Source organism: Vipera berus, assembly GCF_964194415.1.
Source record: "Vipera berus genome assembly, chromosome: 6".
Classification (NCBI taxonomy): Eukaryota; Metazoa; Chordata; class Lepidosauria; order Squamata; family Viperidae; genus Vipera; species Vipera berus.
The window spans coordinates 22,688,920-22,761,008 of record NC_138208.1 but is presented as its reverse complement, the minus strand read 5'-3'; the positions used below and the strand labels follow the sequence as shown (position 1 = coordinate 22,761,008).

Genomic DNA, 72,089 nt, shown 5'->3' with positions numbered 1-72,089 from the left:
TACTCGTCCCAGCTTCTGCCAACCTAGCAGTTCGAAAGCACGTAAAAATGCAAGTAGAAAAATAGGGACCACTATGGTGGGAAGGTAACAGCGTTCCATGAGCCTTTGGCTTCTAGTCATGCCGGCCACATGACCACGGAGATGTCCTCGGACAAGCGCTGGCTCTTCGGCTTTGAAACGGAGATGAGCACCGGCCCCTAGAGTCGGAAACGACTAGCACGCATGTGCGGGGGAACCTTTACCTTTACCTAATGTTATTGTATTAATGTATTGAATTGGGCTGTAATATTTAATATTTTTTAATTTGTTTATGTTGTATTTTATTGTATTGCCCTGTACACCGCCCTGAGTCCTTCGGGAGAAGGGCGGTATAGAAATTAAATTATTATTATTATTATTATTCTGATCCAGGAAGTGAACTCTCTCTCTCTCTCTGTGTGTGTGTTTGTGTGTGCTGTGTGTGCTGTGTGCACGCAACACATGTGTGCATGTGTGATTTATAGAGATCTGAATACAGTTTCTGCAGTTGTTCTCTCTCTACATTGACATAGTTAATTTGTGGATGTTCAATTTCTTTTTTAAAAAAGTATATATTTTACAAATAAATGTAAATATTGTATTGAATACAATAAGGACAAAAGAATATGTGGATTTCTTTTATTAAATATTTAATCATTTTATTCAATAATTATTTTATTAAATGTAAATTTATTAGATATTTAATAAAATAAATATTTCATATATTCTTCTGCCTTTGGTACTAAAAGTAAGTTCAAGGTATTTTTTCTGCCAATTATTTTTTCTTTGAGCCATGTCTCTTTTTCAATATGCCTGCTTTTTGCACAATTAGAGCCTTTACTTCGTTGTACAATGGACACTCAAACACAAACTAAACAAAACAAACAGATTCTGTTTAATAAAGGCAATCTCCTAAAGTTCCAACTAGACCTTCATTCATACCATCATGTCTGCCATCTTGATTTTTCTTTTTACTATATCTTGTGGACAACCCTTCCTGTAGCCATTTACCTACTTCATTCAAAAAGAACATTGTATTTCCCTCCCTAAATATTCAAATACAATGAAAGAGATAGTAGCAGAAAGAGTTCTTGTCCATTTAAGAAATTCAGGAGGCTTAATACTTTACAATTTAAGAAAAAAAATACTCCCTCTGCATTTTCATTGATTAATATTTCTGTCCTGAATTATTTATTTATTTACTTTACATTAATATATACACCCCTGGATTTCTAGCCTCTGTGTATAATTCAGAGTAGATGGCAATTAATGCAGCATAACAGAATTGGGAAAAAGTGATTTTATTTCTCCCATGATGGAACTGTATTCTGTAGAGTCATTGAGAACAAAAGCTATAAATTCAAGGCCAGCGAAGGAAGAGAAGTTTGTTGGGTGCACATTGTATGTATCTGATTTGTACTTTCAACAAGCTAATACTTGAATTGAAACTTAGCATATAAACTTTTTGTTTGTCTGAATTTCACAGAGTGTATTAGGAAAAAAGTTTGCACAAATATGCTTATATTGGTGAACATTGTATACAAAATAATGCTATTAGGAAGAATGGTTTCAACTAGTTCAATGTTTATTTTTTCCTCCTTCCTTCATTTTTCCCCTTTGAATATCATGTCTCATGCATCTCAAGCTTGTAGACAAGTACCAATTTACCTTGTACTTTCTGCACAAAGCTTAAAAAGAAGCTTCAAATAGCTACCAAGATGATGAGGTCGCCTTGATATCTTTTGCTCATCATGAAAAGGGCAAGAGTTGAGCAAGCAGCAATTGATCTCTTTGCTGGAGGGATAATGTGGGGAAAATGTCTTTTTTGAAAACCTGAAGACTTGAAGATAGCCTAAATTTGCAACCTAATTATGATAATAGGAAGAACTCAGTAATGACAAGAAAACAGATAAGACCAGGTATAAATATGTGGAATATGCATATTCTTAATATTTCTTTTGGGTGGGAGTTGAGAGGTTGATCGGTGGTTACCATAAAATGTGATCATTAGGAAAGAGCTGCCAATCAGGATGGTTGGACAGGATATCATATCAATAGCTTATACACTGTGCAACAAGCACCTAAAGACTTTGTTTAGCTTTGTAGGGTATTATAAAAGTTGAAATCTGAGTACCTACCCTAGTTTGCACTGGTCCCTCAAATAATTTTAGAGGTAGGATGTGTTGAGGGACACTCTTTAAAGCCAAACTGAACTCAGTGATTGAGGATGCAAATATGTCATCACTAAAAACACTGGGGGGGAAATTTACAGCTAGCAGGTTCTTCCTTCTAAAAAGTACTTGCTCAGTTATTGTGATATTCTGTGCTGAACTGAGTCAGTACAAAGAATCACATTTTTGGAGTTGAAGAGGTTTTTTTTTTCTTTATCGAACCTTGAGTTGACAGAAACCTATGCAGAAAATATATAGCTTTTATTTTTGGAATAACATTTACAGGAGATAACCTCAATATCCTTTAGATTTTTATATATGTTCCTATGATAACCCAGTCATAATGCAAGAGGTAAGATTTGGACACATTTTAATAGTTCCCATGAAATACATTTATTTATATTATAAGAGCCAAAATTTATGAGCCACTAAAACTGCTGCTGGTGTTCTACTAAAACTTAGGAATTATTATAGATTGTTGCCTCAAAGAAAAGGTGGAGTTTTATAGTAAGAAAACTCTTCCCAGCTGCAATTAAAATCTGAGCTAGAAAAAAAAATACAAATATCCTTCTCCCATTTATGTTAGCTTAGTTTGTTCTCCCTCTCCTCAGTTATACATACTGTTAAGACTTTTTCTTTCCTTCCTTCCTTCCTTCCTTCCTTCCTTCCTTCCTTCCTTCCTTCCTTCCTTCCTTCCTTCCTTCCTTCCTTCCTTCCTTCCTTCCTTCCTTCCTTCCTTCCTTCCCCTTAGCTAAAAATCAATAGCACAGAAGGAAAAGAATAAATGAGATTTATCACTTCCCCCTACTACGGTACTTCTCTATCAGCTTGATACATGGTTGCCATTGCAAAAATTCCTAGGGGAAATGAAGTTCTTCCAAAGGTTCTCACAACAGCAATGAATAATTTGTTATTAATTTGGGTGAAAAGAGTTGAAAATGTATGTGAGGCGGAGTGCAGGATTCTGACAGAGACCATGATTTACAGTGGCCATAAAGAGAAATCAGCTTCTGTTAAAAGGATCTGAGGCTTTGCAACTAAAAATGATTAATGCACAGTTGGACTCTCAAAGTATCGAAGTAGCATAAGGACCCTTTCCTTTGATACACCAATTCCCCTATTATCTGTGCTATGCTGCTGCAGGGAAGAAGAAGAGTTAACTCTAAAATAAAAAAAGCTGTGGCAGAAACCATTTCCTGTTAGTCATTCAAAAACAGAGCCTACATGATTTTAATTGAATGTCATTTCCACTGAACTGATAGTGGGCAGTCATTTAGAGAAGCAAGAAGATGGTGGGAGGTGCTGTTCCTCAGTATAAATTCAAGTGGTCTTTAAATACATTGCCATTTGTTGTTTTGATCTCAAAACCAGGCAACAGGGAAAAAATGAATGTAAAAGCTTTAGAGGATAATTGCTGATGCCAAAAGAAATAGTCCCTTCTTGTTCTTCATGGAAATTAGTGGTGCATAATAATGCATGTTATTATTATGAGTGAAAGCCATTGGAGAAATTGTTATGGAATTTTAATGAATGAGATAAATGCCTGGGATTGTCAACTCTGCCTGAGGAATAATTACCAAGGAAAAATTAATTCCGGCACACAGTAATTAGTACTTCAAATGTTGTACAGTCTTTATGAATGAAGCTTTGTCTTAAGACTTCCCAAATAAAAGAAAGACTACAGTTATGAAACAACTGTAGATTTTTTTCTAGTTTACCTGTAAGAGTTAAACATCTGAAGTACAGAATAGAGAAATCTGCATAAAAACCTTATAATGACCTCAAAGATCTAAAATCAAATTTGAAACAATAAATTTTTAAGATGCAATAGATTTTTTTAAAATTATCATTTTCAGTATTTTGTGTTCCAGACTATAACATTATTTTGCTCATGCAAGGCTTTCATAAACAAGATGGGTGCCCAGCAAAGTCAATCTTCTTGTTCATAATTCAACAGTATTGAGTTTTTAAGTACAGATAAATCAGAAAAGTTTGCATTTTGCTTCCCAAAGGTTCATCCTCACAGCTTTCTATATGTGGAACGAACATGCCTTGCTAGCCATTTTTAAATGACATATCATTATGAGGTTGCCTTCCTCTCCTCACCAGCCCATAGCAGAAGCAACTCAAAGTGATTACTAGTTAGTCCAGTTAAAATGGTGATTTCCCTCTTTTTCCAAGAATTTTTTTTAATGGATCCTATCTGGATGCTTCACTGATGATATGATTGGTCACATTAGATTAAATTTAAATTTAATACATGTAAAAATACATCCTTCCAACCTGACTCCCCTTATGATAAGAAGGCCAGGATGCTAAAGAGAGGGCAACATGTAAATATGAGGTTTCTGCGAGTTTTTGGAATAGTTAGTGAATTCCAAAGAGAGTAACCTGTTGCCATCCAATTGATTTGGATTGTAGACTTCTACATATAGATCATATAGGACTTTGTAAACCACCCAATGTCACCTTGTGGTGAGATAGGTGACAAATAAAGTAATAAATAAAAATAAATAAATAAAACATTGGCTGGCAAAGTCTATCAAGACAAAGGAAGGAAATATCAGGAAAAAAGAAGAAAATGAAAAGAAGGATTAGGGTTGACATGATAGCAGTGTTCCAATATCTCAGGGGTTGCCACAAAGAAGAGGGAGTCAGTTTATTCTCCAAAGCACCTGAAGGCAGGACAGGCTTTCAAAGTCCTTGAAGCTACTGAACTCTACCCTCATATGGTGGTAACAGTCCCCTGGGGGAGATATTTACTGTGTACAAGAGAACCATTAGATAGTAAAGTACACAAGACATGCATTCATAATATATTGCCTGATTTGAGCTATTTAAAGTTACCATATTTTCATAAACAATATTTAAGCTTGGGTTTACAATAACTGTTCCATTCTTCTTTTAATGTATGCTTTCATATTGACTTTCTGTTTTCTTATTTTTTAAATATATACTGTATATATATATAGTCCACCTTCCAGCCATATCTGCCCTTGAATTGCAAAACATACTTTAAAGAAAGTTTGCAGACTTAATTTAGAATTGAAAAGGCAAGATGTGCTGAGTAACTGATAGGAAAGGAGAGAGTCTGGTGTTTTAAATGTTGATATAAAAGAGCCGTGCAGATATTTGAGTTCACCTGGATACCCTGGGCTCAATTTTTAGATATGATATCAAATAATGAAACTTAGATTTTGTTTTCACACCCCAGTATCTGCCCTATGCTATCTATGTTGTACTGTTGCCAATAAATATGTACGATATACAGTTTGTATTGCAAATGTTTGATACATTGCTATGCAAACTGTACATTGTGTATTTTGATGCTGTAAGCCATTGAAAGCTGTGTTGCAGCAAAAGTGGCAAGCAAATTTAATACATTAATTAATAAATAAAATAACTGCCTCGTCTCTTGTTCCCATTGACCTCTTCATTTAGATACCTGTGTGTGTGTGTGTGTGTGTGTGTGTACACATATATGTCTGTGTGTGCATATGTATATATAATCTCTATGCATTAACAATTATATTTTAGGTCCAGTTTCAAATTCTTCATGCTTACTTTTATCTGACTCCTAAGTTTCTGCTGTTGTCTTAGCATTTGAATGGATTCATACATTGGGCAAAGGCTAAGCCTTATTTCCTTAGCTCCTGTTTGCAATTTACATAACAATCTTATTGATGCATACAAAAAGTGCAATTAGCATGTTGCACACAACTAGCCAAGGCACCCCAGAACCTTCTCCTTACCAATATGTACCTATTTGACTCAACAGGAAGAGTCCAATTTTTTTCTTGCGCTCTTGAAGCTCATTTTGTCCCATAACACCCTGCCACCACCCTTAAAATGTTGGTTCCCCCCATTCCAACATACCATTTTCTTCTAGCTTGTTCTCCCTCCTAATTAAAAGGCTGCAGCCCCTTTTTTCATCAGTAGAGGGAAGGGTGACATTGAGAAAAGAGTATTATAGCACCTTCCGCTTGTGAAGAAAACAAGCTGCAGCTTTTTAAATTTTGCACTTTAAAAAGAAATAAAAAATAAGGAGAAAATATGTTGATGAGATGCAGGTTTGCCTTTTTTAGGCCATTTATTAAGCATTTAAAGAACAGGTGTGATATAATAAGGTATAGGATATATGGAGTCTTATAATTCCCAAGTCAGTTTGCAAAAATTGTGGGATGACCTCTGAATGAATCTAAAGTTGTAGTCACAATTACGAGAATAGGGAGAGCACAGACATCAAAGAACAGATTGATGTAGCAAAGATACTAGTGTGGGCAAATGTACATTCTTAATTTCTTAAATGTCTGTTTTGGCTTAGGATTAAGACAGGAAGTTTATTAGAAGGTCACGTAAAATGTACGTTCTGGAGAAATAGCTGCCAAGAGACATGAAGAGAAAGAGGATGTCTATTACCATCAACTGGATATCAAAGGAATGGAAAAATATTTTAAAAAATCAATAGTTTAAAATTCTCAGTTTTGGGTTAAAGCAAAAGATCATTTCAATTCCTATTCATCTTTCAGTTCTCTGATATGCTTTGTCACATAAACAATAAAGATATTTTTGGAATGATGAAACAATAAAGATAAAAAACATCTACCTTATGCTACGTTCTGGTCTACCCAATTTTATAGTGTAGACCTCCATCTGTCAGGCAAAGTCTGGTGCAGATCCAGAGCAATGCAAGTTAAGCACTGTTCTGCTCCATAAACCCTGTTTACAAATATCATAGATGGGTTTGCAGAACATATTAAGGGAAAACCAGGAAAATTATAGTATGTATGGCTCAGTGGGCAAACTACAGCTTGTAGGCAATCTGACCATCACCATTCTCAGATCATCTGCTGAAATTGGGTTGAAAATGATCACATTATGGATGTGAGATTTCAAGGTTTGGGATTTTTTAAACTGAGGAATTAAAATTGGATTTCACTTCTCCTATTCACACCTTTAAGCATCCACTACATCAAATATCAAAAACTTCATTGATTTTTCTGTTAAGTTATGCTGGTGATGTCACAGCACTGCTAGATATCCTCTTTTGATCTTGAGTTGATCAGTATTTGATTTGTAATACACCAACCCTCAGGCTTGTGTAAGCCAGACTTAGCATTATAGGTCTATTTTTGCTGTTATTTTGATTATGTCTCTCCAAATGTGTCTCTCCAAAGTTTTATATGTTCCTTTTATCTAAACCATAGTGCTCTGGGAATTTTTGGAGCTAGTAATTTATAATGGATGGCATGGTTACCCATGCTTCTTTGGGTGAGATTTATTAAACACCCAAATATTCATATTTTGCTTATTAAAAGCTAATAAGCAATAATTTTGTTTCATTATTAACTTTGTCATTACTTTGAGATTTCTCTCACACACACGTATAACACAACACACCACTGTAGATCAATGAAATAAAAATGAGCAACAACCATTGATAGTCATGAGTTTCTTATCTGAAATACCCCGATTTTTTTTTAAAAAGATACATTCACTATAAATTCTGCCCACTGCCAATCTATTCTGCTATCCCTTTCATCTTTGAACATATTACTTTCACTAATGAAGGGTTCAATAGCCTATACACATTCACCTGTTCACTTCTTACTGCATTTTATTGAAATAACTAAACATTAATTGAATTAGTTCAAATTCATTTGTTCATTCATTCTGAAAAATACAATACAATTCTACAATACTAATACAATTAACATTCAATCATGTATGATTCTTGGAGACTGCCTTGAGCATTCCCTGCAGTTTTCTTGGCAAGGTTCTTCCTTCCTTCCTAGGGTTGAGAGCAATTGACTGGCCTAAGGTCACCTATCTGGTTTAGCTAGGGCAAGACCAGAACTCATGGTCTCCTGATTTTTTGCTACACTACACTACATTAACTGATGTTTAAGCTTACTTAATGCAGTAAGTAAATCTATTTATTTGGGTGCTAAGAATGAAATAGATACAGCATTGGAAGAACTGAAAAACTAGGTAGGGGACATTTCATCATGGAGAAAATCTATATATGTGGTCATGAAGAGCTGATATTGACTTGACAGCACATCACCATCATCAAGATTCAACACCAATTTGATAGCACATAATCGTCATCAAAAATGCAATGCAAATCATGTATTATGACTAAAATTTGCAGAACAAAAGTTTCCATTTGATGGTCCATTCTTAAGTTAAACTAACAGTAGTTTTCCTATTTCTAGTGAAAATTTCTAAGTGGAAAAAACAGTACAATGTCCAATTACTGAAACTGCATTGGAAAATGAATCCTCAGAACACTCTAATCTCTATTTCTTTAAAAAAAATATGTTCTTTTACAGTCTGCTAATTGTGAAAAGTGCCAAATTATTTTTTTAAAAAAATACAATTGTTTCCCAAATGAACTTGCAGATACTCCAATTTAATAACATTTTTCATTAGTGACTTCCAGTTTGACATCACAGCATAACGGGTGCAAGAAGTGGGACTCTGTCTTCCATGTTCGATTTTGCCCTTCTGGGGACCCTTAAAAAGGTCAAAATTTGCCCCGGAGAGGCGACCAAGAAGGAGGGGACCCTTGTTGATCACAGAAGGAAGCCCTACAAACCAGTGGGGGAAAGATTGGCTACATTCATGTAGCCAGTCAGAAGCTGCTGACAATCAAAGAAAATAAGTGCTAACAAGCAACTTTCGAGCAACGTGGATGGAACTGGGTGAGACCCTATCCTCTCTTTATGACTTTAAGACTTTCTCCTGGAAAAAAACTGCCCAAAGCAAAGAATGCTCCCCGAGGAGAAAGGGAAGGGGAAATTCTGCACCATTCCCTCAGGAAAAGAAAAGTGGTGAATTAATTGTTTGGAGGAAAACGGAGAAAATTATGAGATTAATTTGGAATCAATACATATATATAGCTTTGAAATTTGGGGACTAAAAGTGCTTTTGAGATTTTTTTGTTAAAAAAAAGACTTGAAAAGCTTGTAATATAAGTTTGTACTCAAAAAGCTGGAAAATGGCATGAACAACATATAGTGGTGAACCACAGCACTACAATTTATTATGTTTAAGGGAAACTTGGCTTGAAGCCCAGACCCAGATAAGACTTTTGTTGTCCTTGGAAATTTTCACTTTTTTAAATTGCAGCTGGGAAAAGGGAGAAAAAAACTCTTTGGCTGCTTATCTGTGTGGCAGAGATGATAAATTATTTTGAAACTGGCCTGCCTGGACCACAAATATAAATACTAATTGACTTTTAGAGCTGTGTCATGGAGCTATTTACTTGTAGAAGAAACATGCATTATGGATTGTGATGATGGAATACTTTGGATTATAAACCTTTGACTGATGAACAACTTTTAATTGCTTTTTTCTCTCTGGGGAGAAAGGACATGTTTCTTATTGGACAGAAAACTTGAATTTTGCTTATATTTGCTTAGGGGAGGTTTAAGAATGGACTGCTAGGCTGGCTGGATAACTTGGAGCTCAAATGACAATTGACTGGAACTCTTTAAATCCTTAAATCGATTGGAATAAAGAGACTACATTTAAAAACAAAATGAATCTTCCATACTCAGCTTTAAATGGTAAAAAACCATCTCTAACACTTATCTCTAAAGTCCCCAGCTTGACATATCAACAAAAAAATGTTGACGAAACTCAGAAGGAAATTCTTTCTATGTTAAAATTAATACAAGAGACAATTGAATTATCTCATTATGAGACTAAAAATAACACAAAGGAGATAAAAGAACAATTTTCTAATCTAAATCCACAAATTCAAAAAATGACTATAAAGAAGAAACTAGTAACCAGAAAATAGAAGGAAAATTAGAGAAAGTGGATCCAAAGATGGAGGACCTAAAGGAAGGAATTAACAAACAGACTCAGACAAACCAAGAATTAGAAGATGTACAATAATACCAGAAACCAAAAAGACATCTTACCTGTCAAGATCTCAGAACACTCTTGAGTATAAAGAAGAAGAGCCAGTCTCTGGAAGAGAAAGCTGTTAGGAGAATTATGGGAAATTGGAGAAGAAGGGAGGCTGTTTAATTAATATCCATGGGCTGAGCGTTCTTCCAAAAATACCTTAACCAAATTGTCTTACTTATTATATCCATAATATACAAAAAATAGAGGAAGAACTACTTGATGATTCAAAGGCATTGATTTGAAAAGTTAGTTGACAAAGGAAGAAAGCTAGAGTAAGACTGCAGAAAATAGAAGTCCTGATCCATTAGATGGGATATTATAGTATTAAAGAGATGTTTGAATATGGCTAAGAGAATAGGTAATTGTTAGAAATAGAAGTGTTATTAGAACTACAAAGATAGGATTTATAACTAGAATTTTACATTTTGGTAAAATATGGAAAATATAAAAATGCTAAGAGGGTTTGAACAAGGGAAGCCTTTGGTTGCCAAAATATAATTTATTATGAGAAAATTATAAGCGATAGAGACTCTTTGAACACTGACGGGAAATCATTTTTTTTAAAAAAAAAGTGGGAAAAACAGGATATTGATTGAACAAATGGATATTAAGTGCAAATACAATTGAGATATGTTTTGGTTAGAAAAGATATTTTAAATTGACATTACTGATATTATATATAATATTAGAAAAATATAACAAAGATGCTGTTATTCAATTGTATAAGTATTAACAGCAATAAGAATTGTATTTGCCCATTATGGAAAATGTATAACACTGGAAGAATTTAGGAAGCACTGGATGGTGTAGCATTTGTACCTAGATTGAGGAAGTTAATATGTACCACTGAATTACTGATGGACCCAGAGAACACATTGTTCATTAAGTATTTATGATTGTAAAACTAGAAAATTAATAAAATACTTATAAAAATAACATTTTTCTTTAGTAAATTAGTAAAACCAGCAAGGGGGTATGTAATTCATCTAAATAAAAAATAAAACATGTGTTGCCTTACTCGTTTCCAGGTTTTCTCCCTCTCTTCTCTTTGTCATCTCTTATCTCTTCTCTCACCATAAAATATCCACCCACCTGTTTTCTTTATTCTTCAACTTTTCATTATTTACTTGTTTTGTTTGTTTATGTGTGTGTGTGTGCGTGGGCGCATGTGTGCGACATCAAGTCAGTTTTGATTCCTGACAATTGCCTGAACTAGTCCCTGCAGTTTTCTTGGCAGCATTTTCAGAAGTGGTTTGGCATTGTCTCCTTTTTATAGTTGAGAGGTTACCAAGGTTACCAAGGTTACCAAGCTGGCTTTGTGCTAATATGGAACTGGAACTTGTGGTTTCCTGCCTTCTAGCATGATCCTTTAACTACACTACACCAGACTGGCTCAAATATAGGACATTTTATCCTGAAGTTGAAACTCAAATACTTTGGCCGCCTAATGACAAGGAAGGACTCACTGGAGAAGAGCCTAACGCTGGGAAAGATTGAGGGCAAGAGAAGAAGGGGACGACAGAGAATGAGGTGGCTGGATGGAGTCACTGAAGCAGTAGGCGTGAGCTTAAATGGACTCCAGAAGATGGTAGAGGACAGGAAGGCCTGGAGGAACGTTGTTCATAGGGTCGCGATGGGTTGGACACGACTTCGCAACTAACAACAACAACAAACATTTTTGGCCTCACAAGCCATTCTATGTATTGAATCAAAATGATTTTATTTGCATGACATTTTGATTTTATTTACCCTCTCACTGTCTCCTCCTCTCTTTACTTTGTCCTATTCATGGTAGACATAGCTGTAATTTTCCTTTTCCATATCCTTGTTTTCTTTTAATCTTTTGTAAAATCCCCATCTTCAAATGTAGTCATTATTTATGATCTCAGTTAATAGTTAACATGGGAAAAAAACTTTCTCACAACATTAAATATTCACACTGGAAGAGTTTAATCTCTTCTAAATGAAGCATTCTATTGCTGAGCTTGTGATAGTGGTGAATATCTGTAGCTTGGGTGTAGGATGAGGGTGGAGGTTCATTCTCTGAGCTTGTGGGTTGGTTTCCGAATGTTTTGTTACCAGGCTAGGTAACATCTTCAGCAGAATTTAGGGGTCCGCTGAAATTCCCCTGAAGATGTTACTTAGCCTGGTGATGCAATGTTCGGAAACCAACCCACAAGCTCAGTGAATGAACCTCCAGCCTCATTGTTGAGCTTTCCAAAGAGGCAGGTATTTCCAGAGCTGTGTTTCTCAACCTTGGCAACTAAGATGTGTGGATTTCAACTCCCAGAATTCCCCAGCCGGCATGCTTGGGAACTGAAGTCCATTAATCTTAAATTTGCCAAGTTTGAAAAAACATGCTGGCTAGAGAAGTCCACATGAAGTTGCTAAAGTTGAGAAATAGTGTCCCAGGAAGTGATCTGTGCACTTAGCAGGTAGATATTGTGATATATTTTAGTGACACTGAACTATTTGTCACCTGGATGGAACCTACAATATTTTGTGCCAATCTCTGTCTTTCGCCTTCTAAAAGTTTTCTTCTTCTCTGACAAGTTTTCTCTTTCTATCTTATTCTTGGAATACTTGAGACTTTCTAATTTCTCACGCAATTGGTTTAGAACTTTTGAGATTTCTCTATTTTTGAGTCTTTATCAGGCGGTGGCATTAAATGAAACTGCAGGAGAATGGTGTGCTGAGAAGTGTGTGACAAACAGGTCTGCTGGTGGGCACACTATACTACTCATTGGTTGGTATAGTAGGCCTCCTGGCTTACCTTTGCTGTCTGCTCACAAAATTCCAGAACATTTAACAATTGGCTCCAGCACATCACTGAGCATATGTCTTCCCATCATTTTTAAATCTCCATGACTTCCCATCTTTTTAACCTGTAAAGCCCAGGACTGCCATCAATTATTAAATCTTCTCAGGAGATTGGTTTATTTATTTATGGATTACATTTACTTATTATATCTATCTGCCTGTCTGTCGTTCTATCTGGTGGTGGGATGGCTCAGTGGTTAAAGATGCTGAGCTTGTCAGCTGGAAAACTGACAGCCCAGGTTTGAGACCCAAGCACTGCACAGCTGGGTGAGTTCCTATTACTTGCCCCAGCTCTTGTCCACCTAACAGTTCAAAAGCATGCAAATGCAAGATAAACAAGTATCACTTCATTGGGAAGGTTATTACCTCATTCTGTGAGCCTTTAGCATATAGTCATGCTGGCCACATGACCACAGAAATTAATTCAGACAAGCTGGCTCCTTCAACTAAAAAACGAAGATGAGCATGTTTTCTTAGTTCTGCTGAACCTTTATGAAATATTTAAATATTTGATTTAAATGAGTTAAATAACCTTGTTCTTATTTTCCTGCCTTTATTTTTTTAAAAAATCTTTTTTTAAAAAAATATAACATTTCTGGCTGCTTTGGTGTTTGTTGTATCTGTACCTCTATCAATAGTTTTAACTTTTAAAAACTTTTAAGCTGATTCTTATTTTAAGAGAAATGTGAGAGCACATATTCTCTAAGGAAACAGTCATAAATTAAACTGTTGATTCAGTAGAATAATTTTCCCTATCTTCATCTTTTCCCAACTAAAGCTGAATAATTTTAACTTCAGTTCGCTACCATGCTTTAAACTATCCACTTTTTCTATCTATTCTGTAAATGTTTAGATCACAATAGGAAAAGTCAGCAACAATATTGGTCATGGTTGCAAATCAAGGTTAATGACATGGGATTTGGGAAAAGACAAAGATGCAACTTACATATAATTTTTCTGCATTTTTACCAAGAATTAGCTCTACTTTCTACATCTGTAATAATTAGGTAATGGAGAATATTTCACCCTTCATTAATGGAGTGAAGCAGGACTTTATCATAAGTACACATAGCCGTTAATGAAGCATTAATGAAGCATTAGGCTTTGGAAGAATTCACTTAAGAACTCTCTAAGCCTAGCAAAGTTTCAATCATTACTGATGACAATAATGTCCTATTTCAACATGCAGGAACTGTGAGGCAAGTTTACTTGTTGGCCACCATATAACTGTAATGGAGCCAGAACAGGCTGTTCTTGGCTATAAAACATAATTTGAAAACAAGAACACTGATCTTGTTTGTTTGTTTGTGAGTGTGTGTGTGTGTGTGTGTGTGTGTGTGTGTGTGTAGAGGGAGAGGGAGGAGAGAGAGAGAGAGAGAGACAGAGACAGAGACAGAGATTGTACCCTGTGGTACAAACCATCATCCACTCATGGCTTGAATTGATAATCTGTATAGTTCTGAATGTGTCTGAAGCTGGCACTACTTTTCTGTTTCTAGAAGCATTTCAAACTAATGATTATAGAGATTCCTGTAACACACTGTATGAAGAAAATGTGTACTTTCTCTCTCCAAATGTGTGCCTGTGAAGACAAAACATATCAGAAATACATAAGGTAGGAACTTAAGCCCCAGTGAAGAGTACCGGAAGCATCTGTTTTGGTGTAAAACCTACAAGTTACATGTGAGCTAAGATTTTTCCTCTATAAATAATGCATTTATTTCTGTGTCTATTCTTTATTTGTATCATATTATATTTGTGAGCATCTTCAAAATGATAGCTCCAATTTTTCATTCTGGAGATCATAACTCATTACAAAACCACCCATAATAAATTTCATAATCCATATCCGAAGGCCAAATATGGCTTGTTAGGCCCTTGCCTCGGTATGCCTATGAGACAGAGTGAGACAGGAAGATCATTTAATTACAATTTATAAGAATATTCAGACAAAAGGGATTCCTCTCATACAAAGAGGGAACCCAGATCCTTAGCTTACATTCCATTTTATAGCCAACACATCAAAGAAAATACAAGAAAAAAGTTGATTGGACAGAATAAAAATAACCTCCCCTTTGCATAGAAAATCAATTTCGTATAGTCAATTGTGTTACATGTACATCCATTTAAATGAGGTGTGATATCAGAAGGGGTGTAAAATTTAACATGTTAATGAGGGAAAGGTTGTCTGAAGTTCACGAAGAGACAGACCAATGCCAATTATCACCAACAAACCTTTTCTTATCAGGAGATATTCTTCAGCCATCCCTTCTAGAATTTTCAATTTAGGAATGTTAGAAGCTATCAATCAATCCATACAGCAATAGGATAAAACGTTTTCCTACATTCCTGTCTATAATGGTTTGATAAAGCCTTATCCATCATTTTAAAAAAGAGAGAAATAAGTTAAATTAAAATACAAAGTAACTATGTTAATTAACATGGTGCAAAATCCATGTCATGTGCCCCTCATATCATTTTCTTGATAATATTATGAACAAATGTTACCTCCTGGACAACTAAGTCTGAATAATAAATGCAATTTGACTAAATGTGGATTGGAAATGTAGAGATTCATATTATATAAAAATCATGGTTTGCTTGTTTTAATTATATCTATGGGGAAATGTTAGCAAAGTCCTAATATTAGAACAAAGTTTTTGCCACTTCATCAAAAGAATGGGGAATGATCTTTAATTATTTTATGATGAACAATAACTTGTTCTGATTTTTTATCATGTGAAATGAAAATGATTGAAATGGAAAAACACACACATATTCTGTCCATATGATAATATTCAAGAATGTTAAACCTGATTTGTTTATTTTAAAAATGCATCTAATAAATACATCATATATACTAGTTATTCTGATGTAATCAGTTTCCAAGCAAGAGAGATTTAAGAAGCCATAGAAGATTTATTTACGGTAATTATCTTTGTTCAGCATCAGTGGAAATTATCTTTGCATAAAGGCTACTACTAAGCTTGTAAGCCGCCCTGAGTCTTCGGAGAAGGGCGGGATATAAATGGAATTAAAATAAATAAATAAGTAAATAAATAATTGGAAGTTATGCAATATTAACGTGACTTATGAATGAAGTCTCCTCTAGGATATCTAATCATATCAGAAATGGCTATAGGCCCAGCACAGCGGAGGAGAAGTCCAGCAAAAGATTAATTGTGGCATTTTTCTTTCTCCCCATCTCTTCTATTTTCACTGTGGTGCTCTTTTGATTTATCAAGAACACTTTGGGGGTGGGACATATTGAATATGAAGGAAGCTCCAGGGCAGCTTAACCGTTGATTTCTACATACCATTGACCTAGTTTTTTTAAGCCTTTCTATTTTGCTTTACAGCACTATATGAGAAGCTGGGAAGGGGAGGTGTCCCCAAATCCTGGGAAATCTGTATATCCTAAAAATTCTTTGTCCAGGGCTCTCTAAAGCCTGTCATTAATGATGAGAATAGTAAATATGCATGTCTGTCTCTTACCTTCCACTTGTTCTGGAAATTCTTGAAAACCTAGTGTTGTCCAGAGGCCAGGATGTTAGAGGGCTTGCCAAACTCCTATTGGGGTTTTGTGCTGTCTATGTGCATGTTTGTGTTTTCTGGGATTGCATGTAATTTTTTCTCTATTCTATTGTTTTTATTGTTTGAGATATAAGCACTCAAAATCAATAAACCATTATCATCACTGGATACACAGTAAGTAGTATGTAAAGCATGCATAAAATTTGCTCTCAAAGTCTCATTTCAATGTCTCTTTATGGGAACACACCTTTATTCTAGGCAACCTTACATTCCATTGTTAATGACTGTTAATTACAAGCCATATATGTAAAATTATTTGGAAAAGCATACCTCCTCAGTTGTGTCTCTCCTCCTAGGCTGGTCCTTGTTAGGAACCTCTTAATAAGATGATTTACTTCAGTCTGTTCTCAGAGGTTCATCCATTGATTGACAGATCTCCCCACACATCATCTGACAGATGATTGCTGAAGTATACCTAACTAAGATTGGAAAGAGTAGAGAATGCTCAGGCTGTTGAATGCAAAATATCCCACTGCCAGCCATGTGTGTCCTTGTGGTCTGGATTTCCAGGAGGGAAGGGCTACATTCCAGTGGGCCAAGAGACAGCAAAGTTTAGATAGCTCATGTGAGAGAAATTGGGTGAAGGAAGCTCTTTCCAAATAAGTTCCCAGACTATATCTTTAATGATGTAAGTCGTTGTTTTAGCTTGGCAAGATTTCTGTCTATAAGTGAGAATCAATTGCTTAGAAGTAACTCTATGTACCTTTCTTGGTTTGGGAAGGGGGAGGAGGCTGACAGTTCTCTAGTCAATCATTTATAACATTATTACATATGGCTATAAAAACCCAAATGCTCACTAGACGATATATTTGCACCCCAGAGTTGGCTGTTCTAGTTTTTTAAAGCTCAAATAAGTGCTAGTATTGCCTCAGTGAAATTCCTATTCAAATCCTATAAATGGTTCTAACTCTTCTTAATTCATAGCACTGACTGGCAAATGTTTGTGCCATCTCATTTGAAATGTTGTTATACAACTAAACATTTTGCTATTTGAAATTCATTGGTGGGAGAAAAGTTGTTGCCTTTCAGTAGTCTGCAAAAGCATAGTTCTCATACAGTTAACAGAGAAAACAAGGCAGCTAGTGAAACCATCCACCAACCAAAATCCAGTGTCCCCCCCCCCAAAAAAAAAAAAATCAGTGATGGGCATATGAAGCCAAATGATTGCATTGCCAAATGATTATATGTTGCAGGAGAGCAGTATTTAAGCAGCCTAGAAACCAGAACAATGTATTGTGCTGATAAACTCTTCCCAGAACAATTGTTGTACCATTGGGAAGATGTTTGAAATGTGCACAGCTATTTTGAGGATTATTATATTGTTTCCATTTTATTGCTGTAAATGGCTCAACACACAAAGATAAGCTGGAGATAATGAAGCAAGCATGCTGCTAAAGTAATAACCCAGGGACAATTTGATAACCTTTTGTTGTGGTGGTTTATTTGCACTATTTATTAAAGCTATTGGGATGGTCCATTTTGCACAGAAGCCTGTGTAACTATACAAATGAAATTTAACATCAGATATCTGACCCAGGGGAAGTGGAAATTAAGCAGGTATCACTCAGCTTTGCAATTTCACCTCTCTTATTACCAACCTTTTATTCATTTAACCAGCTGCCAGTCAGGAGAGCTGCAAAAACCACATATGAGGGGCAAGGTATTTACTCAGTATAATTAGACTTCTGCAGAGGCCAACAAAACTCTCAGCCAGTTGTTTTTTTCCACACATCACCAACTTTACCTTGTACCTAAACCACATGAAATGACACTACTACAGTAATCTTAATATATGTGAGCCAATATAATTCTTGATTATATCAGTAAGAGCTGACTATGATCATGGCCTATAGAAATGCCTGCAGAAGGAATGTGTGTGCTGTGTGTGCTCTTAAAATATAGGTTTGTCAGCTCAGCTCAGTCTCCTTCTGCTTCATTGCCCCACTACAACACTTTTTGAACTGCTCTTCAAGCGTAACATTTTAATAACACATTCCGATGTATTTGATTGCTGGCTTGCCTACTTTTCCCAGACCAACACAAAAGCAACCTAAAATCATTGTGATGCAGCTCAGATAGAACATATGAAGCAAACAAAACAAACAAACAATGCTTGGTTTCTCTTTTCTCCTTATTGGATCCATGGAAACTGGGTTTTGAGTGACATTCCATTTTTAATTTCTTGGCTTGGTGGAGTCATCCCCATATTGCTCTCTGCTTTCATCCATCCATTCATGCCTGGACACATATCCACAGACAAGAAGCACAAGAAAAGTAATTTCATTGTCAGAGTTCCTTAGGAGCACCCAGATGGCTGTTGCTAGGCACCTTTCTAATATTGCCTGCACTGACAACAAGAGGGAAAGTTAATTATTTAATTTCAGACACGAGCTAGTGGTCCAAGCAATATATCATACACTTATTCTAATCTCAATAAGTGTGATAATGATAATGACGTATTTTGATAGCTTTTCATATTCAAGTTGTTTAAGAAGCATCTTAATAACACTTACAGATTCCGAGAGTAGAACATTTGCAGCAAGTGCTGTTTGAAGAATCACCACAATTACTGGAAGTCAATATTGTTGAAAACAAGAGTCAATGCTCATATATTCTGTTATTCAGGGACTGTCTTTCCATGGTCTGAAAGAAAAAAAACCATTTTTGTGTGTGATAGATAGCTATACAAATTTGAGCTAGTTGGGTAATGAAACATCTGCAAGAAAACAACAAAGCTCAAAGAGAATGAAGGACTCCACACAGTAATAAAGTTTTGATTTGAATAAGTTGTGAGATAAATCTTCATTATTTAAGTAGCATTTTTATTACGCCATGTTTTTACTCAAAACAGATGATAAAAAATGGAGAACCTAAAACTAAAGTAAATATAGAACACATCATATTCAATTCTGATTCTGTTCAGTTGGTCGTGTGATCCAGTCCATAGCATAGCAGCCAAATGTTTAATTCTGAAATTAAATGGATGAAATCCTCTAAAGGGTTCTTTGTCTCCAGTAGCTCTATAAACATTGTTTGCAATTACAGTGTTTTTTTACATCAGAAAAATGGTTCATTGTATCATTTATGCACACATTAAAACTTGTGAAATAGCTTGAATGCATAACAAAGCTAGCTTCTAAGCACAGTCGTGTCAGTAGGTCGTGGAATCATGTCCTCCTTATCTGTATGAGCCATAACTATGGTTAAAGATTAGGTCACTGTTGTAATACACCATGTCAGCTAAACGTTTTGAAGCTCAGTAAAAGATTTGAAGCTCGGAGGAAAAAAGAACTCCTCTGACCCATGTAAGCAAACTGTGCTCTTGTATTGTGATTTTATCACTGTTGTCTTTTCTCGGTTTGTTTCACCTGAAGCTCTCCAAAGGGAAAAATAAAAGAAGTTGGACAGTTGATGGAAGTGAGGGAGGGAAAAATGTAAAAGGCTGCAAGACAGTGAAGAGGATTCAAAAACACACATATTGCAAAAGCAATATGCAATTCATTTAACAACCATGGCAAGAAAGGTTGTAAAATGGGGCAAAACTCACTTAACAACTGTCTTGCTTAGCAACAGAAATTTTGGGCTCAATTGTGGTCATAAATTGAGGACTTCCTGGACTGCTTAAATATCTTCAAAAAAAGAAAATGCCTTTGAAAACAGTCTGTTTCATGGCTGAACAGCTCTTACTGTTAGGATGTTTCTGCTTACTTTTGACTAAGTTCAATTTCTTCCAAAGTTTACCTATTGTTCTGGTCCTGCTCCTTATGATAGAACCAGCACCAAAAGCTTGTTGTCTCAGGTGAAGATGGTGCCCTCTCTATTCCATCTGCTAATTAAGCTGGCAACTTACACTGAGTCTAGGACCTAGACAGGGTCCGCTAAGTTTGAGGGAAATGACAGGAAAGGTGAACTGAAGAAACACCCAAGGAGCTGCCATTCCTGCTTCCCAGTGCTTCAGACAGTTACATCACTTGGTTTAATGGCTCATGGTTATTATCTCTGCAGCAACAAAGACAATTTTGCTCAGTCGATAGCCTTTCCAATATTCTCCAGAAAAAATACAGCCTATTTTTGAAAACTTTTTTTCTGTCTAGTTTCTAGCCTGCTCATTATTGAAGTTATTGTTCTCACACAGTCCTACCTAGCACAGCCGGTAATGAAAGATGATGATAATATTTCGACACCCTTTTTGCAGGAAGCCCACACTGGTTCCACCAGCAGAAATTCCTCAGTATGAAAATATAGGACAGGCTTTCTTTCATTTATCTGGACCTAGTTGCTCCATCACCAGAAGCATAGAGCTAAGCTAATTTATTTTGGAAAGATATAGTAAATTTAGAGGACTGTTGCATCTCTAAACATTTTACAGAAATTTAATGCAAACGTATTTACCATAGCAGAGGCATAACCTTAAATTAATTTTCAATATGATAAAAAATATTTGCTTAGTCAAATGTCTGCTGGAAACCATTATTTGACCATCAAATTTCCATTCTTTTTGAAAACAAGTGAAGGGGAAAGATTTGAGATCAGAATATGTTATATTATTACAATGGACAGCATATCAGGAATAAACATTTTTTATTGCTTCTGCTATATAAAAACTTTTCTGTTTTGCTTTCTCTGCTTACATTTACTTCCATTCTTTCCTTTCTTTCAACACTTTTCTATTTTACTGTAAAGTTTCTTTTTCCCCACCCCGTTTCTGTTAGCCTTACATTTAACAGAACTTAATTCCTGCACAACATTACTCCATAGTAATTGCATTAGGCAGCTACAGTAAAACACCAATTATCATTAATATCATCATATTAATGCTCATTTAAAAAAAAAGAATATTTTTCACTGCAGTAGGATTACCATGTTAAAAATAACACTCTGTTGTTTAGTCATAATGTTGAAAGACGTGAGGTGAAAATCTCCCTGTAGATAAGCTGGGATGGAGGGGTGCATCTAGGAACTGATAGGTTCCCCAATTCTCTCTTCTATGGTCCTTCAGAGCTCTCCTTGACAATATTTTCTGAAAATTGAAGATATGTTTTCTCAATAATTTGAGGTGGAAATATGCAAAGCAATAGCATCACAAGAAGTTTAATGTGGTTTTATGGAAAAAACAACAACAAAGAATCTCCAAACCTTAATCCTCTACCCCAAAATACAATCTTGCCTTCATGTACTTTTACATCTGCACCTCTGTGGCCTTCAACTTCCTACAAACATTAAGAATGCTACCCTTTCCTTCCACAACTACCAATAAATTACCCAAATCTGACTAGATTGTTGGGTCTGACTAGATCTGACTAGTTGTTAACACTTGCTAGTGTTGGAATATTTTGTTTACAACAATGTCCAAAGTAGTATAGGAACTGTCAGAAGCCAAAAGATTGTAAAGAGCAGCAGTGAGCCATTTTGCAAGGGAGGGCTGGCTTTATCATGGAGAAATGAATCCATCACACAAGTTGTGTGAAAGGAAGATTAAAGACGCAGGTGTTGTTGCTTACTGCAAGCACAATCTCTGTAGGGTTATTTATTTACTTGTATCCTTTATTCTTTTTTATAAATAACTCAGGTCTGTGAACATATCCACCACACCTTCCTCCTCCCATTTTCCCTACAACAACTCTATGAGGTGAGGTGAGAGAGAGAGTGTGGCCCAGTGTCACTCAGCTTGCTTTTATGATTAAGGCACTTATGGTCATCCACTTTCTAGCCTTTCTACTGTTCCAGCATAAAATAAAAGAGGATGGGTGGTGGCATGGATCAAGAACATGGAGGAAACAAACCAGTAAATTTTTCTCTTCTTTTCTTACTTACTCTATTTTGTACAACCTAAAACACTCAGTTTTTCTCAGGAGACCTCTTTATATTTAATGAAATTTAGTTTTATGAAAGTGAGCAGTGAATATTAATTAAATATTAATTCAATAGTCTTGGGGGAACTCCAAAAGAATTTTCTGAGAAATGTGACATGTTGCCAGTTCAGTAAAAACATCCATGTAAAAACTGCTACCAAATGTCCTTTTTCATGTAGCATGTTTTTTTCATGTAAATATATATTACCATGGAGGAAACAAAATGACCCATTTTCATGTTGTAGAGGCTTAAAGGTATGCATGATATGTGTGGTGAATGGACACTGAATTGCTCTATTCAGCTGCTTAGATGGAATTGCTTTATGCCTTTGTCTTTGCTTCCATGCCATAGGCAATTGCAGGAAGAACACTAACTGTGTACCACATTTTGTTCATGGAGAAAAATACAAATTCAATGTGTTACCAAGGGCTGCTTCCTGGATTTTCATTTTAATATGGGGTCAGTTTATATCCATTGAAGCAAATCCAGCTATGAAGCGTGTTTCAGATTCTCTAGCCTAAATTTGCTGCTGGAATATTGCATGACTGAACATCTGAAGCCTTGAAGACTGTGCTCTTCCATTCATGTTGTGGTGGTGGTGCTGTTTTGCCAATCAAGTAGTGTAGTGGGCAAGAAGTCCACTACACAAACATGAGGACCCAGATTGTTGGGGGCAATTAAGCTGACTTTGTAATAATGCCGCTTGGGGTGTGTGTGAAAGCCCTAATAAGCAGGCATATACATAGAATGAAGACTACTGCTAAGCTTGTAAGCCGCCCTGAGTCTTCGGAGAAGGGCGGGATATAAATGGAATTTAAAAAAAAAGTGGTGTAGTGAGCAATAGCAAGAAACTCCCTGGGGGAATAGAAGCAGGAATTTCAATCCTGGTTAAAATTTGCTTTAGGTTTTAATTGATTTGCTCCATGAAAATCAGCTGGAAATTACTCTCACTATGGTTCATTTGGCTCTTTGCTGTCAAATTTCATTGATACTTGCTAGGAAAGCTTCCCCCAAGCAAGGAGGAAAGCAATGTGAGTGATCTCCATCAGTTCTTAAGATTGTGTGTGGCAATGCAAAATTACTACTTGTACCTCCAAACTTCTGCCTGACCCAACAGAATCAACAACTGAGATCCAGTGACACTACCTTGGTGCTTAAAAGCCCTGTGCAAAGCTTTGAAGCAAAGTTTCCTTCCAACAAATATTCATGTGATTCTACTTTAGATGCTATATAAAGCAATGCCCCTCTCAAAATATTGAAATATCTGAGTCCTCATGCTGCAGTTCTAATAGTTGAGAAAAGCTTGACTATCCATGCTAAATACAAGTAGAAACTTTTTTCTAAGCCTTTGAATCAGCTACAGGAAGAAACTGGAACTGCACAGTGGGGCTTGTGGATCACCTGCTGAGATGAGAGAAATCATGTCATTTCTGTGATGTGAATCTCACATACCCCTCTTTGCTTTTTCTTCCTTATTGCCATGCCTTTCTTTCCTTGTTCTTGGCTGAGAGCAGCAGGTTGCTTTATTATCTATGCTAGAAATATATATTCTAAATCCAGTGAATTTTAACACATCAATCACTGGAACTAAGACTCTCAAAGCAATGAACAGAGCCTCATTTGCTTTTCAATTTGGAGCAAAACCATTTTGAGGTTAGACACAACTCTTTTTTCAAGTTTGAAATTCTCAGAATGAGCTTGAAATATTAGAGTTGGAATGTTTTGCATAATGCATTTAGACTATTCTTTTCTGCAAAATGTCATGATGATCATCAGAGCATCACTGAATTCCATAATCACTGGGGGGAGGTGTGTTGTTTTATTAGCTGCTCATTCATTTTTCAGTGGTGACTGGCCAGCCACTATTTAAAAAGAAAGTTGATAAAAGCAGTCTTGAATTACAACCATAATGGAGCTTGATCATCATGGTCATAACTGATCCATTGAAATGATTTTACATGCATTCTAGTATACATTTTTCTTTCCTACCTCACATAAAAATATGAAACCCTTGATTGGAATAGGTGAGAATTATTGTATGCTTTAAACAGCATTAAATTATTATGCTGTAATAAATGCTTTTTTAAACAAACTCTCATCAATAAGATATGAAGAAGCAGAGGAAGATTGCACTCTAGTTGTGTTACTTGATTCTTCATACTCTAAAGCCTTTGCCAAAAGAGGCACAGCTAGAGCTGCCCTGGGAAAACTAAAAGAAACTATGCAACTGTGTGTGTGTGTCTATTTAACGCTGATTCTTTCTCTATCCAACTGTTTGAAGGAAGCAGCTCCAATTGAACAATAGCATTTGGATATTCAAAATGTTAAGATATACAGTAGCATAACATTTTAGTGTTTTTTGAACCAATTTTTTTCTTGTTGCTTTTTAGTAACTTAAGAATTAAAGAATACATAATGCTACTATTCAGAAAATCATATATGTTTTATCCAAAGAAATGCTTTGGAAGTCCTATTGAAGTCAGTGAAACAGCCAAGTGCTTACTCTTTATAGATGTAACTCTACTATTGAAAATAAATGTGCATATTGGAAGAAGTGCACTTACTTGTATCTTTCATATAAAAATATATTAAAAGCCTAAATTCTTTTTTTTTTTTGGCCTTTGCTAGACTTTGAAAGTGTCCTGAAGCTGGAACCTGGAAGTAAGCAAGCAATGAATGTGTTTATGCTTATGTATTTTAATACATAGTCACAACTGGACTTGATGGTTTTAACATAGGTGGGTTATGTGAATTGATGGTTATAACATAGGTGGGTTATGTGACCAATCTTTTTGTAGTTGTTAAGCAAATTACTGTTATTAAGTGAATCTGTGGTAAATTGAATGCTATGGTCATTTTGCCAAAAACCAGAAGTAAACTTCATCAAAACTTCAAAACTGGGTTATAAGTAGCCCTTCGCAAGTAGGTCTGTCAGACTTCAAGCAGTTCCCAAGCACCCAGTCATAAATCAAGGTCTCCCTCTACAGTATTAAATATATCTTGGACAAATCAGTTTTTTTAAAAAAAATCCCATTTATATCCCGCCCTTCTCCGAAGACTCAGGGCGGCTTACAATCTAAGCACAAATCAATGTGCTTAGCAATAGCCTTCATTCTATGTATATGCTTGCTTATTAGGGCTTTCGCCCCCCCCCAAGTGGCATTATTACAAAGTCAGCTTATTGCCCCCAACAATCTGGGTCCTCATTTTACCTACCTCGGAAGGATGGAAGGCTGAGTCAACCTTGAGCCTGGTGGGATGCGAACCTGCACTAATTGCAGGCAGCTGGTGTTACTTAAGGAGGCATTAGCCCACTGCTCCACCAAGGCTCTTTTCTTACATTCTTTCAATTTTTACACATAGGTGCAGATAGATAGGAGAAGAAAAAGCTTTACAATTGCAGTCAAATTAATTAATTAATGAGCAAACTAATTCTAAAGCAGGACTGAGAAGAACTGCCAGAATCAGATATCAATGTATAATTTGTTCCTATTTTATTACATTTTTGCCTTGATTTTCATGTACTTTTTATACTGGCTTTTCAATCATCTACAAATATCTGCTTTCCTATGGTTTTGTTTAAAAGTTCTGAAAATAATCTAAGAATCTCTCAGCATTCTCATGCAGAGTTCAGGACATCATAGTATTCCATTTTCTTCCCTCTCCATTCATTCATTCTTTGTTACTAGACTGAATGCATCCTGTGCCTTTGCTGTGAAAGCTTTTCAGTTTATGCCACCTCATATGCAGGCAATAGTAGCTTTGAAAACAAAGGGAGCAATGGAATAACAAGACAAAAGGCTGTGTTCATGGAAAAGGGAAGAATGGGAGAGAATAGAGTGGAGCTGAAGGTAGTGTTGCCAAGGTAATAGAACAGCTTTCATTCAGACCTCCCCACCTTCCCTCCCTCTCTCCTCCTCTCCGTCTTGCTATTAAGGCATTTTCTACTACCTATGCAATGTATGGATGTGTATATGGTTGCTTAATTGTTAAAAAGTAGAAAGCTAAAATAAATGGAAACTGGACAAAGAATTAAAACCTCTCTTTGGGGATTCTGGTAAGAATTCTTGATAGATCTAGTAACTAACTACAGCAAATGTATGTAGATGGAAGCATTAGAAGTAATCTAATCTATGCCGTAAGACTAACTGCCTTCTCTTAAATGCTGGCTCTTGATTGCAAAGAGATGGCAATTACCAGTTCTGAGCAGCAAAAAATTCAAATGACCACTAGATGTCAAGAAGGCTTTCTAGATCTCTTTGCTGCCATTGAGTGGTGATCTAGACTTTTGTAACCCAGATCATCATCACCAAATGAAATATTTTGGTATTTGAGGTGGAATATTAAGTGTTGTCCAACCCAAATTTTCAAAGCTAGACAGTCTTCGACCTTAGGTCTGCCTGCAGGATTTCATCTAATTTCAAAAGGCTTCTGTCGGCAAGCATTTCAATTTTCATGCAGCAGCAATTCATTCTTTCTTTGGCACCCTTTTGCATAGGGAGGAAATGACATAGTGGAAAGGGACTATCACAGAAATAAAGCAGAATGTCAAAAGTTGTGACAGTGGAAGTGATCACTCACTGATTTGTCTCATTCATACACTGGTTTGTGGTCTCTATCAGATTCATTCCAAGAACCTGGTCCATGAGAACTCAAGGGAGGTCAATTCACTTGGCACTGAAGGCAGAATATTTCTAAAGTTGATTAGTATCATTGATTGACTCTATATCATGATTAGTGTTAATACAATTAGATGCCAACAATTCACAGGATGTTTTACATTTTATTACACAAAATCAGTTGCTTGTGACAGCCATCTCACTCTTCCTAAGGGCAAAAATAGCCCTGAGCATTGTGTACAAGCACCTGCATTTTTTTCCAACTTTTACATGAATATTTATTCCTGTAGTTTTGATGTCTTATACATGTGGTTGAGTTCACTGATTATATAAAAACATGCTTGCATTTGAGAGTTTCCTAATCTCCTTTTTAAGTCTAGAAACTTATCTGTCAAGCCAGTTCTTAACTTGTGTTTTGTTTACATTACAGGATCTGTCCTGCCACGTCATCAGGCCTTGGAGTTTAATAGGAGCAGCTAGAGCAGGGGTGTCAAACTCAATTTCATTGAGGGCCGCATCAGCATTGCGGTTGCCCTCAGGGGGCCGGGTGGCTGTGGCCTGGGTAGGCGTGGCCTACTGAGTGGGCGTGGCTAAAGTGCATATGGCCTACTGGGTGGGCATGGCCAGGTCTACATCATTTGCATCAAGAGTGCCTATGGGGGCCCGGGCAGGAGTGGGACAGATCTGAGGGTCTCTGGCAGAAGGAGGGTCTCTGGGCCAGGGCCAAGGCAGTGGGGGCCATTCCCTCACTGTTTCCAGGATGGCTTCGCGGGCCGCATGAAACCACTACACGGGCCAGATCTGGCCCCCGGGCCTTGTGTTTGACATGTCTGAGCTAGAGCAACGCAAGAGAACCAAAGAGACATCTGAGCGAGACGAGCAGTACATTACCAATTTTCTCAAAAGGAATTTGGTAAGGTCAACTCAAGAACAAGTTTTCCCTAAATTATGTAGTTACTCTACCATATATGGTCTTAAAATGTGTCATCAAATTGGTACCAAATCTTAGCAACCTTATAGATAGATTGTGTCCAAGATAATCTGTCCCCAATCTGTTTTAGTTCTTCCAGGACAATCTAGCCACAATGTGGTTCTTCAGATCTTCCAGCAGTGAATCCATTGCCACTCTATTGAATCCAACCATTTTACTGCTGCTCATTCTCTTCTTGTCTTTCCTCCCGCTTTTCCTAGCATTCTAGAGATCTTTGTAATATATCCAAATTGAGGTTCTGAAACAATAGCTCAAATAAATAAGGAGTCAAATTTAACAATTAAATGCAAAAAAACCCCCAGTCCTATAAATAATAGTAATCTCTTTAAAATGTATTGAAGAGCTTCATGCCTGCTTTGATAAGGATATTTTGGATAATCCAGCTGCAGAAACCATTAGTTTTATTCAACTTATAAATTCATAACAAGCTCTCTGGGGAAAACAAGAATGCACCCAACACGTATACAGCGGCTTTGTTACTAATTCTGTGTGCTTACCTCCTGGAAAACATTATTAAAGATGCAGAAGCTTTTTTATTTCTAGCTTCTTAGAAAAGGATGTTTATAAAATGTTACACCAATTACATAACATGGCACCACCGATCAAGACTTTTTTGGAACTGTTGAATGCAAGGTCACAGTGAAGTTCTGTGAGCTATAACCAGTAGCTTTTATGCTGATCTCAGGGAGGCATCTGACAATAATACTTTCTCTATCCAGCAGGGAGAGAGAAGAATCTACCCTTTTGTTCTCTATATTGTAATTCTGTTCAATATTGTTCTTTCTTTCCAAGGACAAAAACGATTGCTGAAGTTGTTTAATGAAACATGGAGACTATATTTACTTTCTTTTACAATAAAATGAAGTATGTGCATTATAAAAGTATTTACACTTTTACTGATTGTTTTTATTCTCTTTTCCTTATCTTCATGCATTTTAAAAAATCATACTAGGCTTGTGGATAATTCTCAGTGTGAAATTATTGCTTTAGGCTATGGCTAAACTGACAGATTATTTTAATTAGCTCGTGTAAATAGGCTGACTTTGTAATTTATTAAGTTTACACACACACACACACAGAGGGAGGGAGGGAGGGAGGGAGGGAGGGAGGGAGGGAGGGAGAGAGAGAGAGAGAGAGAGAGAGAGAGAGAGAGAGAGAGAGAGAGAGAGAGAGAGAGAGAGAGAGAGAGAGAGAGAGAGAGAGAGAGAGAGAGAGAGAGAGAGAGAGAGAGACTTATTCCTGGTTGGTGAAGTTACAGGCAAATTTGTTAAAATATATTCACCGCTTTCTGAATGATTTTACCTTGCAGAGCTCTTACTATCTAGGTACCAAACTCTCATTTCATTTTTCCCCTTAATTGGGGAAAAAACTAGAGAAAAAAAGGGCTGATTTTTACAAGGTGCTTTACCCTGGAAGGGCAACAGAAGTGGCCTTGTTGAGACTGGGAGGTGATCAGATAAGTCAGAGAGTGGATGATGGGTTGCTTCACAGCCTTCTCTTGCCTCCTTCTCTAGTCCTTGCAAAGAGTCTCTGAACTTGTTAAATTAATTTCTAATTGAAAAGTAGTAATTATCTCACTTTCATGCATATCAATAAATAGGCAAATACTAACTTTAGCAAATTTGGGTGATGCATTTCTTTCCCTTGCTTTATACAATGGATTATCCATATTCAGCGATATGTTACAGGAATCAGCTCTGGGTTCAACATGGGAGAGTGACTGGATGATTTATTTACTCTATTTATTGGGTTTTTTTAAATCCCAGTTTTATTATTTTTGTAAATAATGCAGGACAGCAAAAACAGCTAGTATTCCTTCTTCCTTCTATTTTTCCCACAACAACAACACTGTGAGGTGAATTGGGCTACGAAAGTATGATTGGTCCCAAATCACTGACACAACTTTCACACCTCAGGCAGGACTAGAACTCATGGTCTCCTGGTTCCCAGGCTGGTACTTAACCACTAGATCAAACTGGCTAACGAACAGTACACTGTTACGGTATGACTTAAATTAACAACATAGACATAACACAAGTGCATACAGTATATATACCTTTGCCTTCTATTCCACTATTTTGGGAATCTCTTATAATGCACCTTATTTGACCGGGATAATCAGTAATAACTTAAGGTATGTTTCATGAACAAAATGACATTAAAAACAACCAGATTTAGTGTGACTCTTCCTTCAATACAGATAGTCCTCGACTTATGATCACAATTAACCCCAAAATGTCTGTTGCTACATGAGACATTTGTTAGTAAGTTTTGCCCCATTTTATGACCTTTCTTGTTGTTAAGTGAATTTAAATTAGTAACTTCTAAATTAGTAACATGATAGTTAAGTGAATCTGGCTTCTCTATTGACTTTGCTTGTTGGAAGGTTGCCAAAGGTGATCACATAACTGCTCTGACCTTGCGACCGTCAGACATATGAGTCAGTTGCCAAGAGTCTGAATTTTCATCACATGACCATGGAGATGCTGCAATAGTCGTAAGTATGTAAATGGTCATCAGTCACTTTTTTCAGTACTGTTGTAACTTTGAACAGGCACTAAATGAACTGTTGTATGTCAAGGACTACCTGTACTCTCAATAAAAGAGTTTTGTATTAAGGATTTGTGATTTAAGATCTGAAATATGAGATGTGTTGCTCTGTTAATTGTTGAGAAGTCGCTTTTCCCCTGGTCACTGCTGCTCCTATCTGTCACAACCAGTGAGAGATTTACTTCAAAAGTGTACATAACATTTGAAAAATGGCACCTCCTTTTCTTTTGCACACTTATCGACAACTTTCCATGTTGCAAGGACAGGCAGTAGAGTCACTGAGTCGCATGGAAAACAATTCCATAAAACTTGCATGGCTGTTATAAGCACTGATGGATGTGCTGCCACCACGTGGCTGTATGGAGAAATCACAATGTGGGCAGTCAGAGACTCCTACCCTATGATGTATTTCCTTTCCCCTCCCCTTTCTGGGATGGACTTGCTCCTCCTTGGTCCCGAGAGAGTTCATTCTCCATTAGAGTAGACATGTGATACCAAGCAAACTCAATATGCAGATCCTGGGAATATTACCATTTTCTAACTATTCTGGATCGAAGCTGTTGTACTTTAATTAATCTGTTGTTAAGACTTCTATGGTCTATATAAGCAGATGTCATTAACATTAACAGATCTCTCCAGATAGTTTGAACTTGTAGAAACACCTTTTATATAGAAATACCTTTATTGCATGTAGAATGGAATACAATAGGTGGATGCATTCAGATGATATTCGTACAGCATTTCCAAGATATTCCCAAGATGTTCCCAAGGTTAGAAAATGGTAATATTCCCAGGATCTGCATATTGAGTTTGCTTGGTATCACATGTCTACTCTAATGGAGAATGAACTCTCTCGGGACCAAGGAGGAGGAAGTCCATCCCAGAAAGGGGAGGGGAAAGGAAATACATCATAGGGTAGGAGATTTAAAATATTTAAATCTGCCCATTTCAGGGTCTTATTGTTTCCAGATAAACCTGGGAAGACTTAGGGACCATCAAAGACCATTTGCCAAGGCCCTTACCTTTTTAAAAATTAAGGGAGGATTAAAGAGATGGATTTCTCAGGGCTGTACCTGTTGTGTGAGATGCACTCCTATCTTGACAAAATGTTCCCTAGTGGAAAAAAACAACAACAAAAACATACAACTGTCTTAGTATTGTTGCCTGAGGGAAAGAAAAATTGCAACAGCTGCTATTTCATGCAGAAAAAGATGACTGCTAGGTGAATCTTACTTTAATAGCAGGAAGACATAGTATATTCCAGTGGACTGAAAGCAATAATGGTGCACAGTTCTGTCTTCTAAAAACTAGTTAGTTTGGCATATTGTGATTACCTGTGTTTGCCTAATGATAGGGCCAGCTGTAAAGAAATAAAATATATTTTTGGTGCCCTGAAGATTTCTCTTTGCCCAGGCTTATCAGCAATTTATTCCAGCCAGCTTTATTTCTTGTTTTTGTATTTGATTCCAATTAAGTTCTGCTGAATTCCTTGCTGGAATAGTTGTGTTTCATTGTAGTAGATGTTCTTTATTATTGTATGGAGTTATTTTTTTAAAAAATCAAAGGACAACATAGAAAGGTTTTAAGTTGTTTTAATAAACAAATGGAGATAATGCCAACTTAGACAGACATAAGCTCATTAAAATCAGTGGCTTTAAATACCTTTAATGATATCAATTTGGGAGCACAAACGCAGTTCATAATTAGTAAATCTTTTGAGCTTGACAAGACTTGCCCTTTTTTCCCATTGGTGTGAAGAATGTTATTTTCTTGTTTTTTCATTCCCTTAGCATCTTTTAGATGAAGAAGTCAAATGAACTCAGCCATTTATATAAGTAGTACTTTCCTGTCCAAAGTGTGCAAGAAAAGAGAGATGATAGAGAAATGACAGAAAGATAGATACATTAAATAGTTTTCTAGTCGCTCTGGCTATACACCAAGAAAAACTAATTGCACATTCCCAGGAATCCCAAATTATTTTGAATTTGGCAAGTAAGCCAGTTGAGATGTTTTAATTGTTCCTTTGCTCCTGTTCCTTTTAATTGCTCCTTTCTATTTCCTACCCTTATGAAAGTTTTCAGCACTTAAAAAATAATAATAATGGGACTGAATTCTGAGATACCATATTTTTAACAGATTAAATTTTCTAACCTTTAGGCAACCATATCTGAAAAATCAGTCTGTCTGTCCGTCTATCATCTATCTATCTATCTATCTATCTATCTATCTATCTATCTATCTATCTATCTATCTATCTATCTATCTATCTATCTATCTATCTATCTCAATTGTCTTCAGGTTTTAATTTCATTCCCTTTTTATATCAGCTGAAGTTCTTTTGTGTATATGAAAATTCACATGCATGTTTATTAACAGCTGCTGTGATGGGATTTCCTTAGATTTATCCTTGGTTTAGAACTTGGACTTTTATTGACATTATCTTGCAACACTCATATGTTATACTACCTGGGTGCACGTGCATGGTATATCAATCCATAACATTACATTACACCATGTTTTATTCAGCGGTTAAAACATGGTAGGCAAGATGATATTGCATCATTGTATGAAAATAGGAAAGTGGGCAAAATCCAGAAGATTCACATTACTGCAAACAACATTACCTGCAGGCATAATGTTACTAGGATATAACTTTCTAAATCTGTGTAAAACTATGAGTAAAATTTGATTTAGCTTAAATGAGGAATACCTTTTAAATTTATATAACCCCTGGCCAAATTCCTGGATATAACGTCAACTATCTGTGGATGTTTTGCCCATAAAGTTGTTTGCTATCAGAAATTAAAAATCCAGGCTCAGCATTTTCCACTGTATGTAAAATAAATAATATGTAGAGCATCATAACCAATAAAGGTACTTATTTTTATCAGCATAGAATGTTTTAGTCAGTATTCCTTTATATGAAATGAATTATCCACAAAAATAATCCGTGGGATTCCCCCATCTGCTGTTCATTGGGTTTACCAAAGGAGGTTTCCTTACAATTTTAACACTCATTTTACAGTATAGCCATGAAAGCCAGCTGGGTGACTCAGCCCACCTCACAAGGTTGTTGTGGGGGGGGGGAAGGAGGTGATTTGTATGTTGATATGTTCACCACCTTAAGATATTTGTAAAAAATATTAAAGCCAGGATAAAAACAAGCAAATAAACAAACTCAGGACCAATCCTTTTTTATACCCGACCTATATCTTGGAAGTTTATTCCAAGATAAGTTAAGGGAACTTGTCCCTTTATCACTTCTTTGGAATATATTACATAAACCACAAAGAGCCTCTGTTTTTCAGGTTAAATAAACCTGAAGCATTTATGTATATAGGAAAATAGTAGATGGTTATGAAATAAATACAATTTATTTCTTCTTAGCTGTAACCAAAATCAGCATTACCATAAAATCTAGAATTATTATTAATTCTGTAACTGAATCATTCAAACATTTCTTTATCAGAATTCTACCAGGAAAATGATGAGTGGAACAACAGAGTGCCTGAATGCTACAAGCAGCCTATTTGTTCATTCAGCCATTTTAATTCTTTTCAAGGCAATCCTGTCTAGCCTCTGTCTGTCATCTATTTATTTGTCCAACTATGTCATCTATCTTAATCCCAAAGAGCTAGATGGCTTTTGAGGATTTGTTAGATCTTTTTTTTAAAAAAAATATCTGTTTTTATATGAATCTTATGGATTTAAGTTTTAATGACAAAATATAGCCATATAATTTTGAAGTGTTTACATTATTCATTATAACTTTCTGTATATGATCATTCACAATTTTAAAAATATACCATTTTTGTAAAACCCAAATTCACATTTGTCTTCCTTTTCTTCTTTTCTTTTAGTCTTTGGGGTCCTCATTTGTTGTAGTTCAATGTAGGATTGCAACTTTGATTACTTAAGAAATATATACTTTTAAAACATTTTTTAAAAATCACTGATTCACAGACACATGACACTTTTTCAGATGCAGTATGTGCAACTATGACAAATATATACATACCAAATATACATTGTTTTTAAGTTGCATTTACAAATTTCAAGGATAGCTTGAAAGGAAAGGCTTGAATCTCTTGTTTGGAAGAGATGTTAAATATAGTAATCACAGGAAGCAAACTTGTAGCCAGATTAACATTTTCTTCTGAGGATGATATTCAAGACTGCAATCTTTTTAGGTTCTAAATTAGCGTAAGTCTTCTGGGAGAAATAAAACTGAATGATCAGAAGTTAAAAAAGACTGGAAAATATTTACAATGAATGATTTTATCTTTCTCATTAGGAACATTAAGCCTTCTTTTTTCTCTGATAAATGTTATATATAGCATTAATTATTTTGAGTAAGTCCATAGATAGATAGATAGATAGATATTAAGTCCATGAAATAGAAGCCTAACCATGAAACTAGTCAGAACCACTGATCGTTATGAACTTATTCTAATTATTATTAAATTTAGGGGGAAAAATACATAGATCAGAGTCAGCGAAATTACATTCCTTCAAATAGTGTTGGTCTATAACTCACAGCAGCCCTAGTCAGCATGACCAATGATGAGGCCTCCTGGGAATTATAATTTAACATTTGCAAGTCCACAGGCATCCCATATCTTATGTAATTAATTCCCAGGCAGTTATGATAAAACTATGTTCAGTAAACTCTTTGTAATTTTTGCAAATCTGTATATTTTATATAATTTCCTTATGTGATCAGTCACTTAAGTAACCTGAGGTTGACCTAGGAGAATCCCAGAATAAAGTTTTTAAAAAACAACTATTTTAGGATACATACTACAGCTTACAACACAGGTCTGTCTTACTTGTGTGTAGGAGACAAGATAAAAACGACATTATATGGTCACAAGAAAAGGAGATCTTGCTGGAGGTCTTATTTGCATGGTAGTTGCATGTGGGGATCCACCCAAAGTGTCCTTAATATCACCTTAAAGTTTGAGATATTTATTACAACCTATTTCTATAGGTTGGATAACATGAGAAAGTGTTTATATAGGTTCTTATAGTTTTCCTTCCAGGTCATTTGCAGAGTATGCTATTTTATATTCATTGACTCCAATCCAACATTCTTTTGTTGGGGTAGAAACCTGCACAATTCTTAATGATGCAATTTTCCCATTATATAGATTGCTCCTAGAACCACATTTTCTGTTATCCCAGAAAAACAAACAAACATTAAAACTAATTTCTCAGGAGGCAGAGCGCTCTGACCTGAGAAATACAAATGAACTTAGGCCATTCCACAGGTAGAAGTGAAGTTCCATGCTTATTTTAACAACTTGAAAAGTTCACAAATCCATTAATTTGAGTAAGAAAAGCAATATAAAAAAATTCAATTCATTCATTTCTTAGGCTAGCTGAATTGTACTATAAAACTTCAATCTGCGCTTAATAGCATCAGGGTATGTGGGGTGTTGAAGCAGGAAAAACAAATGTTATGCACTGTAGTTTTCTGCTGACTTAATGATGTGTGGAGAGTACTACAGCTTGGTGTTAAGAAAAGACCCATTGTCACAGAGAAATCAGAACAGTAAACTGTTATTTCGAATAATATAGTTTAAAAATATTTTCAAAACACAGTCAAGGAAAAGGATATATCAGGAAACGTTGGGAGGATTAAAACTTAAGAGGGTAAAAATGTAATATTTTTAAAGTGGTAGATGTAGGGCATTGATTCATATTCAGATCTTTATTGAATTTTCAAGACTTCATCTCTTTCTCTTTATTACAGTTAAAGTATAAAACCCCCAGAATTTCCTGTTGGAGAAAAAGGAAATCAAAGGATTTAAAAAAAAGTGAACCAGCAATACTTTGAAGAACATCCATTGGCATTAAATGAACACCAAACACTAATACAGTATTGCAGAGATCAGCTAGTACTTAATTATCAGAAAACTAAAATCGTGGCCTTTGCCCAAAGGCCCTAGAAGTATTCTTGGAGCATAGATGGCCACAAGATTGAGCAGGTCTCCTGTTTAAATAACCGGGACTAATCCTTTATTCTGCCAATAGTACGAAAACCCACTGAGACTACATTGCTGAAAATGCTCATTTGCCATCTTTAAATTCTCAAGATAAGAGTTGTCCACTTTTTATCTGCAGCACTCAAATTAAAGCCAACTCAATAGCATAACTTCTCTGTGGTGCCCAGCTGAGCATCTTTGCCAATTTTGTATCACTAGAACTTGTTCAATCCAAATTTCTAAGATGGGCCCTCCACCTCCCAAAGGTGGGTTCTTCACCTCCCAAATGTCTCTAATGCCACCCTGAGACATCAAGAAAGAGATTAGAAGATGAATAAGTATACTCAACTATTGGCTCAGATTATCATTTCCCCCCCTTGGCCTTGCCTTATTTATCCTTCATAGTATGATTTTCAGTCCACATGGGAAAAGGCAGTGGCAAAATTTTATCCTTGGGCTTTTCTCCTGGTCTTCTTCTCAGTATGGATATAATAAGCCCAAAACACTCATTAAACAACATATAGCAGTGACAGAGCGCTAACTGGATCTAGCCATGTTGCCAACCTTTATTGCCAGTGAAATCAACAAGTACTCTGCCTCCCCTTTGACACGCTTAACTAAACTTGAAGTACCCAAGCACTGGAGAGACTTATTCTCAGCATGTCATGTCCTTCCCTCAGCTGTCCCAGAAGGCTGAAACAAGAAGATTCCCTACCTGCAGAGACAATGTCCCTGTGACTCTGTACACGTAGAAATACAAAACATATAGTTCTTCATTTGGGAACATTTATACTAGCCTTATCTCACCATTATTGCATAAATACCCAGGACAATTCTACACTTCCCTGCTGCTGGTGCGTTAGGAGCATTGTATTATTGGACTGTGACCATCAATCTTTCAAAACTCAAAGTAATAAATTGGAAAAGGCCTCTTTCCTCAACACAGGAAGCTGAATTAAAGCATGCTTGATTGCATGTATTTAGTGATACAGCCTTTTGAAACAGTGAATAGTTTTCACAAGTCAGCACAGTGATAAATATCCATTCCTGTTAAAGAATTTTTATATTGATGGAGAAAACAGAAAACCTTTGCTGACTTACACTGACATAACTGTAAATTTTTAGGCAACTGTATGGGATTGGTTTGTTCTTACTTTCTTCTAAAACATTTTACCAACTCTGTAATCTGGCCCTCAGATTGCATTGTAATCTCCTATCCAGGTACTGACCAGCACACCCCTTTCTAAGTTTTCTAGATCAGGGCTTTTCAACCTTTTCACAGATTGTACCATTTTAGGACATGACAATATTCAAGTACAACCAGTGCTTAGCAAGGTGTCAAAAACTTGATGACTAAAAAAAAGGGGGGGATTTTGGGCTTTACTGGTTAGATTCATTTGTTGTTATAGAAATGGCTAGTTTATAATATTATGGAAAACTAAAAGTTGAAGTTCAATGTTAATGCTTCCTTCCTACTGCAACAGTGGAACTCAGAAATCAATGCCTTTTCTTCCCTTTTTCTCTCACTCTTCGCTCGCAACCCACCCCTCACCCTTTGCTAGTAAAAGCATCTTGCTCTCATTCACTCACACATTGCTTGCACAAGCTTCTCTTGCTCATTCACTCACACGTTGCTTGCAAGATTCTCTTGCTCACTCACGTTGCTCACAAGCTTCTTGCTCACTCACATGTTGCTCACAAACGCTTCTCTGCTTTCATTCTCACACGTTGCTTGCACAAGCTTCTCTTACTCATCCACTCACATGCTCTCACTCACTCACATTGCTCGCAAAGCTTCTTGCTCTTTCACTCATTGCTTGCACAAGCTTTTCTTGCTCATTCACTCATTGCTTGCAAAAGCTTCTCTTGTTTTCACTCACACATTGCTCGCAAAGCTTCTTGCTCTTTCACTCATTGCTTGCACAAGCTTTTCTTGCTCATTCACTCATTGCTTGCAAAAGCTTCTCTTGTTTTCACTCACACATTGCTCGCACAAGCTTCTTGCTCACTCACATATTGCTTGCACAAGCTTCTCTTGCTCACTCACATTGCTCACATTTTTCTCTCTTGCTCATTCACTCACATGTTGCTTGCACAAGCTTTTTGCCCACTCACATTGCTCACACAAGCTTCTCTTGCTCTCACATATTGCTCACACAAGCCTCTCTTGCTCAAACATTGCTTGCACAAGCTTCTCTTGCTCTCATTCACTCACGTTGCTTGCACAAGCTTCTCTTGCTCTCACTCACATGTTGCTCTCACAAGCTTCTCTCTCATGCTTTCACTCACCCTTCACTCGCAAAGGCCACTCGCTTGCTCTCTCCTTCACTAACAAAAGCCTCTTCTCTTCTCTTTCTCCATGTTTTTTTCTCTCCTACCCAAACCTCTTCTCTCCACCCTCCTCCTCCTCCTTTTCTCTTCCAGGTGCACCACAAACTCCAACCAGCATGCAGCCAGGCGGGCAGATGCTGGGGCTTTTGCTGAACCCTGCAGCTCCAGCTGATCTCCTCCAGGCTTGCACGGCATCATGTTAGATCATTCCCTCCCCCGCTACACTTGGCTAGGGATTGTGTACCACCTGCCAGATGCTAAAGTACCACCGGTTGAAAAGCCCTGTTCTAGATAAGCCAAGGACAGCTACACACCCATTTATTCCCCCTCTAAGAAAATCCTTTCCAAAATGTGATTAAAAATAAAAGGCATCCCTTCAAACATCTCTGTGCATTCAATCCAGGCTGACAGAAATTAAAAAAAGAAATATTTTGTTTGGACTTAAAAAAAACAAGAAGAAAAAAGTTGGTATGTTTCATTTAAAATTGAACACACAGACATAAACATACTTAGTTGAAACTAAATAGCCCTTGCTGAATACAGTTGGTGACTGAAGCAGTTGCACAAGTAGTCTTTGACTTACAACCATTTGTTTAGTGACTGTTCAAAGTTACAACTGCACTACAAAAGTAACTTATGACCAGTTTTCACATTTACGAACCACTGCAGCAGCATCCCCAAGGTCACAAGATCACAATTAGGGAACTTGGCAACTGGCATGTATTTATGACAATTTCGCTATCCTGGCCTCATGTGATCACCATTTGTAATCTTCTCAGATGACTTCCAACAAGCAAAATCAATGGGGAAGCCAGATTCACGTAACAACTGCATGATTCACTTAACAACTAAAATGATTCGCTTAACAACTGTGGGGCAAAATTCACTTAACAACTGCATTGCTTAGCAAGGGAAATTGTGAGAGTCAATTGTGATTGTAAATCAAGAACTACCTGTAATTTCTAGACATCAACTATACTTCTCTAGTACCTTAGCAGCCTTCATTCAAGATTAGCACTTTCTGTTATTCCCCAAACTTTTGTGATATAAAACCTTTCATTTTCATCATGTTCCAAACTAACCAATTTCAGATAAAGAGGCCAAAATTTGTTCTACTTTCACTCTCTGACCAATAGAAATTGTTTTGAGCATGCTATAACTGGTTAGCATTGTATCAATTAAATTTCTGCAAAAATAAAAAATGTAAATTTTGAACTTTCTAACCATTACATTATGATGTAGTGTGATTATGGTATCAGGTTATCATGTCCTCTTTTTTATAGTATATTAAGAACAAGTGGAAAACCAAAGCTGTGAATAAATATAGTTATGAATACAGTATTAGGGTTAGGAATTAGGCAATAGGAAGGGAAATACTGTATAAAATCTGCTTGAATTTCTAATCGAAAACACCAAGAATACTTGCTTTGTTTCCACTGTTTTCACAGATGTTGTTTCAATCAACTTTGATTTTTTTTTAAAAAAATCTTCTTCTCCTACCTCTCATTACAGAAGATGTAAACAGCCTTCATACAGCAAAATAAATATACCATTGAGGTTCTGAAATTTGATTTCAATTCAAAGTTTATGTATTTCTAAGAAACATCAAGAAATAAAATATGCATCACATATTGTAAGCCTTCCAAATTTATTGTCACTAATTCTGTGGCAATTCTCTACTTTCTACAAATGGCATTTTTACTTACAGCAAGTGTTATATACACAGACTGAAGACATACCTTTATTGTAGAAAATACTGTAAAAAGAAACTAATAGAATCACAAGTCATACACCCAATATGAGTGGGAATCCCCATTGGGACAGACAGAATACATGCCTTTGCATACAACGTGTTAAAAAGAAAAAAATCTTCAGCCTGTATATTGTGTACTGCAGAATTAAGGGATTTGTTATGATTTTTTGAAAGGTGTACAATATTGGGAACCTGTTGTGTAGATACGTTCTAACTTCCAATTCAATGTGTTAACACATGGGAGCTCATACGTAGAAGCCACCCCTATAACTATATATCCTACTCCATAAATGGTTATTGTTGGTCATACTGGCAGAAGGAAGAGGCTTTACACCTTTATGCATATACATGCATAGGATGTATGCTTTTGACTGGAACAGCATATTATTAAGACCATCTTAGTTATTTTATTACAAGTCAACATAAAAATGATTGCTTTCCCTATGGAAATGTTCTTATATTACTTGGTAAAATTGTTTAACTAACAGTTAACAGTACAGGGAATACAATAAAAATACTACTGTTTCTGTGTCAAATAATCTCATAATTATTTACATCAAACAAATTTAAAACTATTCTCAAACACTCTAAATCAAATAAATTTCATCAAAACATTTGGAGGGTAAGGATACAATGATCTTGGTTAAGCAATTTAAAACCTCATTAGTAAAATATATGGGCACATACTTCACATGCCTCAAAATAGACTTACTAATATTTGTTCCCATCTTTTTAAAAGTTCATGGACAAACAGTGGAATCCTTTGCATTTTTATGCAGAAGTCTGAATTTAAGAAGACTTGCTATCAAGTATGTATATTTAGGATTGCAACTTTAGAAATGCTTATTATAAAGTGAACATTATCAAGGAAATTCCAGTAATAACTTCCCAAGCCAAAATCTGTATTAGTTAACATAATAGAAGAGTGGCCAAAATTAGTTCAGCCTTCCCTTAATGAAGAAATGCTAGCACCATCAAGATAATGATTCTAAAGATCCCTGGTGAGTCTGTTCTTTTTAGTAACTAAAGCTAGTTCTCAAAGAAAACTTGTTATATACAAACTAGCATACTTTACATTTTACACAATTTACTTAAAAAATTAGGATCCAACTGAAATTAGCCTAAAACTCAAACCAATTTTATTGTAAGTTGGGAAAGGATTCTGATCAAAGGGAAAATCAACAGTGAGTTCCCACAGAGGCAAATGTGGACATTTCACGACGTATCGTACTAAAAGGGGACAGTTCAAGCTCTGTGGTGTATTCATTGTCATTATCGTCACTTGTTACTGTAGAAGACTTCTGAATGCACTCATCACAACAGCAACAGCAGCACTCCAAGACAGCTCGGCTGAATGGTTTACAAAGACAGAAGAGGAGAACTGGAGTCACGCAAGATTTAAAGAACAAGAGAAACTGACTAATCAGATGGAGAAGGTCCATAGTTTGCTGAGATACCCCTGTGGACATGTAGGCAGTGACAATATTGCAAATGTTTTCTGGAATGGTGCAAAAACCATACAAAATGGTCAGTGCCACAACTGTGCAGTTCATTTGGCTTTCCAGCTGAATCTGCCGCTTATTCCCACGGGTGCAAGCTTTTTCCACCTTTCGGATTTTCCTGGCAGTCACCAATGAGCAAGTGATGGTAAAAAGTGTCGGTAAGCAAAAGTAACAGCCAAAGTACCACCAGAGCCTTGCACCATCGTATGTAAGTGCTAGCACATATATTGTGTCAGGTAAGTGGGGAGAGACCTTGACCACACATCGTTCCACAGGTGGATTCCCACTAATTTCAGAGTTTTCTTTAGTCAATTGGCGCAGAACCACTTCAGGAAGAGCCAGCAGTAAAGCTCCAATCCATATCACAGCTAGTTTGGCTGTTGTGGATGTACAGTTTTCAATCATTTCATAATACATTTGCACGTTGGTGGCAGCCCGAAATCGGTCTATACAGAGAGCACATAATGTGAAGGTTGTTACTCCAAGAGATGCTACCTGGATAAGGAGGAAAAATAAATAAATCAGAAGTTAGATATGAGGATATGCACAATACAGGACACAAAATATCTAGATTTCCTGAAAACTACCAGCCTAACCTATAAACTTGTTATAGTAGGGTAATGTCTCTTTATTAGTGCAGCACTTCCTTTAATTTTTTTTAACTTTTATTGATTTTTTTCTTAATAGAATATATAAATGAAAATAAAAGCAATTGGGAAAGTAAGTAAAGGGAAAGAGGAAGAAGAATAATCTGGTGGAGAAGAAAGAGGGACAAAGGAGTGACATCCAACTTCTCCTCATGCAGTAAATTACATAGGTGCTTTTTCAAGGATCTTTTTCTTTGTTTTGCTTGAAGACCTTTCCCTTCTCATTCAAGAAGCTTCTTCAGTTCTGACTGAATAGTGGATGAGAAGCAATGCTTCTTCAAGCAAAACAAAGAAAGTCCAGTTGCTTTGGGACAACGATGACCTGGATGACTGAGAATCTCCACAGATAGCAAATTACATAATAAATTTATAATCTCAACTTTTCATTTCTACATAATACTGATTATTAGCCATTTCTGTAACAACAACCTATTTTAATCATCACAACCCAAAGTTAAAGAGTTTTATTTTTATTCCTCTTTTGAGCAGAAAGTCCAGAAGCGGTTTCTGAGTAGAAAGAAAACTAGATACATTCTTTTCCTTAATCAACAGTTTACTTTCCCATCACTGCCAGTTCCAGCACTTTTTCAATCCATGGAGCACTTCCTTTAAATGACATGCATATCTTTTCTTCCTCTGAAAACCAAAATAATTAAAATATAAATGGTAACTGCTTCAATATATTAGGAATTAAACAGAGGTGTGCAAAAAACTCAGAATAAATCCGTAATAGCATTCTATTATAATTCATTTTCAATCTGATATCATGATCATTGGGATATAAAACTAAATAAATAACATTGAATAGGGAGTCAGCCACATGTCACAGTTTGTACAGGATGCATCTTGGTCCAGTGAAAAGGTATTAACTGAATTGAAATTAAAGCTGATTCTATTCTGCCAGCAGCAGAAATCCAGTCTAATTGCATTTCTTTTTTCAGTTCATGCTCTGCTGCTATGCTCCTTTGGCAAATTATCCTGTCTCTGTTAAAAAATGACCTAAAACAAGCATCTACCATCAGATGAAAGTAAATTCCAACCAGGAGCTATTTAAAGAACAGTGCTACTTTTCCCCCAGTTAGATCATTAGTCCATTCCACAGAACATCATCTGTTCCAAAAATGGGCTACCTTTTGGCATCCAGGGTCTGAACACAACAAGGGGAGGGGGAGGAATCGAGGGCTGCAAGGTGAATAGAATCATATCACATATGCAGATAAGGGTGGGCTTGGGGAAAAAGGAGTTTGTGTGTGTGTGTGTTTGTGTTTGCTGTTATGTTATCCATATTTTCCCACCAAGAAAGGCCAGGAAATTGTGTCAGCTTCATGGTCAGAGGGTTGTAAAGGATGCAAAATGAGACTATGGGGACTCAGACGGCCACTACGAGTCAGTAGTAATTAGCAGATCTCCAGTATTTATGAGAGGTGGTCCTGTAGATAGTCTGGCCCTAAGCTGCTCAGGTCTTGAAAGGTCAACAACAGCTCATTAAATTGTTCCTAGGGGGCAACTTGCATTTAGAGCAGTTCTTTCCCTCTGCAGTATTCCTTGGACTAGTCAGCAGCCACTTGCACAAGCAATCCCTGATAAAGCACCTTGCTTTTATCATAATAGGGTGAAATTCAAGCATGGCTAACAGTCTGAATGGTTCAAGAATTACTGTAGTTGGTATATTATTTGTAGCTGTATGAATATATTCTTTGCTATAGCTATTCTAAGTCCAACTTTCACAGGGAACAAAAGAATTGGATTTTACCAGCTTGATAACTGCAGTTAACCCGAAAGGCCCAGAATTAGGATAGGAATTAGAATAATAGAATTGGGACACTGGAGATCTTCTAGTCCAACCCCCAGTTGAAGCAGGGGACGTTATACCATTTCAGACAAATGGCTGTCTAATCTCTTCATAAAAACCTCCAGTGATGGAGCATCCACAACTTCTGGAGGCAAATTGTTCCATTGGTTAATTCAGGGGTTCCCAACCGGGGGTGCGAGACAATATTCCAGGGGGTGCAAAAACTTGGGTTTTCAAAATTATAATGTATATGCATAATTTGTTGCCATTATTTTGAACTTTTGTAAGGGGTGAGAGAATATATCAGAAGTGTTCTGAGGGTATAGAAAGGGTTGGGAGCCACTAGATTAATTGTTCACACTGTTAGGAAATTTATCTTTATTTCTTGGTTGGCTCTCTCCTTTGTAAGTTTCAATTCATTGTTTCTTGTCCTGCCATGCTTTGTAGAATAGGTTGACTCCCTCTTTCTGGTGGCAGCCCATTAGATATTGGAAGACTGCTATCATGTCCCCCCTAGTAAGATTATTACCATCAATTTCATGAAAATGTGAAACAATGTAGGGCACATAGATAATCTCATAGGTCAATGACACAGGTCTCAAACAGTAGTTTAGTTGCACCACCTTCTATGTGCATCCAAATAGGAAGGAAGCTGAAACAACATCTCTACCATGGCCTAGAGCACAGGTCTGCAACCCGTGGCTCCAGAGCCGCATGCGGCTCTTTCAGCTGTCTCCTGCGGCTCCCAGTCCACTGCTATGTGTAGTCCAAAAAAGAAAAAAGTGGGACTAAAAAAGTTCAACCAATCAATTCAAATATGCAGGGTAGGTGCATATCTCACCTTGGCTCCACTCTTCAGTCAAACCCTGTTCTGCGCATGCACGCATGTATGCGCATGGGCACACATTTTTTGCGGCTCCCAGTTTTTCCTTTTGTGAGGGAACCGGTTCCGAGTGGCTCTTTCACTGTTTCAGGTTGCTGACCCCTGGGCCTAGAGGAATACCCTGGCCAATGCTACTGAAGATTGGTAATAGTATTAGCAGTGTCATATTCCTTGAATCTAGCTTCTTGTGTAAGTTATTCATTAAAGTATCATTATCATAGATGGCACTCCACTTGAAGTAGGTGGGATGTTTTATCCATATGTATCTTGCAATTTAAGACTGTGACCTTCACTAAGAATGAAAGATTGGAAGACTGGCTTATAATATAAAAATTATCACGGGTCTAGGAATAGTGTTTTAAGTAAAACCAGTATGACTGCCTTCTTTAAAGAGGGAATACATCCTTCATTCAAAGAAACAAGAACTCCCTCGTGCAATTATATATATAGTCCCAACTTAGCCAAAATTCACTAGATGTTGTCTCTCACCTCTAAACATACCTTCCTCTGTCCCACTGAAATATAGTACTGACACACTAAGAATGAGCTTAAATTTTAGATTGAGGATTCTGTTGGGATATGAATTTCATATGCACATCTGGACCTGCAAAACTGTTTCAAATGTGCTGTTATTACTCTTTGAATTGTAAGTTATTGAAGTACAACAGTTTTTTTTTTCAATTTGGCACCCTCCATACTTTCCAAATATCAAAGGCGTTTGGTGGCACCTTTTCAGACTTACAAATTTAATTAAAAGGCATCACTTTTGTGAAATACAGCTACAGTTAATTAAGGTTTATAGCTTTCAATTAAATTTGAAAAGGTGCTATCAGACACCTAATTTTTGGCTGCCACAGACTAAGACATTTCTTCTCCTACAATCCATACTTTCTAGGAATTTGAAAACTTACAATCAGACAATGTGGAGGGAATCAGATTGGAGACAAAATAAAGTTGTCAGTACTGTTGCCTTTTCATATTTAACAGTAATGTCTGACATCATTTATTGTGTAAATTTAGAAGGGAGTTTAGTTCCAAGGAAGAACATCTAGAACTAATTTTTACAGCAGCAAGATAACAAATGTAGCTTTTGTTAGCCTCAAAACACTGCTGAGTTCTGTTTTCTGCCAAGTCAAAGACAAATTCCTTTGTTTTGAAATTTCACACTCAGGATGTAGGGCAGATACAAATGTTTGTGGACCACTTTTAGTGAATGCCAAAACTACCTCCTTTCATTTGCATGTATAAAGGCATCGGGAAAATGATCCTGAACCAAGCATTTCCAATACCAGGATGAGCAGAGAAATAAAGCTGACTATTTGACCAAAGTCTGATTGGCATGTATGCATATTGAGAAGCACACATGGATCCTGAAGTTTTGAAGAGAAAAAAAAGGATTTAAAATGATCAAGTTTTATTGGTACGGAAATTGTCTAAGTTATAATTTCATGGCTCACTGAATGTGCAGACTTGCACTGGAAGTTCAACCCGTTTTCAGGTCCACTTTGACATTTTTAGGAACTCAAGTATTTTGTAGGTTTATTCCACTGGGCAAGAAACTTCTTCACTGTGAGAAAAGAAGATGAATATAACAAGGAAATTTCATTGGTTTTATTTGTACATAGTTTTTCCCACAGCAGTTATATACTGCTCAAATCATCAAGTTTGGGCAGCTCAGAATAACACAGGCAAGAACAATCATATCTTGCTTATTTTTTTATTACTGAAATGTCCATGCTCATAATGGATGAAATCCAAAGAAAGGACATTCTCTGAAAAATGTTGAATGGATCACTCAGGGCTTCAAAATCTTGCTGAGCACAAGCTGGCAGAAAAGAGTCACAGAAAACTCTTCACACATTTTAAAGTTGCTAAGGCTGAAAAATACTGCCTTTAGTTAGTTCTAGCTGATTAACACTGTAGTCTGTATGGCTGTGGGGAGTAGAAAGGAGTAGAAAGGAGTATCACTACCACACTACTGTTTAACCCTACTGAGCTAATACTGTGATCCACACTTATACACACAAGAAAAATATGGTTTTAAAAAAATAGAAAGCACATTTTAAAAACATAAAGAGTACTTCATGAAGTTTTAACATTATTTATGTTAAACCTCTTGTTACTGATTTATTGCACGATCTACTTCAAATCAGTGGCAAAAATAGGTGAAATGCAAATCACTGCCTTAAGAATATTAACCAAGGTTAAATTGGATTAGTGAAGTTCTATGCTAAAAGCATGTTTGTAGTGTAATAAGCTGATTAACCTGCACGCATAAGTGATATATCTCTAAAATTGCTGTATATTTATTGTCAGTAATATATCATGTACCATAGATGTGAGTCAATAACTGAATTAGCATGTCATTAAATAACTAACGTGTCACTTTAACACTACTTTTAGTTTAACATACGTGCTACTATGTGGCAGTGGCACCAGCTTTGTAAGAATTAAGCCATCACATCATTATTGTGACTTCACCCTTCTATCCTTCCGAAGTTGGTTAAAAGAGGACCCAGATTGTTGGAGACAACATGCTGACTCTGTAAACTGCTTAGAAAGGGCTGTAAAGCACTATGAAATGATATATAAACCTAAGTGCTATTGCTATTGAGATGTTATCACATTTCTTGTTTGAAATTGTAATCCATGATATATACTGCTGGTTAATTCTAGAAAAAGCATGGTTTCAAGAGTGGACCTGAGTAGACTCCCTGAAGTTACTTTAAAAGGTGAAAAAACAGTACTGCTGTGCACTGCATTATTGTATGCTATTTCAGCAAACAGCAAAAAGTCTGCCCAATCATTTTGTTGATAATTTATATAGCATCTTATATATTGTTCTATTATTGCATTTGTATGTTCAGCTGCTGAGCACCAAAGAATTGAAGCCTTTGAACTATGGTGCTGGAGAAGACTCCTGCAAGTCCCTTGGACTGCAAGGTGTTCAAACTGGTCAGTCCTAGAGATCAACCCTGACTGCTCTTTAGAAGGCCAGATCCTGAAGATGAAACTCAAATACTTTGGCCACCTAATGAGAAGGAAGGACTCACTGGAGAAAAGCCTAATGCTGGGAAAGATTGAGGGCAATAGAAGAAGGGGATGACAGAGAATGAGGTGGCTGGATGGAGTCACTGAAGCAGTAGGCGTGACCTTAAATGGACTCCAGAAGATGGTAGAGGACAGGAAGGCCTGGAGGAACGTTGTCCATGGGGTCGCGATGACTTCGCAACTAACAACAACAATGTTCAGCCACGCCATTGGTACATGGATGAAAACTGGAACTGAGAGTAAAGCACTTGGCCTTAAGTATTCCAAATATTGTCTCTATTTAAGCGTCAATTCAAGGGAGCAGCTCCATTAAAATCAAGAGCATTAATACAAAGAAAACATATTTCAGAATAAATGAAACAAGCAAATACAGGTTTTCTAACTTCTTACTAATTTACAACATGTGCTTTCTGAATTACTACAAAGTAATATAAATAATATTTCAGTCAGGATGGACTTCATATAATATGGCTTTAAATTATTGATTAAAAGCCAATTCACAATTCACATAACATCAAAAAAGAGGTTCCAAATTAAAAATGAACATACGGCAAATGAATATAATTGTTCTAACAGCAAATTAAAATTCCACAATGCATCTGAAAATTAAATTCCTTACATAATTCGTTCATGTTTGATAGTAGCCACATGAAAATTAACAGAAAATTGAGTTTTAAGTCTTTAAAGAGATTCAATAAAATCCTTTCCATCTTCAGGGGAAAAATTAACAAATATTAATACAAATATTCCTAACAGAGTAACCAGAGTAAAAAGATTCATACTGATCATAAACCACAAATCAAGTGCCTTAATACATATTTATAAATTCATGGCATGCAATTAAGTTGAAATCTACACTTTCCTTTTTATAAAAGGGTAAACTGAGCCAGCACCTTCGAAGTTCTTTGTTTAGATTTACAAGAACATGGTTTCAACATCAGCTGCAATGTTATTTTAGTTTCTTCCTCATGTTTTAAGATCTGGTTCAGTAGATTTATACATCTGAATTACAATTTCATTGAGCAACCCCATGAACATAATGTGCAGTTCTAGATTAGTGGTGGAGGGATCCTCATCTTTGAAAGTTCATTGGATTAATCTCTCCCTCAGTTAAACTTACCTCACACAGATGTTGTGGGTAATAAAATGAAAGGTGATTCCTGGTAAGCTACCTTTACCTCATGGAAGAATGGCAGGGTAAAAACTGAACTAAAACAAAACAGGAAAAATATAAAATAATTGATGCATGAATGCTTTGATCAGGTAGGCAAGAAAATTTGAGAACTTTCTTTATCTTCATTCTTCTTCCCTAAGGACCACGGATGGTGCTCATGGAAAGCATTCGTGTTATAATCCTATCCACCTGATAAAAAACATCCATACATTACTGTGAGTGTGAGAAATGACCTGAAGGGAGATAATACTTCTACTAAGAAACTAATACTACGATCAAATAATAGTTGTTATCATCCAAGGAGTTACAATATGTTTTGCAAAACTGCAGTGGCATTATGTTCACTTACATAATTTTTAAAAGCCCTGCCTACTTCAAAATTCCCTCTAAATTAAAAGATTGTAACAAAGGAATAAATATAATAAACACAAACAAGAGAGCAAACTTTTGAAGTTATCACTGTTATCTATAGAAAATAGTAATTAGAATACACTAAATTAGATATCATTTATTTGACAATATTTCTAGCCCAGTCCTTTATTTGGGAAGATTACAACAGGATAAAGCAAACAGTATTTGTTTGGTCCAGCCAGGCGAATGACTCAGTGAGGGTTAACAGCAATAAGGTTTATTAGTACACATATGTCAACTGTCAACTGTCAAAATAACTCCGGCTTATATACTCGAGCTGTTTGAACTGTATCCAATCCCAAGCCCGGGTTTTCCCGCCTTTACAACATTAACCAATAATTGCACCCAAATCTCCCGCTTCAAAGGAGCCTTCTTTGCAACAAGCTACTGACATAACACCCCTTCCCCCCCAGTTGATGTTATTTGTTGACGTAATCTCTTAAGTATTTGGGTGGCCTATGGACCCTAGATGGGTATCTATTAGGTTGGCTACTTATGTCATTGTTAACTGACTGTCTGATTGACTGGCTGATATTTATTGGTCTGGAATTTTGGGTTACAGGCTCTGAAGATTCACTACTAACTGATTGTGATTGCTGTTGTGTCAGTTGTGGTTGTTCAGGTACTGCTGGCCTGTTCATAGGGGACAGTTCCCAATCAATTTGACAATGTTGTGGGTTTGCTGCAGCCACACTGGTTCGAGTTTCCACTTCTCCACTGACTGGCAAGTTGTTTTGATTAAGCCAAGATGCTGTATCGCCCCCGTGTACGTTTTGACCCCCATTGACTGGCATACTACCGGCAACCCTCTTCCTTAATTGATCAATATGTCTTTTACTTACTTTATTCCCTTCCCCCTCAATGGTGTAAGACAACGGCCCCATTCTGTCAGTGACTACCCCTGGAACCCATTTGTCACCCTGTCCATAGTTTCTGGCCCAAACTAAGTCTCCGATGTTGAAGGACCTGTTTGGGATGTCAGGTTCAGCACTTGAGGGTAGTTTGTCAGGATGTAACCTGTCCAGCTTGGTGGTTAGCCTTTTGCCCCACCTCATTTCCGCAGGGCTTTTCCCGGTAGCCGTGCAAGGGGTTGTGTGCTGAGTCAGCAAAAAGTCTGCAAGTCTTTGGTGCCAGTCGCCACGGATGATTCGCTTCAAGGCGTCTTTGGTGGTTCTCACGTTGCGTTCAGCCAAGCCATTGGTGGACGGGTGGAAAGGTGCAGATGTTGTGTGTCTAATCGAGTTGGCCCTGAGGAAGTCCTGAAATTCAGCAGAGGTGAATTGGGGCCCATTATCAGATACAATCACATCCGGTAACCCATGAGTGGCAAAGAGGCCCCTTAAAACCTGTATTGTTCTACCTGATGACATTGAATTAACAGGCACTACCTCCAGCCACCGAGAGAAGCTGTCCACCACAACTAGGAAGGTTAGGCCTTGAAATGGCCCTGCAAAATCAATGTGAATCCTAGACCAAGGATTCCTGGCCAATTCCCACTTATGCGTGTGTGCGTGTGCCAGCTCTGGTCTAGATCGCTGACACAGATAGCAACCTGAAACGCATTCTTCCAGCCCCGGCCACCACAAATGACTTCTAGCTAATGCCTTCATTCGAACAATTCCGGGGTGACCTTCATGTAATTCAGTTAAAACTGTATTTCTGTGAAGTTCAGGAATAACAACACGGTTACCCCACAATATACACCCCAAATGGGATGATAGTTCATTCTTTCTCCTAAAATATGGGATATACTTGGAATCAGGGTTAGTACTTGGCCAACCCCCTAGTACCCAGGTCATAATCCTATTGAGAATATGGTCTTTTTTAGTAGCCTCAGCTATTTCTCTAGCTGTTAAGGGGCAATCAGGAATTTCATGTAATGACATAATTTGTCCTACTGGGGCAGGGTCCTCCTCGGTGTTGGTTAAAGGCAGTCTACTAAGGGCATCTGCAAGGCCCATTTCCTTACCTGGTCTATGTTGCAGTGAAAATGAATATGCTGAGAGGAAAATTGACCACCTCAGCATTCTGGGAGACATTATTTGGGGTGTCTGTTTATCAGTGGTAAACAGTCCCAATAATGGTTTGTGGTCAGTGAGTATGGTAAAGTTCCTACCATAAAGGTAATCATGGAACTTTTTTACTCCTGCCACAATAGCTAATGCTTCTCTATCAATTTGTGCATAATTCCGTTCAGCTTTAGTAAGCGTCCTGGAATAGTATGCAATTGGCTTTTGAATGCCCTGACAATCCATGTGGCTGATGACAGCCCCTACACCATAAGGTGAAGCGTCACAAGCTAAATAGATCGGTTTGTTCTCAATAAAATGAGTAATTGTAGATTGGCTTGATAGAATATCTTTTAAAGTTTGAAAACTGACTCTATGTTTTTCTTGCCACTGCCATGGGGTTTTTCTATCTAATAGTCTGTGTAATGGTTCCGCGATGGCAGCTTTATGTGGCAAGAATGTATGATAGAAATTGACTAATCCTAAAAAAGCTTGTAATTCAGCCTTGTTTTTTGGTTCTGGTGCCAATTTAATTGCCTTAATTTTATCAGCTGTAGGGTGAATTCCATTTTTATCTATTCTAAATCCTAAGAATTCTGTGGATTTAACTCCTATACAGCATTTTTCCTTTTTTAATTTAAGTCCAGCCTCCCTAAATCTTCCCAATACCTGTTCCAGACGCTCAGCTAAAATTTCTTCATTTCTTCCAGCTATTAAAACATCATCAAAGTAAGGGCATACACCAGGTATGCCCTTTAAGGTCCTCTCCATCACCTCCTGGAAGATGCCTGGAGCTGCTGCAATACCGAATTGCAGTCTGTGGACTCGGAACGCCCCCTTGTGGGTAACAATAGTTTGAGCTTCAGCAGCTTCCCTGGAAACAGTAAGTTGCAAATACGCCTGCGCCAAGTCTAACTTGGCAAATATGGCGCCGTCCTGTATCGTGGCGAGGACCTGCTTCACCGTCGGGACCGGGTAAGCATGCTTTTTCATTCCGAGGTTCAGGGTGGCTTTGTAATCAGCACAAATCCTCACATCCCCATTAGGTTTAAGGGGTGTGACGATTGGTGTTTCCCACAAGCCACCCTCGACCGGTTCTAGAACGCCTTGGCCTACAAGCTTATCGAGCTCGGCCTCGATTTTTTGCTTAAGGGCAAAAGGCACCCGTCGGGCCTTAAGCCTGATGGGTTTAACTGCTGGGTCTAAATTAAAATTAATTGGGGGCCCTTTATATTTACCCAAAGACCCATCAAATACGTCTGCGAATTCATCGCAGACAGATTTGAGGGTCTTATTATTATTAATGGTATTTATTCCGACCCAAATTCCCAGGGCAGGAAACCAGTTAAGGCCTATTAAACTAGTTCTATGGCCTTCTGTGACTATTAAGTCTAAGAATCCGTTAAACCCCTTATACTTAACTTTAAGGGTAACTTTTCCCTTAATTTTTATTGGGGTTTTTTGGAAATCTGCCAATTGAATTTTAGTTGAACTAAGTGGAATTTTACGACCACTTTTAAGTTCAATCTGTTTAAGGGTCTCGCTAGGAATTATGGACACTGAGGCCCCAGAATCAATTTCCATTTTGCAAGGAATTCCTTGCAACTGGACTAAGATTTTTAATTTTGGTCTCAAAATATATTTTATTTTTCCCTTTTCACTGTGATTGACTCGCGCCACCTCCCCGCGGTTGGGGTATTGTGCCCTAGGTCTAGGGGTCTCCTTGCCACTATAGTAAGGGGTTACCTTACCTTCGGCCCAAACGTCGATTTCGTGTAGACGATTGTCGCGTGCACGACCCCTGCAAATGGCTTGAATGTGGCCAGTCTTTCCGCACAATCTGCATCTAGCAGAGCGGAATCTGCATGTTGCTCGGGGATGGTTGCCCCCGCAGCTTCCACATCTGTTGTCGCTGTCGCGCGGTCTTGTTGGAATATCTTTCGGTTGTCGTTGTGGTGTTGTTGTTTGGAATCGGCGACTCGGTTCTGGTCCTTCGCTTCGGGATGGGTTTGCCGCCATTTTTCCAAACCTTCTGGAGACTTCGGCTATGTCGGCTTCCCATTGTTGGTCCACCTCCCCGCTGTTCACAAGGCATTCTTGGTTAATTTCGGAAGAAGCAGCCGTGCTATTGCGGGGGGGGGGCCGCGATACCCAGTGGATTCATACGTCAAAAGTTCGTCAAGGACTTCTTGCAAGTCGCCGGTGGGCTTAGCAATAATTCTATTTTGTAACTGCTCGTCACGCAAGCCCAGCACCACTCTATCACGGATCCTTATTTCTAAATTGTCATATTTGCAACGTAACGCTGCTTCTCTAACTGCAGCAACGAATTTGGTTATAGACTCGCCCGGTCTCTGATTTCGTTTTTCGAAAATGCGCCGCCAAAAGAGTTCTGATCGTTTCAGCGTAAAATGTACCTTTAATTTGGCCAGTAAGTCCGCATACGAAACGCTTGATACCGGCAATGGTTGACAAAGTCCCACGGCAACCCGGTACACAGGTGTGCCACAGATAGTTAGTAAGGCAGCCGCCTTTTTCCGGTCGTCGGTTATGCCGTTCACGAGCAAAAACCCTTCGACCTGTCCCACATATTCTTCCCAGTCCTCTGGGTAGTTAGGATCGAATTCTTTTAAAGAACCAATTTGCGCCATTCGGAGGTTTGTTGATTCCGCCGCGGCTGCTTGCGGTTGACTGTGAATTTTTAAATTTACCGCCTTACGCGCAGCTGTTTGTCGCCGATCCTTCACTAGTCCGCCGTCTATCCCACCCTCGTCGCCAGTTGTTTGGTCCAGCCAGGCGAATGACTCAGTGAGGGTTAACAGCAATAAGGTTTATTAGTACACATATGTCAACTGTCAAAATAACTCCGGCTTATATACTCGAGCTGTTTGAACTGTATCCAATCCCAAGCCCGGGTTTTCCCGCCTTTACAACATTAACCAATAATTGCACCCAAATCTCCCGCTTCAAAGGAGCCTTCTTTGCAACAAGCTACTGACATAACAGTATTGCAAAAAGCCCATCATTCAATATTAAATTATTACTAAAAAGTTAATCTTTAGCACCCATAAAACAAAACAAAATGAATGGGGGTTTGAATGGATGCTGGAATAAAATTGCTTAATTTGTTTATAAAATGCCATCAGTACTTGCAGGCCTATAGCCCATCAATCTCATGAAGAAGGAAAACATGCACAGGTCTTCTCTTGATAATTGGGCCAGATGGACATATTTCGTTCACCAATGGACATGCAAATGCTATCAGCACCGTCTTCCTCAACTCATTAATGTTTTAATGAAACTGCCCTAGAAAAGAACTATTCCCTTTTGAGTTTTGTCAAGTAGACCTAACCCTTGTCCTACCTAGTAGTCAGTTAGGATGAATTAGAAGTACTTTAATTTATTCGTAAGACAACCAAGGAAATATTAAACATATGGTGCAAAAGAAGCAGCTGATTTTGTGTTTATAACTACTTTGCATGGCATGGAGTGCATTGATCAGCCAAGATGTATTTTACATCCTGGGCATCATGACTTTGGTAACCTAAATAAGTTTTCCACATATTGAAAGCAAACTATGTTTATTTCATACTGCATCCAATTTCTCAATAGAAGATGATAATAATAGATATGATCTGTTAAAATCACCAAGTTTCTTAGTTTATGGACAATTACAATATTTTTTTAATTTATAACATACAATGTGAACAACACATAATATTTGTTAATAACTGTATAGCTTGATTTTAATACAGCCTTATTTTAATGCTGCCTTAAAATATTTAATTGACAAATTATTCTAAAATACCAATTTAAATCAAGGTCATTTTGAAATTTTAGGTAATTTCACAATCCTTGTACATCTTATGACTTTTTGTTATTTTTACTTTTCTCTTGTTTTTCTTCTGAACTGAAATACAATAGATAATAATCAGAGAAAAAAACAAAAAACAAACTACTTCTAGAAGAATGTCTATGGTGATTCTCAGTCATCCAGGTCATGATTGTTCCAAAGGTGCTTTTTCAAGAGGCAACTGGACTTTCTTTTCTTTGAAAATGTTTCACTTCTCATTCAAGAAGCTTCTTCAGTTCTGACTGGATGGTGGGGAATGGAAGGATTTATATTCCTTGCAGACAGCTGGTCATTTGCATTGTTTTAGAGAATCGTTGAGGCCACTTGGAGGTTTGTCTGTGACCTCAGAGGCAATTGAGTAGTGGAAATGGGTGTGGAGCCTTCTTGGAACTGCTGAAAGGAGTGGGTTGTGGAACTGTGCTTTCTGCAGGATGTTTTCTGCCCTGTGTCCCTTCACTGTTGAACATAGGTAGGGGTGTTGGGGATGAGTCTGTATTGTCTGCATCTCAAACTGAAGTGCAAATGGCTCCTGTAGCCTGCAATTTTTCTGGAAATCCATTCGTACTCCTGCACCATTCAAAGGGTGTTCATCCTAAAGTGCACAGCTAAATGTCTATGGAGATTCTCAGTCATCCAAATCATGGTTGTCCTAAAGATGCTTTTTGCTTGTTTTTATTTGAAGATGAGAGTCAACAGCTCTCTAAAAGAATGCACTTTGGGATGAACACCCTTCAAATGGTACAGGAGTATAAACGGATTTCCAGAAAAAATGCAGACCACACATCACAGTCTTTTCAGCAATTCCAAGAAGGCTCCACATCCATTTGCACTATGTAGGTGACCCTGAAGACACAGATAAGAAGGCCTCCAAGTGGCCTCAATGACTCTCTAAAACAATGCAAATGACCAGCTGTCTGCAAGGATTATAAATCCTTCCATTTCCCATTATCCAGTCAGAACTGAAGAAGCTTCTTGGATGAGAAGCAAAACATTTTCAAAGAAAGACAAGAAAGTCCAGTTGCCTCTTAGAAAAGCACCTTTGGGACACTTCTAGAAGAAAATTTTATTATGAAGAAATAATACAGAAAAGTCAGACTGCAATGCTATACCTGGAAATAAGGTATAAAGTACCCCATTATGCTTACTTCTAAGTTGATTTTAAATTTCTTGGAGCAAATTACATATTGAAAAATAACACATACACTGCTAGCATTATGACAAGGGAATGATGAGTTGACGAAACGGCTCCATTGTTTGTAACATCTAATCTTATCTCCTTGCTCTGAATCATAATACTGCTTTTAATTATAGGATTTTTGTTTATATTGCTATTTTATAGTTTTTATTATTCACCTCCCCAAGATAAATTGTGAGAGATGGGTGGCCATATACCGTATTTTCCGGCGTATAAGACGACTTTTTAAACCATGAAAATCATCTCAAAAGTTGGGGGGTCGTATTATACGCCCAGTCGTCTTATACGCCGGAAAATCAGCGCGCCCGGGAAGGCACACCCTCCCCTCTCACTGTGGAGGAAGCAGGGCAGGCTGGCGTCTGGCGGGAGCCGGCAGGGCAGTCCTGCGCACGTGCGCACTCCCCAGCTGTTAAGGAGCACTCCTTAGCAGCCGGGGAGTGCGCGTGTGTGCAGGACTGCCCTGCCGGCTCCCGCCCGACGCTCTTCCCTCTTGAGGCAGCATCCCTGAGGATTCCTAAGGAGTCCCGCCAGACGCCAGCCTGCCTTGCTTCCTCCACAGTGAGAGGGGAGGGCGTGCCTTCCCGGGCTCGCTGATTTTCCGGCGTATAAGACGAAAAATCTTGAAAATCATCTCAAAAGTTGGGGGGGTCGTCTTATACGCCCAGTCATCTTATACGCCAGAAAATACGGTAAACATGAAAAATAAATGAAATAAACAGATTGCTTTAATGATGCCTTTACAATAGACTTGCTATCAGCCTTTTATATGACAATGATTACTTAATAATCTTTTTTTAAAAGACCTTACATTTAGGTTGCAAGGCGATTCTTTTAAGTTGACTGTTCTGCAATATCAAATTTAACAAATTTCTCTACATCATGAGAACTTAGTAGACAATATCTGAAGATGGCAAAAATTGCATTTTTTTCTTCACTGTGAAAAAAAAATCACCTAGTTTGGAAAAATGGAAGATAAATAGCATTATCATATTCACTCTCAGTTTCAAGTAACCCGAACACTGAAGAAGAAATCAATGGCAAGTCATTCTGAAACTCCACCAACATGTCCATAAATGCACTGAGACTTAAACTGAGGAATTTTTTTTAAAGAAACTATAAAGTCCTTCAGAGATTATTGAGGTATAACTCCTAGCAGCTTTCATTACTGCTGATGCAAATTGTGGCCTTTACATTAATGCTTGTAATTCATCAACCTCTAGAAGAGCACAATTATCCTGCTTTATAAGGGATTAGAACAGGGGTGTCAAACTGGATGCGTCACGCGCAGGCCAGGCCCACCCCAGCTCTGCAAAGGCAAAAAATATCGTGATATGTCATGTAATGTGATCGAGTTCTACACTCATGGATTAGATGAAGATATGAAAGATACATCAACTAAGGCTTATTTACCTTCAAATGTTCAGAGATAATAGGCCTCTGAGCCATACATGCTTGGGATTAAAAATAGGGGCACATCTTATTCATACAATGTTCTAGGACTCTACAAACATTATGATAGTGAAATCTTCTAAGCTCAAAACGGCCATTGTCAGTGTTCTGAGTATGAAACACAACATAGGTTACGAGAAATTTGTTCCAAGTGTGAAACATAACATGGCATGAAGAGGCACTAGTTTGAGCAGGAACACACAAATCATTTTTTTCTTTGAATTGTTCCAACTACGAAATAATTGCCTCGAATTTTCCAAGCTTGGAACAAAATACATCTTCTATGTGATGCATATCTCTACTCCACTTTTTTCATTTTTTAATAAAGCCACTTATTATACACTATTGAACATGATGCTGCAATTGAACAGCATGATCCAGAAATACTTGTTTTAATGTTTTCAATATTGGACCTGTACTTTAAAAAGTTCTTAACCCAACATAAAATAATTTTAAGCTTACATATTAATTTAAGCTAATACAGCAAGCTCAGTGATGAGGAATTCTGTTCAGTGAAAATGAGAAGTTCCTCATCCCTGCTTTAACCCCAATATTGCTGTCAAGGTAGTAAACCTCCAATATAAACTGACAGGTTGTTACACTGACATCTTAAATTTATTAAATGGCTCTAGGTCTGTCATGGAAAAGGTCATATTTACTCCATGCTCCTGTGTTTTATGGGAAGTTCTAAAGTTAGGGGTCATATCTTACAGGCAAGCTTTTAAAGTTACAAATCAAAGTGATTTATTTGGTCATGGTATTTCCACAGTATTAGCACTTTCCACTATAGGAGGACCAGAAAAAAAAATCCACACCTTCTTTTCCATTTCTTGGCATGCATGCAATTTAAATACAATTCAGGAAATAATTTCTTTGCCTGACTAATGGACTATTAGAAATGGACTTTCTAGGGGACTACAAACATCCTATCTCCCTTCATTTACCCATCTGCTGCTAATTAAATGAATGATATCAAGCATACTGTCACATGCAGAGAATTATTCCACACTATCAACCAGATTTAATGGTTTCTTTTTTCCAGGAAATAAATAAAACAGACAATTGAACAGTGGAAAGGAGTCTGTCCAAGCAGGATAGCAAAAGTATATATTCCCTTGCCAAAAGCTAAGGATTTAGTCAAAACCTGGGACATTTAAAAAAGTAAAACAAAACAGAACAAAAACAAAGCAAGTGACCCAAAACCAAGTTAATATTTTAATATTTTTAGTTTGCTTGAATTTTTGTAATTTTAATCCATTTTATAACTGTTATTATATGTTGATGTAAGCTGCTCAGAGTTGCCTGAACTGTGAGATGAGCGACAAATAAATTTGATAAATAAAAATAAATAATATTGTTAATATTGCAACAATGTTTGTGGCTTTCATGCTAAAAGACCGTCTCTTTTACTCTATTAACTTTCACCTGTAGAAATGAGGTATTTTCTTCTGTAGTAAATCTGGTAAGATACATAACTAGGATATTATATTTATGCATACAAGTTTGGATGCAAACACTTGGATCCAACAAAGATTTCTTTAACTCCATCAATTGGCCTACAATATTTGGATAAAAGCCAATATACAGTTTCAACACCCTAGTAAGTTGAAAGTTGGAAGCAAATGTTCCAATTTATAATGCAACTTATTTCATAAAATAAAGACAAAGGGCTTATATTAGTTACACCTAATCATTTTTCATTTGTAAATCAAAAGGCAGTGGGAAATGTAGAAAGACCATTTTTAACTTTACATCATCTCTTCAGTTCAGAAAATGTTATCTATTGAAGGTTGCACAACCGTTTTGATTAAATACATTAAGATTAAGCAATCTAGTACCTTGCAGATGTTTGAAATTCCAGCCACAATCAGCTGCAACCAGCATAGCCAAAGGCAAGGGAGAGTAACAGATTGCATGCCCTTGGAATAAATTACTGGAGTTTGTAAAACAAGAATAGACAATGCCTATACCTGAGATCTTTGGAAGAGAGCTGAAAATCTAAACATAAATCTGGCCTCATTTAACTTATATTTGCACTGCATACTTCTAGCAGAACTAGTTAGCAGACTGAGAAAGAACCATACATATACTTAACTCGTACCAAAATCAGATAAATTCATGTCTTAAATTTAATACAATAAATTCCATTATCAAGGAAAAAATGCAAAAAGGGAAAGCAGTCACACCGGATGTAAGGAAGCAGGGCATCCTCAATTTCTAAGGATCTGGTAGAGTCAACAGATCTTAAGTAATGGGATTCTGATTCCAATTCATTAAGAAAGCATTGCGCCCATGATCCCAATCTCATGAGCCTCTATGAAACTACAGATCGGTGACGTTTATTGTTACTTACCTCAATGTAAGGTACAATTTTGCAGGAGAAATCGTCCAACAGCCACTTTTTGGTGAGTTCTTGGAAGATCACCAGAGGCAGGCAGAAAAAAATGATAAGGAAATCCCAAAAGGCTAAGTTGGCTAGCAAAGAGTTGGAGATGCTCCTCATATAGTAGTTATGGCAGACAATGCACATCACTGCCATGTTCCCCATTATCCCAATGCCAAAGATTATTACTGACAAACACATGACTGCGTAGGCACCATAGGACTCCTGGGTCAGTGGGTAAAAAGGGTTCTTTACATGAGATGGTTGGAAGGTCCCATTTCTCAGGGGAGCAGGTACCCTTCCTGCCATGTGACTGGCTGAGTCATTCAAGGGCAATGCCTGAGGCACAACATTTTTCACAACTCCCTGAAAGGGAGTTATCTGACTATCCGCTGAGATATTGAAGTCACTGATGTAGTGCCTGTTCTTGAAAGTTTTACTTTTTTTTGCTCCTCTTGTATCCTGGGACTCCCCAGCCCCACGCTTGCTCCTTGCATATTTCCTGTGGCCAATTCTTGCTGAGCTCTTCTCCCACTCTTCAGCCTTAAAAGCACTTCTGATTCTCAAGGCTACAGAAAAATCTTGCCCCAAATGACTTTCGCTTCTTTTTTCCAAATGACCTTCGCTTCTTTTTTCCAAATGACCCCCAGCCTGATGCACACCTTCTCCACGCTTGACCGTCTGAGCGACCCCCAGGTCTTTGCTGGCATCACTATAATCCTTCAGTGGAGCCCAGCCCTTCTGACCTCCAGCCTTAGCCTGGAGTCTTAGATGCTCTTTGGGTATGGAAATCTCAGGAATGCCACCTACATGCCCCATACCCCAAGCTGTTTCTTGCTTGTGGGCCGCTTGCTGAAGTACTGGAAGAGCTGGCTGGCACCACAATTCACACTCCCGACCTTTTCTGACAATACTATCTCCATTTAATGTGGCTTGGGATGTTACCTGGGCAAAGATAAACAGCATGACCGTGTGCCAAAGTAAGCCAAATGTTTTGAGAAGATGCATGGTGAGCGAAGGACCTGGTACCCCCCAACCACACCCTTATTAACAGTTTTTGACCAAGGTGGAAGGGCTGCCACTCAAATGCATTTCACCAACCTATTCCCGAGCAGAAGAAAGGTGAGAAGTGAGCCAGAGTCTCTTTTTATGGATAAATAACCCTGATTATTTCCCGGAGAGGTATCATGTTCCAGTCATGCCCTGAGCACACGGATCCGCCGTTTCTAGAAGGTGTGAATTAAAGATGAGGAGGAACTAACCTCCTCCTCCTCCTCCGAAGAAAATAATAAAACCGCGAAATAAGAAATCCCCTTCCCGGGCGGGAGGATTTTCTTCTGCAGCCAAATTAACCTTCGGGGAGAAATCCAAGGAAAGTTGCATCAATCGAGGCTTCGGGATCGCGAAGCAAGATCACCCCTGGAAATCAACCCCGGCCGAGCGCTCCGCCTTTCCCAGCCAAACTGTCGCCTCGGGCTGCCCCGTTTCGCAGTCTTCCCGAGACCGCCGCTAGCCGCTCGCCGGCGGCCGAGGTGCGATCCTCGGGGCAAGGGCGGACGATCGCGCCATCGCTTTCGCCCAGTCCTCCGGGGGGGGGGGGCAGGCGCAACGGAGCTCTCTTAGGCACTTTCCCGGAGGCAGGTGAAGTCCGAGGCGTGGCTGGCCCTCGTGCGGAACCCAACGAGAGCTTGAGGCCGGTGGTCCTTAGTGGCTGGGGCGGGGGTGGATCGCCGGCAGTCTCCGAAAGGGGAAGAAGAGGGGGGACTTCTTTGGAGGGAGCAGGTCGTCCCCCCGCCCAAGGGGAGCCCGCAAAGTTGCTTCCAGGGCCAGCTGCGAGCAGGTTGGAAGCAGCGCCCGTTCGAGAGCCAGCAACAACTTGTTGCTCCTTCCGCCCTATCTGCGCCTGGCAGCTGGGCACGAAAGGGCAGCTTCTGAATCTGCGGGCGGGGGACAAGGGGCGGCGGCGGCGGCGGCGGTTGTTCTGCTGCGGGGCCGGGGAAAATCCTGGTCGAAATCCCTTGCCTTTCTCTCGCTGTCTTTTGCCTCGGGGCTCCAGAGGCAGGCAGGCAAACGCCTTCCCACCTCCCCCACCCCACCCCCGGCGGCTGCCGCTCCGCTAAGCTTTCACGCCACAGCCACTCGCGCTCGGTAGCCGCTTCGAGTTAAAGGTGGGGAAGGAGGCGGGGGAGCGGGAGAAGAGGCTGGAGGTCTCCGAGTGCGCAGGCGCCGCGCTTCCCTGGCTTCGGGAAGCCCAGCGCTTCTTTCTCTGCGAAGCGGCTCCGGAGTGAAAGCGTGTGTGTGTGTTTGTGTGTGTGTGTCGCGGGGGGGGGGGCGCTGCTGGAACCCCGTTGCTTTCTCGTTCTCGTTGATATTTGCAGAGGCGTTTCCCTTCCACCCCAATCACACCGGGTAATAGAGGAGCCGAGCGCGCGTAAAGTCGAGCCCGGCCCCAGGGCGTAATTGCTCGATCCAAAACGCAGCAAAGGCGAAATTCCCCGGCACCTGATGCGCGCGCGCGGGTGCGCGCGCTTGCTCGCAGCCTTGAGGGTGAGGAGCTCTTAGGTCAGGGGTAGGCAACCTCGGCTCTTTTATGACTCATGGACTTCAACTCCCAGAATTCCTGAGCCAGCTTGGCTGGCTCAGGAATTCTGGGAGTTGAAGTCCATGAGTCATAAACGAGCCGAGGTTGCCTACCCCTGTCTTAGGTTAATTAAGGCAAGGCTGGAAAGTGGTGGTGCAGGAGAGTCACCTCGACGTAGAGGGAATTCCCGGTCCTTATTATGTACACCACGCCTGTCGTACTCTCTCTGCTGGACGTTGCTGGCTAGAAAGAGTTAACGAGCGGGAGCGGGAGAGAAGTACATCAGCCAGGAATTGTAACGACGGCTGAGTTCGCATCAGCGAACGTTTGCAAGTTTCGCTGCTTATATGCTAAAGTCAGTGTTAATTTTGCCTCGGGGTTTTCTTTAGGTCGAAAGGCTGCAACCCGGTCCTGGCCGAAATCGGCGATAGTTGTAGTAACACAACGCAGTTAACCAGGTCAGAAAGGACTTAGTAAGCTGCGTTCGGTCAGTGCGCGTGCTAAGCTTGGTCTTTGTTTCTTCATGGAATGGATGAGTTATAATCATCTAGTTCTAGTCCAAACCTTTTGTCTGGTGCATTCAGCCCCTCATTTAAACCTCCAGAGAGGAAAAGCCATAACTGATAGAGGGGAGTCTGTTTCATTGCTTCCCAGTGCTCAGTCTTCCTAATAATTAGATCCTGGTCTGCTCTTATTTTCAGCTTACAACAAGTTCAGTCAGCAGCTCTCACAGGGTAGGACTGGTAGGAGATATTAAAATAGGCAAGAAGGTAGTTCTGTCACCACCCTTTCTAACTCCTTCATATAACAAATCTTTCAAATTTTTGTAGACTGTTCTTACATTTCTTTTTTTGCAAGCTAAAGGAGGCTAGCTCCTTTCACTGTTCTTTACACTTACAGCGTTTAGTGTAAGTCTAAATAGATGTTCTCTGAACCCTGTTCGTAGAATAGAATAGAGCTGGAAGGGACCTTGGAGGTCATCTACAAAAGGTAAAGTTTCCCCCGCACATGCGTGCTAGTCGTTTCCGACTCTAGGGGGCGGTGCTCATCTTTGTTTCAAAGCCGAAGAGCCAGCGCTTGTCCGAGGACGTCTCCGTGGTCATGTGGCCGGCATGACTAGATGCCAAAGGCGCACGGAACGCTGTTACCTTCCCGCCGTAGTGGTCCCTATTTTTCTACTTGCGTTTTTTACGTGCTTTTGAACTGCTAGGTTGGCAGAAGCTGGGATGAGTTACAGGCGCTCACTCTGTTACGCGGCACTCGGGATTCGACCCGCCAAATTGCCGACCTTCTGATCGACAAGCTCAGCGTCCTAACACACTGAGCCACCGTGTCCCCTGGAGGTCATCTAGACCAGCCCTATGTCTTTGTCCAGTCTAGAATCGGATAATCAACCTACTGAGATATTTAGTAGAATCACAGTAGAATGATTTGATTAGTATTTTGTTAGTGCAACCCAATATTGCACTGGTCTTTTGAGCTGCTGCATCAGTTTCCTCTTAGTCAGCTAGTGGTTCACTATTCTCTAGATACAGGGGTGTCAAACTGCCGGACACATCATCCCAAAACTGCGCCCACCCCATTGCCGGCAATGGAGAAAAAGCCCCAATACGTTGCGCAATGTCACGTGAGATCGCGAGTTTGACATGTCTGCTCTAGAGGGGTGTCAAACTCACAACATCACTTGACATGTTGCGACGTATTGCGACTTTTTTGCCATTGCTGACAATGGGATGGGCACAGTTTCGCTATGATGCATCCTGCTCTAGAGTCTTCTCACGGACCCTGCCACCTAACCATAGCTTCCCAGTCCTCTACTTGTGTATCTGACTCTTTCTACTCAAAAGCAGGATATTCCGTTGGACATGAATGAATATAAGCCTGTTGAATTGGGGGTGTTTAGGCATGTTGAGATAATTTCTATCTGGGATTGTGTCCTGTAAAGGATTAGCCAAACCTTATAGCTTGGTATTACAACTTGGAAAAAATATTCCCATTCCATCCTGTAAGCCATTTATAAAGAGGTTGAGTAATCCTGGGCTACATTGGAGCCTATCTGATGCTTCCTTGCAGGGAGAGCCATTTATGAGCATAGAAGACCTCTGTGGATTTTATGCTGCTAGCCATTGCTGACTGTAGGGGGCAGTGGGTCATTTCCATTTCAAGGCCACTGAGCCAGTGCCATCTGAAGACATTTCTACAGTCATGTGGCCAGCATGATGTCATGGAGTTGGCTTTCCACTGCAGTGGTACCTGTTTATTTGCTTGCATTTGCATGCTGGGCAGGAGTTGGGGCGAGGGCTGGAGCTCACCCCATTACATGGAGCTTGGTCTCAAACCTAAATTTATTTGTTTATAAATTCCTTTAAGGTTGCAAGGTAGCTCCTTTACCATATCTTTATCAGTTCTAAATTGTCTTTCTCTCCTTTTCTCAATTATGTTAATCATGGCATGGCATGGCAGGTTTTACTTTGAAGTTTAGCATATTGTGCAAACTCTAGCCTGTTTGGTTAGTTTATGATTCAGTGTAGTGTGGGAATATAAAGTTTGGTAATCATAACTTTCTCATACCCCTTTTCTTCCAGTTTCATTTTTGGGTGGATCTTGAAGTTGGCTATTGCTCTTTTAATATAATAATCAGGGAAAACCTAATAAAGAATTAATCCAATAAAAGATTAATAACCTTTGGAACTATTATTTCACTTACTGTATGCCTTCTTTGCAACATCATTCCTTTTTTCTTTTTCTTTTTAGGATAAGTAGGAAAGGAACATTATCCAATGTTCCATCAGTTCTCTATATTTTTTACTTAGATTTATGTTAATGCTTTCCAGTTATAAAAAGATTAAGAAGCCTGAACTTATACATTTTCATTCCAAACTAAATCCTATTGAGTTAAATAGACTTGCTTCGAAATAGATGTAAAAGTTTTTCAAAACTGAACACTCCTTCTCAGGGAAGCCACAGAGGGTTTATTAAACATATTGAAATTCCCATTTCAAGGGTTTTTAACATCCTCTTTCTCCAATTTGAAAATGCAACTCAATGATTTAAATATGAATAAATACAATCACAATTTTGCTTTTCTTTTGCCAACCAGATATCGGGCAGCCCTTCCCAGTCTCTGCAGGAGTGTTCTGGATGTTGAACCTGTCTAAAACTGTAGTACGCGGCTGCTGTCAGATGATCCAGAAGCACCATTTCCATTTCCTTTCACCAGGATCATGGTTTTGACTATACAGCAAATTTATAACTTGTCTACAGCAGACTTCCTGAGCTGTTGTTAGAAGTAAAGCATCAGTGATGAAAACTGACTGCATTCTGCCATCATATTACATTGCAATACGTAGTTCTTAGTTACCTCTTGCAAATAGTGTTTTGACTCTTCTATGGTGGAGCTGATGAAATAGGTATCATTCACCATGTAGGTTTTTTTCCCCTTCTCTAAGTAGCCCACACTTCTTTAGCACAAACAAACTTGGTGTTTGCATAAGAAAGGCCAGCTAGGGAAACGGGGAGATAGAAACACATCCAATATAGCCTCTGCTCAGCTGCTGTGAAAAGAGGTAATGAGCATAATGAGCTTAGCCTTGGGAAACTACTCTTCCTTCAACCTCCCAGAGGGGTCACAAGTAGGTAAGAGAAGCATAGGTCTCCCAGTTCAGCATCTAACAAGCTTTATATTGTCAGTTTGCCGGTACAGCTGCACCTCCAGTGTGATGTTCAACCTCTTGGCCGGGGCATATCTTCGGCACTGAAAGAAAACATACCTCTGGGCCAACTAATTGGTAGGCATGGATGGTTTCTTGCTACTATGACAAAAATGAAGCCACTGATCAGCAGTCAGTGGTGATTCAAAATGGCAGAGTACATTCAACAAAGAGAGACACATCTACTTCCCATTCAATTACATTTGTACTAGAGTTATAACCATGGCTTGTTGAATTTGGCTAACACAACATGCTGAATCATGACTCGTATGTTAGCTACCAGAGGGGGATTTGCACAGAATCTAAACAGTGGGTGCAGAATCTCAGTCCCCAGGCCTTAGGTTTCCATCATCTGATGTCACCATATTGTATTTAATTAACTACATTTTAATTAAATTTAACTTTGTATCAAATTGAATTTCTTGGCTTTGCCACTTTTTTTCTTGGCTCTATCTCTTTTTTGCAGTGTGGCCTCTGGCATACTATGCAAAATCCAGTTGTGGGACTTAGCTTAAATAAAAAATAGTCTGCTACAGCAATAAAGAATTTATTAATTAATTTAATTAATTAATTTGATTTATTTATTTATTAATAAATTTGTAGCTTAGGGTTGAAATGAGGGACCCTTGGTGCTTTCTGAGCTTGGTTGTTTTCTTGCAGATGTTTCATTACCCAAACTTGGTAACACCATCAGTGCTAGTAAGGTAAGTAAAGGTAAAGGTAAAGGTTCCCCCGCACATGCATGCTAGTCGTTTCTGACTCTAGGGGCCGGTGCTCATCTCCATTTCAAAGCCGAAGAGCCAGCACTTGTCTGAGGACATCTCCATGATCATGTGGCCGGCATGACTAGACGCCAAAGGCGCACGGAAAGCTGTTACCTTCCCACCGTAGTGGTCCCTATTTTTCTACTTGCATTTTTACGTGCATTCAAACTGCTAGGTTGGCAGAAGCTGGGACGAGTAACAGGCGCTCACTCTGCTACGCGGCACTAGTAAGGAGTGGGGCAAACCAAGACTTCCAGTTCATGCATTCCTATGTCAGACTCCACCTATTATGATGACTCCTGCAGAACTAACCTGACTTGAGAAATCAGCATTGCAGGGAGAGGAAGAAAGATTCTTTTCCCCTAAAGTACTGTTAATTTATTGCACAAATATTAAACCAAGATTCAATTCTGCAATTTGCCAAATACTATTACTAGTTCCATATACCATTAAATTAAACCATCTGAAATAGCTGGAATCTGGTCCCAAGCGTGGCCCAAGTCTAGAATAGTGAGATTACAGCTGGTTGCCTGTCTATAAATCACATTTCTCAACTGCAATACTCTCAACTGATTCCCAGCAATTTGCAGTATAATAGCAATAAGCATCATCAACAACTTAAAATGTCCATGGTAGAATATAAATATTGCAGTATCCTATTTAGGCCCTGCTAGGGTGACCAAAGCTGTTCTGGTGCCATGTCTAGGCCTACATCATGACTGAAGAGAACCCAGCTAATCTGCTTCTTCAAGGGCACCTTGCAGCTGGTTCCTTACTCAGCAGAAAGGCAGGTTGAGACTAGTTTATATTCAGGAAAGCTTCTAAAGGGTATATCACTATCTCTGGTGTTATTTATTTAGCATATGATTAGAACATGATAGAGGAGAAATAAACATATACAGTCATGCTCAAAATTGTTGGCACCCCAGAAATTTTTCCAGAAAATCAAGTATTTCTCACAGAAAAGTATTGCAGGAACACATGTTTTGCTATACACAGGTTTATTCCCTTTGTGTGTATTGGAACACAACAAAAAAGGGAGGAAAAAAAGCAAATTGGACATAATGTCAAACAAAACTCCAAAAATGGGCCGGACAAAATTATTGGCACCCTTTCAAAATTGTGGGTAAACAAGATTGTTTCAAGCATGTGATGCTCCTTTAAACTCACCTGGGGCAAGTAAAAGGTGTGGGCAATATAAAAATCACACCTGAAAGCAGATAAAAAGGAGAGAAGTTCACTTAGTCTTTGCATTGTGTGTCTGTGTGTGCCACACGAAGCATGGACAACAGAAAGAGGAGAAGAGAACTGTCTGAGGATGTTGAGAACCAAAATTGTGGACAAATATCAACAATCTCAAGGTTACAAGTCAATCTCCAGAGATCTAGATTTGCCTTTGTCCACAGTGCGCAACATTATCAAGTGTGCAACCCATGGCACTGTAGCGAATCTCCCTGGTCGTGGACAGAAGAGAAAAATTGATGAAAGGTTGCAACGCAGGATAGTCCGGATGGTGGATAAGCAGCCTCAAACAAGTTCCAAAGGCATGCAAGCTGTCCTGCAGGCTCAGGGAGCATCAGTGTCAGCGCAAACTATCCGTCGACATTTAAATGACATGAAACGCTATGGCAGGAGACCCAGGAGGACCCCACTGCTGACACAGAGACATAAAAAAGCAAGATTAGAGTTTGCCAAAATGTACTTGAGTAAGCCAAAATCCTTCTGGGAAAACGTCTTGTGGACAGATGAGACCAAGATAGAGCTTTTTGGTAAAGCACATCCATTCTACTGTTTACCGAAAATGAAATGAGGCCTACAAAGAAAAGAACACAGTACCTACAGTGAAATGTGGTGGAGGTTCAATGATGTTTTGGGGTTGTTTTGCTGCCTCTGGCACTGGGTGCCTTGAATGTGTGCAAGGCATCATGAAATCTGAGGATTACCAAAGGATTTTGAGTCGCACTGTAGAGCCCAGTGTCAGAAAGCTGGGTTTGCATCCGAGATCTTGGGTCTTCCAGCAGGACAATGACCCCAAACATACATCAAAAAGCACCCAGAAATGGATGGCAAGAAAGCGCTGGAGAGTTCTGAAGTGGCCAGCAATGAGTCCAGATCTGAATCCCATTGAACACCTGTGGAGAGATCTTAAAATTGCTGTTGGGAAAAGGCGCCCTTCCAATAAGAGAGACCTGGAGCAGTTTGCAAAGGAAGAGTGGTCCAAAATTCCGGGTGAGAGGTGTAAGAAGCTTTTTGATGGTTATAGGAAGCGACTGATTTCAGTTATTTTTTCCAAAGGGTGTGCAACCAAATATTAAGTTAAGGGTGCCAATAATTTTGTCCGGCCCATTTTTGGAGTTTTGTTTGACATTATGTCCAATTTGCTTTTTTCCCTCCCTTTTTTGTTGTGTTCCAATACACACAAAGGGAATAAACCTGTGTATAGCAAAACATGTGTTCCTGCAATACTTTTCTGTGAGAAATACTTGATTTTCTGGAAAAATTTCTGGGGTGCCAACAATTTCGAGCATGACTGTATACTCAGTCCAGAAATTATAAGTAAAATTTCCACATGGGTATGGCAATGGTCTTATAACTGGATGTACAATTTAGCTATCCAGGTGATCGTCTCTGGAACTGCTTCATGCAGATCATCTAGGGAACCATAGAATGCATGTCATGGGCAATCTTGTACAATATGTTTAATAGTTTGCATTTCAGCACCACAATTGCAACAAGGTAATCTTTCCATCCCCACTAATACAGGGCAGAGGCACTTCTTCTAGTATCACATCTAATTCTGTTCAATTTCAACTAGAGAAAATGAGGCAAGTCAAAACCAGGTGGTTTGGCAGAGGGATGACTAATGGTTGGGCCACAAGAAGGTACCTATTACTAATAAGCTTCATAGACTATCTCTATGAAGGCTACAGCAGGGGTGACAAACTGCCAGCCCGCAGGCCGGATGCATCATAGCAAAATCGCGCTCACCCTATTGCCGGCAATGGCAAAAAAAAGTCACAATACATCATGACATGTCACGTGACGTTTGACACCCCTGCCCTAGAGATACAGCTAGTCTTAACTTATTTGTCCTCATGAAGAAGCCAGGAGGGGCAAGGATCAAGACCATGGGTGGAAAAGACCATGCTGCAAAGCTCTCTATCTATTGTCATTAGTCCAAAGGTTAAAATTCATCCTTGGTAACATGAGGCTCTATCCATACAGAGCCATGTCTCTGACAATCTGAATGGCAAACTCAGTGTAAACTGTTCTGCAAACTGATCCACATTCTGATCACCCCTAATCTGCTCTGACAAAGAGACAGTATATGACCATTGGTGTGTGTTCAGCCAGAGATAACTGTCTCCAATATAATTCCCAAGCTTTCCTAGAATCAGCCCCTGGTGCGTGAAAGAAGTCAACCAACAGAAAAAGTGAGAGCACTTCAACTGCATGGCATTTTCTGTTACTGATTTGGTGCACAAACTAGAAATGCCTACAACAATTAAGGCTTACTGTACCAACACATGCAGGAATCTCCTCAAATACTCAGAATATGGTGATTTAGCATTAATCATAGTAAATGGGGTAGGGGGGAGGATATGTTTATGAAAAATAGATTCATCCACTTTTGAATAAGCATATAAAGCTCTAGAAAAATGTTTTTTTTAAAAAAATATGGATATGTATTTTCTTTATTGTAGTCATTTTTCCTATGTAGTTTTCAGTCCATCAAATGTGGGCATCCATGAATAATAATTCCTATTCCTACTGCTGGTAATTTTATACAAGTTTTAAATTTCAAACATTAGGGATTTCTTGTTCAATTCTTCTCTGGACAAATACTATATTGTTGTTGTTGTTAGTTCCGAAGTCGTGTCCGACCCATCACAACCCTATGGACAACGTTCCTCCAGGCCTTCCTGTCCTCTACCATCTTCTGGAGTCCATTTAAGCTCACGCCTACTGCTTCAGTGACTCCATCCAGCCACCTCATTCTCTGTCATCCCCTTTTTCTCTTGCCCTCAGCCTTTCCCAGCATTAGGCTCTTCTCCAGTGAGTCCTTCCTTCAGGA

At 38.3% G+C, this 72,089-nt stretch overlaps 1 protein-coding gene across 1 annotated transcript; it reads right to left on the bottom strand.

Moving 5' to 3' along the window:
* Positions 1 to 40,502: 40,502 nt before the first annotated feature.
* On the bottom strand, positions 40,503 to 61,967 carry GPR37 (G protein-coupled receptor 37; the record flags this gene model as incomplete). Its single annotated transcript, XM_081330228.1, has 2 exons — positions 40,503 to 42,607; positions 60,930 to 61,967. 2 exons carry the CDS (start codon positions 61,965 to 61,967, stop codon positions 41,789 to 41,791), a joined length of 1,857 nt encoding a protein of 618 aa, XP_081186354.1. The 3' UTR covers positions 40,503 to 41,788.
* Between the last annotated feature and the right edge of the window lie 10,122 nt (positions 61,968 to 72,089).